The sequence below is a fragment of the Gymnoscopelus braueri genome, assembly GCF_963280865.1.
Source record: "Gymnoscopelus braueri genome assembly, chromosome: 8".
NCBI lineage: Eukaryota > Metazoa > Chordata > Actinopteri > Myctophiformes > Myctophidae > Gymnoscopelus > Gymnoscopelus braueri.
Genome location: NC_137609.1, coordinates 53,853,999 through 53,917,556, shown reverse-complemented (window position 1 = coordinate 53,917,556; position 63,558 = coordinate 53,853,999). Strand labels below are relative to the sequence as shown.

The 63,558-nt window shown below is 42.9% G+C and overlaps 3 protein-coding genes and 1 pseudogene across 4 annotated transcripts in view; 1 reads left to right on the top strand and 3 right to left on the bottom strand.

The window, feature by feature from the left end:
* Nucleotides 1-7,772: 7,772 nt before the first annotated feature.
* Nucleotides 7,773-9,575, bottom strand: LOC308090938 (tRNA (guanine(26)-N(2))-dimethyltransferase-like; the record flags this gene model as incomplete). The annotated part of the gene is made up of 1 exon (XM_080436211.1): nucleotides 7,773-9,575. One exon carries the CDS (start codon nucleotides 9,573-9,575, stop codon nucleotides 7,773-7,775), a length of 1,803 nt encoding a protein of 600 aa, XP_080292337.1.
* Nucleotides 9,576-10,224: 649 nt separating this feature from the next.
* On the top strand, nucleotides 10,225-12,582 carry LOC308090464 (adenylyltransferase and sulfurtransferase MOCS3-like; annotated as a pseudogene). The gene is made up of 2 exons: nucleotides 10,225-10,822; nucleotides 11,684-12,582. The product of its transcript is annotated as an adenylyltransferase and sulfurtransferase MOCS3-like (transcript).
* Nucleotides 12,583-23,313: 10,731 nt separating this feature from the next.
* LOC308090937 (EH domain-containing protein 1-like) lies at nucleotides 23,314-24,963 on the bottom strand (the record flags this gene model as incomplete). Its single annotated transcript, XM_080436210.1, has 1 exon — nucleotides 23,314-24,963. One exon carries the CDS (start codon nucleotides 24,961-24,963, stop codon nucleotides 23,314-23,316), a length of 1,650 nt encoding a protein of 549 aa, XP_080292336.1.
* A 26,201-nt stretch (nucleotides 24,964-51,164) lies between these two features.
* LOC308090936 (scavenger receptor cysteine-rich type 1 protein M130-like) overlaps nucleotides 51,165-63,558 on the bottom strand; it is a gene marked incomplete at both ends in the record, with an annotated part of 19,345 nt that continues 6,951 nt past the window's right edge. The window contains 14 exons of the mRNA XM_080436209.1: nucleotides 51,165-51,191; nucleotides 51,802-52,086; nucleotides 52,202-52,293; nucleotides 52,466-53,080; nucleotides 53,604-53,903; nucleotides 53,994-54,299; nucleotides 54,960-55,259; nucleotides 55,341-55,646; nucleotides 56,140-56,457; nucleotides 56,553-56,858; nucleotides 61,871-62,170; nucleotides 62,271-62,303; nucleotides 63,005-63,098; nucleotides 63,205-63,353. Of these exons, the coding sequence (XP_080292335.1) occupies nucleotides 51,165-51,191; nucleotides 51,802-52,086; nucleotides 52,202-52,293; nucleotides 52,466-53,080; nucleotides 53,604-53,903; nucleotides 53,994-54,299; nucleotides 54,960-55,259; nucleotides 55,341-55,646; nucleotides 56,140-56,457; nucleotides 56,553-56,858; nucleotides 61,871-62,170; nucleotides 62,271-62,303; nucleotides 63,005-63,098; nucleotides 63,205-63,353 (3,431 nt within the window). The remainder of the gene's footprint in view (nucleotides 51,192-51,801; nucleotides 52,087-52,201; nucleotides 52,294-52,465; nucleotides 53,081-53,603; nucleotides 53,904-53,993; nucleotides 54,300-54,959; nucleotides 55,260-55,340; nucleotides 55,647-56,139; nucleotides 56,458-56,552; nucleotides 56,859-61,870; nucleotides 62,171-62,270; nucleotides 62,304-63,004; nucleotides 63,099-63,204; nucleotides 63,354-63,558) is intronic.

The window sequence follows — 63,558 nt, the reverse complement described above, 5'->3', positions numbered from 1 at the left end:
TAGAGAGGGCCCCCGATATCCCCTCCCATCCACTTGCATTGAGTTGCTCACACAGCGCATGGGGCCGAAATCACCCCTTCTTCCGGGTTGAGAAATGTGATGGGCGGGGCCTATTTGGGGCTTCTGCGCGTCACTTCTGTGACGCGTTTCGCATCACAGAAGCGCGCAGCCCCGTGCGCAAGCTCGTAAGCACGCTCGTGAGTCGAGCCCATTGGTCAAAGCCGTTTTCGCTCGTTCGTGACAGACGCCCCCAGGGCGTTTTAAGCTGCAGTACCATGAATGGCCAGCATGTCCATTCGCCTTCAATGAAACCCCTGGGTTCTGGGGGCTTGGACAAATACCACACCGGAGAGCCCAGGGACAATACCATCGAATGGAGCCCAGACCGGAGTCGGTCGCCCAAAGAGCTTTGTATCAACGTCAGAAAGTCTCAGAGAAAAGCAGGTCCAGTGTGTCCACCTCAAGTCAAAGCAGTGAAGAAATCCATCATGGCAAAAGAGGAGGTTCTTTCCAAACTGGAGACTCTGGAGAACTCTCCAAACCGGAGGAACGACGGAGGAGATGGCGGCCAACTATGCAGACGAGGAGGATGAGGAGGATGAGGAGAAAACCAACCAAGAGGCCGAAGAGGAGGACGAGGAAGAGGACTTCGAGGAAGACTTCGAGGAAGACTTCGCGGATGATTTGGTGGAGGAGACAGATAAGAGACATCTAAAACTGATAATCGGCTGACTCGTTAACCAGATCCAAAGGCCATTTATGCTAAGTAGAGAAACTTATATGTGACGCTTTAGGCTGTGGGAATCAACTATTGCTGGATTATCTTCGATGCTTCTCTCTCTGTAAGTACTTGATGTCTCTCTGGGTCGCTGCTGGAACTCTACTCTCCCAAGACATATCGAGCCTTTATACACTGTTGGCTGCGGCCCTAATGTCACTACGATGATGTCAGGTAGCGTCAGGCATCTCCACATATATGGAGCAGGCTATCTCCGCTATGCCCAAATCTGGGACTGTGATGTCAGTTCCAGACGTTTGGGTGATCGCCATATAGGGAGTTCAAGGAGCCACCCTCAACTTACCACTGAAAAAGCTGAACTGACAGCTTTAAAATGCCTTTTGTGTGAATACGAACAAAGCACAACTTTGAAAGACTATTTGCATCACATTGGACAGCCATCTGCAATATTTTGAAATGTATTTGCCGGACCCAGGGGGTCTGGCTTACATGAGGCTTTGTACCTGTTTTCTCCATACATGGGCATGGTCACTTTGTCCTTAGGCCCCAGCCATAAAAGTCTGTCCCCCTTTCGTCCATACATGGGCATGTTTTGTACCTGTTTTCTCCATACATGGGCAAAAAACAGGTTTTGGTCACTTTGTCCTTAGGCCCCAGCCATAAAAGTCTGTCCCCCTTTCGTCCATACATGGGCATGTTTTGTACCTGTTTTCTCCATACATGGGCAAAAAACAGGTTTTGGTCACTTTGTCCTTAGGCCCCAGCCATAAAAGTCTGTCCCCCTTTCGTCCATACATGGGCATAGACACAGGCTGACATGTCATGTGAAGTCTGGGTCTGGTAGAACCAGGTCTCCTGGTCTTGTTTTCAAGGGTGCCCATTTAAGACAAATATTTATGGAGCGTAATATGTTCCACTATAAATATCCGTAAAAAAATTAACGGACAAACACTTAAAAGTAAACTTGGTCAAACTTGAGGACACCACATCAACCGGGTTAATTTTCAATGTGTCTATAACAAAAACCAGCAAAAATAACTATTTCAACTTCCTACAACAAACCGGACCCGAAGACAAATGCTATTTTAATGTTTTTTTTTCTTTTCTTATTTCTATTTTTCTCTTGCTGATGTTTGCTGTTTTTAACATGTCTGTAAAGCACTTTGTAACTATGTTTGAAAAAGCGTCATATACAATTCAATTTATTAATTATTTTGTTCGTTTGTTCATTCATTTGTCGAGGGACAGCGAGTGCATTTTCCGGCAGAGCTGCCGCGGAGCTGCCGGCGGCGCCAGCTTTGGGAGTGTGCTGCGTTTGTGTAACGCAGTCCCCACCAATATTATTTACGATTCTGTGCCTATCGGTACATAACTCGGACGGCGCTTAGTCGACTAGTAGACCATCGGCCGGTCGTCACGGGCACTCGTGCCTGGAGGCGCTCGGGCGCGACTCCTTGGCCTCAAGGTCTACTGAGTCGGCGCGCCTCCGTCATGGTCCAAAACTATACTTTATCGGCGGAAAAAATAAGTTGACTGCCGCTCCTCCACCGGCAGTTCCGCGGCAGTTCCGCTGCTGCCGCTCCTCCACCGGCAGTTCCGCGGCAGTTCCGCTGCTCCGCCGGCAGCTGCCACTCCACCGCCGGCAGTCACTGCCGGCAGTTGCCGCTCCTCCACCGGCAGTTCCGCGGCAGTTCCGCGGCAGCAGCCGCTGCCGGAAAATGCACTCGCTCCTTCTGCATTTGTCAGGGCTAAATTAATACAAAACAACTCTCGTTATGTAGTGCTAAAAAACTGGTGAGACCAACCGGTAATTAAACACACCAAAAACATGTGACTACATCTCACTTAATACATAGGGACAATCAATAAATCATTGAAACCTGCACATGAGTGACTGAGGACCCAGTAAGCAGGCATTCTACTTTAAACCAAAAAGTCCTACATAAAACACAACCCATTACACCCATTGTCCACAATAGTAGGGGGTACTAAGCACAAAAAATGGCCAAATCGTTACGCGGCGGATAAAAGCATGAAATTTGATACAGATGTCCCTTGGGTCATCCTAAAACATCCTAGAAGGGGTGCCCAAAAAAATCTTAAACAGGAAGTGAGTTATGGACAAAATTCAAAATGGACACCTAAACTGTTGACCGTTGACTCAAAAGACACCAAAAGAATCTCCAAAAAGCATAAAATTTGGCACATATGTCCCTTGGGTCATCCTAAGACATCCTAGAAGGGGTGCCCAAAGGAATCTGAAACAGGAAGTGAGTTATGGACTAAATTGAAAATGGCCGCCTAGTGTTGTCGATTGACTCAAAAGACAACTAAAGAATCTCATAAAAGCATACAATTTGGCACACATGTCCTTTTGGTCATCCTAAGACATCCTAGAAGGGGTGCCCAAAAAAATCTTAAGCAGGAACTGAGTTATTGACAAAATTGAAAATGGCCGCCTACAGTGTTATCCATTGACTCAAAAGACAACTAAAGAATCTCATAAAAGCATACAATTTGGCATACATGTCCCTTGGGTCATCCTAAGACATCCTAGAAGGGGTGCCTGAAATTATCTGAAACAGGAAGTGAGTTATTGACTAAATTGAAAATGGCCGTGCCCGTGTACAGTGTTGACAGATGATGCAAAAGACACTCGTAAAAAATAATCTCATATAAAAGCATGAAATTTGGTACACATGTCCCTTGGGTGATCTGAATGCATCCTAAGGGGTGCCAAAAAAAGTTTTAATAGTCTCTCAATGGAAAACACTCCTCCCACACGGGCTGCACTGCTACAATATTCAAATCGAGCAGCCAATCTGGCATTTGGTCCAGAAGCCTGAAAGCTATGTAATCTCTACCATCTCCTGACAAATATGGATGGATTAAAGTCGCTGATTCGTGGACACCTTTATGGACACTCTTGCCAGAGGCTGCTTAAGTTTGTAGAGAACTCAAGTGTGGCTGCAAAGCTGAGCCCTTCTGTTCGAGAAAGTGTAGATGCCGGGACGCTGGGTTACCTTGCAGAGCATTATGCCAATGTGCTGGTAATTGCGAAATGGCACACATGAATACATGTAGTTACTAAACACTAATCACAAAAAAACAGTAATGATCACGAAGAAAATACATGAGAAGATAGAGTGTAAAACAAGCAAGAAGATGTAGAGTGCAAAATAAATAAGATGCAGAGAGTAAAATAAGAATATGCAGAGTAAGATAAGATGCAGAGTAAAATAAATAAGAATATGAGAGTTCAGAGAGTTAGATAAATAAAGAAGATTCAAAGAGTACAATAAAAAAAATATAATGCAGAAAGTAAAATGAATAAGTGATGTAGAAATGAAAACAGAAGGTAGACTACAAAATACGGCAGGTTATGCACTGCATAACCTGTCGTATTGAGTCTGCATAATATGCAGACTGCCATGGTCAACTGTTTAAACAGCCATTTAGAATTTATTCAACATGGTCCCTTCCTAAAAAGTTTAATAAACAAGCAAATAAATAACCTCTTCTAGGATATATTAAGAAGCACTCAATGTACGTACCAAATTATACACTTTTATGACGTCCCTTTATGTTTTCTTTTGTGTCAACTGCTTTAGGCGGTCACTTCCTGTTTAAAACCTTTTTGGGCACCCCTTGTAGGATGCGTTCAGATCACCCAAGGGACATTTGTACCACATTTCATGCTTTTATGAGATTCTTTAGGTATCTTGCATCATCTTTCAACACTGTAGGCGGCCATTTTCAATTTAGTTAATAACTCACTTCCTGTTTCAGATTATTTTGGGCACCCCTTCTAGGATGTGTTAGGATGACCCAAGGGACATATGTGCCAAATTGTATGCTTTTTGGAGATTCTATAGGCTTTTTGAGTCAATCGCCAGCACTGTAGGCGGCCATTTTCAATTTAGTCAATAACTCACTTCCTGTTGAAGACTTTTTTGGGCACCCCTTCTAGGATGTCTTAGGATGACCCAAGGGACATGTGTGACACATTTTATACTTTTTGGAGATTCTTTAGTTGTCTTTTGAGTCAATCGACAACACTAGGCGGCCATTTTCAATTTGGTCAATAACTCACTTCCTGTTTCAGATTTTTTTGGGCACCCCTTCTAGGATGTCTTAGGATGACCCAAGGGACATGTGTGCCACATTTTATGCTTTTTGGAGATTCTTTTGTTGTCTTTTGAGTCAACGGTCAACAGTTTAGGTGGCCATTTTGGATTTTGTCCATAACTCACTTCCTGTTTAAGATTTTTTTGGGCACCCCTTCTAGGATGTTTTAGGATGACCCAAGGGACATCTGTATTAAATTTCATGCTTTTATCCGCCGCGTAACGATTTTTCACTTAGTACCCCCTACTACAAGCAACTTGGAAGCTATAAATACTGTTCACAGTGTAATGGCAAAAATACTCTCACTTCGAAACGAAGGAATTCCAAAGGAAATCTTAAACACATGGTTTCATCAACATGATATCTATCTTTACAATTGGATTGTTACCTCTCGCCGCTGACGCCACACCCACTCCATTCATTTGGATCTCTCGCCACTGACGCCATTCCCACTCCATTGATTTGGACTAAACACAACAACTACATATCCAGCCTGATCTCCAGAGAACTAGTATACATTGCACGGATCCAGTGCACTTCATTCCGTGGATAGTCGCATAGAAACCCTGAAATTGCGTGCATATGTACATCTCTCCCTTTGTGACAAAACCATTTTGTAAATAGCCTATGTATAAAATAGGGCTAAAGTGGTTAATGTATGTTTCATAATATCATAATTTTTTTCTAAAAAGTAACTAGAAACTAAAGTTTTCAAATCATTGTAGTGGAGTAAAAGTACAATATGTGCCTCTGAGATGTAGTGGAGTAGAAGTAGAAGTATTGGAAATTAGAAATACTCAAGTAAAGTACAAATACCTCAAAATTGTACTTAAGTACAGTACTTAAGTAAATGTACTTAGTTACTTTCCACCACTGCATGCAGTAGGGGGGAGGGGGGGGGCGATGTGCGGCCCGTTGTGGTCCCGTCAAACCCAGAGGAGTGGGCTGCTCCCCAGGTGGTAGGAGGGAGGGGGGTCCGCCGCTCCGTCCTCAGTGTCGGACACCATGATGAGTGTTGATGACGGAGGCGGCGGTCACTAGGGCTGTGCCCAGCGGTGGTGAAACGGCAAGCACAGTAACTTTGCCAGTGAACGACGGTGCAACAAGTTGCAGTGCAGCAGGTACAGTGGCTTCTCAGGCTAACAGTGATGCCAGCCTGATCTCCAGAGATTACCGTAACATTGCACGGAACGAGTGCACTTCATTCCGTGGATAGCCGCCTCGGAACTCCCGAATTGCGTGCATATGTACGGCGAGTCCCACGCTGGGCGTAACCAGTCGCAACCCGGAAAAACCCGGAAGCAGAGCAGTCCCCACAAAAAAAATTACGATTCTGTGCCTATCGGTACATAACTCAAACGGCGCTGAGTAGGCACAGGCGAACGTCCCACCGTTCAGGACGGCAACTCGGTCGCCTTAGCTCCCTCGGTGGTCCTTCACGGGGTGACAGTTCGCCTGTGACTGCGCGCCTCCGAAATGGTTTTGTCACAAAGGGAGCGCCGTACCATATGCACGCAATTCGGGAGTTCCGAGGCGGCTATCCACGGAATGAAGTGCACTCGTTCCGTGCAATGTTACGGTAATCTCTGGAGATCGGGTTGGTGATGCAGATAGCAAGGTTTTACAGGTTGACAGTGTTGCAGGTTAACAACAGTGCAGCAACTAACAGTGAGGCCTCCCCTGCTGAAAAAAACCCAGCTTAGACCAGCACAAGCTGGACCAGCTGGTTTTAGCTGGTGACCACCACAGGGTGTGTTTTTGCCACTTTTTAGCTGGTCTTGGTGGTTGACCAGCTTATGCTGGTAGGTTTTGCTGGTTTAAGCTGGCAGCTGGTTTAAGTTGGTAGCTGGTATTTACGATGATTTTGCTGGTCTAGGCTGGTTGAAGCTGGTAGCTGGTTTTCATGATGGTTTAGCTGGTTTAAGCTGGTAGCTGGTTTAAGATGGTTTAAGCTGCTATATGGTATTTATGTGTATTCAGGAGTATTCTGGTATGCAGTGAACAACTTTACTGGAGAGGATGCATGATCATGGTGAATTTCAGCCGGGTGCCCACAGCACATGGTATTAAAAAAAAAAAACAGTAGCCTACACTACAGTAGCTTATATAAAAGTGAGCAAAATCCACAAAGGAATAAATAAAAATGTGTCGATTTCATACATAACAATAATTCATGAAGTACTTATAAAAAAACCTAAAAAAACGACATTCAAATAACAAATACATATATAAACTAGAAAAAGTGCTCCTCGGAGCACAGGTCTCCGCCAGGTCAGGTAGGTTATTTTGGCCTCCTGGTGGCGCTATAATAGGCCAATGTGAAAAGGGTGCCATTTATTCCTAGGCCGTGCATGGCAATCGGACACTGCATGCATGATTTGAAGCATTTTGTTCTAAAAATGAGTTTTGCTAAATTTGACCTGCTGGTGGCGCTATAACAGGCCAATGTTAAAAGGTTGGCATTTGTTCCTCAACGTAGTGCAAATGTGCATTAAAAGTTTCACCGCAATCGGACGCTGCGTTCATGATTTGAACTCTATGAGAAATCTCTAAATAATAAAATTTAAAATAAAAATAAATACATTTGAAACCGAAAAAATATTATTTGAATCTGTAAAAATAAGATCTGAATCTGAAAACATAAAATCTGAAACTGAAAAAAAAAACATTTGAACAAAAAAATCTAAATGTATATGAAGGTGAAAAATAAAAATAAGCAATTCAAAAGATGTCAGGAAGAGAATCAAAGTTACATTTCAACTTAAAAAAACGAGAATATATTTGTTTCAAAGTTCAATTTAAAAATGTTAAACTTTCAGTTTCAATTCTTATTGTTTCACTTCAACCGTTTTTGGTGAATGATCAAAACTTTTGGCCCTAACATGGCTCCATATCATTCCCGCTCTTATGACGTGTTTATCGCGATTTCACCCGAAATATCAAATAGCCGCTTCCGCTTGTCCTGGAGGTCAGTGGAGAAGTTACCACCGGCCTTGGAGCGAGCCTTGGGCCCCCAGTAGGCCTGTGGGTTCTCCTGGAAGCGGGTCAGGCGGCGTTTCCGGGACTGGGGGTTGGCATCCTCCCTCACTGTGAAACATGCCTGGAGGCTGGGCTCAGTTGAGAGGATCTTGAAGGCAGGACTAGTTTCTAACAGCTTCTCTCTCTTTACAGGATTGGACTTCTCCCAGCAGCGCATCACGTCCCAGATGACAGCAGGGGGGGCATCTGTCTTGATGGCATTTTTGCAGGCGTGAGAGAGAGAGACCCTGTAACCTGCGTGAAGGAGAGCTGACCTGAACTGGAGCAGAGGCGGGGGGTTGCAGTGTATGGTGCTGCTCAGATTATCCACAGTGTAATACAAGGGTACATCCTCCAGTTCCTCGGTGACCATGCTGAGCATCCCCTCCATGCGCCTGGCGGTTCCAAAGCGGGAGGGGTTCCCGGACACCGCCGACAGAACCTTCTGGACGAAGGCCGTGTCGTGGAGGGGCTCTGCCCAGACAGGACCACCCAGCCGATGTGTGAGTCCACAGTGTTGGCACTTGGGTCCAACTGGAGGACCAGCCGCGACTGAGTATTTCATAGTCTTTCCTTGGGCCGTTTTCTTGCCCATCCTTTGTAAGTAGAAAGCCCCGCAGCCAACACAGTCATATACCAGAGCCTGTTTGCTGGCTGAGTTCTTGACCATGGCCTGTCCTGTGTGGACACGCACAAAGACGCGGATGTAAAAGTCAACACTGACGGAAAGGAGAGGCTGGATGTAGCGTCGGTACACTCCGGCCCTCTGGTCCAAACTGTGGAGGATGATACGCAGAGCCATCTCATGACAGTATTTGGCCTTGATGGATATAGAGCCGTATTTGCTGTAGCAGGTCTCTCCACTGTTACCGGCCATCACTGCCATGTCCGTACAGGTCACACACAACAATCCTCCTTCACCGACAGCCTGAACGGCAGCATCCAGGAAGGAGGCGGGGCTGCCGTACGGGTCCAGGTCAATGACATCATAGCGCTCCTTCTTTCCTCGCTTTTCGTTCATCAGCATACTGGCATCCTTGCAGCTGGCTTGGAGCAGGTGCGTGACCCCGTTGCGCTGGGCGTTCCTGGAGATGAGGGCCGCCGCCTTGGCTGAGAAGTCGTTGGCGGTGATGGAGCGCAGGCCAGGGACCTCCAGGGCAAAACGCACGGAGCGCAGGCCTGATGCTGCCAGACCCTCCAATACATACAAGCCATTCTCACATTTCTCCCCCACATTTGCGGTCACGACTGGCTGTCTTCCATTTTTCTCTTTGGTTTGCTCGTCCGTCTCCCTGTCTTCCTCGGTTTGCGTGTCCGTTTCCTTGTTTTTCTTTGACAGAGTAACCACCACCCTCTCTTTCTCTCCTGGCAGCACTACTTTCACTCCTCTCCGAGCCATCTGCTCCCTCGCAAACTCTGTGACCACGGCACACGTCAAATCTCTGTTAAACTCCTGGACCGGGTTATAAAAGACTTCGTTGGCACTGGGAAACAAGATTGCAGCTTTGCCCTCTCTGACCACCTTCTCTCCGGGTAACAGTCCAGTTTGGGGTCCTTCCCCGTCATTGTCTGTCAGGCTCTGCCCTTCCCCATGTGGTGGTAATAATATGGTTGGGGACAGAGGCTTTGTATCCTCCCCAGCCACGGTGTTTGGATCCTGAGGATCCTGAATGGCTTGTAAGGGCTCCATGGAACTCAGTCCCCTGAAAATGATTGTCAGTGCTGTGTTCACCAAGGTGGCGTTGTGCAATCCTGCTGTTTTACTCTCAAATGACTGTGTGACAACTTTGATCACATGTACAGAGTGGATGTGTAGCGCTGAACAGCCTCTGGCACTATCTGATGTCCGTCCATGTCTTTTGATTTAAGCAAATATCTAAAACCGAGTCCAGGTATCCCACAATGCTATCCCTGTTGAATGACAAAAAAACACTGTGGAGTGGTGCCCACCTGTAGTCATTTTCAACCTCCACCAGGCCGAGCGGAACTCCATTTTTGGACAAGACTGATGTCATCGACCTGATGTCACTACTTGGGGGCGGAACTCCATATTTGGACAACACTGATGTCATCAACACAACGTCACTAATTGGAGACCCATATCTCCACCAGGCCGGGTGGAACATATTTATTTTTACTCCAGCTTTTGACAGCTGCAGCACCTACTCTCTGGGGCATAGTGGGGGCATCTGTGCCAACGGTGTTATTAACCTCAAAACGTGCATAAAAGTCATTTAGTCTGTCAGGGGGAGGCAGTATAGTGACCAGGATTACTACATGTTTTTGTGAGTTAATGAGTTAAATGAGTTAAAAAGGCACATTTTGTCAGAGGGATGGACTTCAACAACAACACACTGCTGCTGCAATTAAAACATCTTTAGAGTTTGATCCCTTTTATAATTATCATTACATTTCTGTGCGTGCTTTTCTTTGTGTTTAATAGCAGTGATGATGACAGAAGAAGAGAGGTGTTGCTTAAAGGCTCAACTCGTGGAGAAAGAGAGAGAGATTGATGCCCTGAAAAGGAAACTGGCTCAGTTAGACAAGAGTGACATGGAGCTTCACGACAGAGTGACGACCCTGAGTCCTCTGGAAGCCAAAGCTGTCCTTTCCAACGAGGACATCGTGCGTTACAGCAGACAGCTGCTGCTGCCAGAGCTGGGCGTACAAGGTCAGCTGAACCTGTCCAAGACCTCAGTGCTGGTGGTGGGCTGTGGAGGACTGGGTTGTCCCCTGGTACAATACCTAGCTGCAGCTGGCATTGGTCGTCTGGGGCTGCTGGACCATGACGAGGTGGAACTCGGCAATCTGCACAGACAGGTCCTGCATGGAGAGCAGACCCTGGGTCAGTCCAAGGCCCTGTCTGCCGCCAACGCTGCCAGGAGGTTGAACTCTACAGTAGAGTGCATTCCATACCACCTCCAGCTGAGGTCAGAGAACGTGTTAAGACTGAGTTGTGTTCAGAACCCAAATGCAACCACTCAGGAGACAGGAAAGGGTTAATGCCTTGCGAGGCGTTTTAATGTCCAAAATAATACACAAAACTGAACATAGTAGAGTATAGATATATCTATATAAATCTACATGGATATACATATATAACTAGTGGCACAAATATATATGTATATATGTAGATATTATATAATATAAAACTATACTTAGGGAGAGTCCATGAGAGTAGTCAGAGTCCAAGCATGTGGTCGGTAGCCAAACAAACGATCCAGAGGAATGGTGGTGGCAAGCGGGGAGTGGCACTGCAGATCTGGAGTGAGACAAAAAACAAGCGATCAGAATGATTGCAGCAAAACCACAGAAAATAGCTCTACAGGGTACGGACAGCAACAATGTAGGCTTCAGCTATACTTGCCAGGTAATTCTATGGGAAAATCTGGCAAGGGGCGGAGTCAAGGCAGAGTTCTTGAAGACTCAGGTGATGATGGGAAAATGGAAACAGGTGTGCAGTGCCACACCCAGTCAGCTTGCCACAGGGAGGAGAATGATGAGGTGAGCCTGACAGTACGTTTTAACAGCGGGCGACTCTCGGGCGATCACCGGCGACATCGTCCAAAAGATAAAGAAAATCCATCTTTTCATCGCCCATCGCCCTATCGCCAGTAGTCGCCGGCTCTCATAGACTTTCTTTATCTTTTGGACGATGTCGCCGGTGATCGCCCGAGAGTCGCCCGCTGTTAAAACGTACCGTGAGTGTCTAGGTGGAAGAGTGAGAACGGCGCACTGGATTGTGCACAGGAACTCCAGACGTGGAAGGTGGAGGTGAAGGGTTCGAAACCGTAACAGAACGCCCTGCAAGTCATTCAACAATATGACATCGTGGCTGACTGCTCGGACAACGTCCCCCACTCGTTACCTGGTGAACGACGCCTGTGTCCTCGCTGGCAAGCCTCTGGTGTCAGCCGGCGCTCTGAGAATGGAGGGACAGCTGAGTGTCTATAACTACGGTGGCGGGCCGTGCTACAGGTGTCTGTTTCCGGTGCCTCCTCCCGCAGAAACGGTGACTAACTGTTCTGGATGGAGGCGTTTTAGGAGTGGTTCCTGGGATAGTGGGCTGCCTCCAAGCGTTGGAGGTGCTCAAGATTGCGTCTGGACGTGGCTCTTCCCGTGGCCAACAGTTGCTCACGTTCGATGCCCACGACGCCCCGGATGAGATCCATAAGGCTTCGGGCCCAAGCAGGCCCGGCTGTGCCGTGTGCGGAGAGACCCCCACCGTCACACAGCTGGGGGACTACGAAGCCCTGTGTGGAGCTGCAGCCGCCGATAAGTGCCGACGCCCGAACCTCCTCTCCGCAGATCAGAGGGTCGCGGTGCAGGAGTATAAATCCATAATGGACACAGCTGCCACCCATCTGCTGCTGGATGTGCGCCCCCGTGTGGAGGTGGATATATGCCACCTACCCTCCTCCCTGAACATTCCTCTTTCAAGTCCAGAAGCGAGGAAAAGTGAACATGTCCAGTTACTAAAGGAGAGGATCGTCCAGTTGAAGCAGCAGATGTCAGGTGACCACCAGCTTCCAGTCTTTGTGATCTGCAAACTGGGGAATGACTCCCAGAAGACAGCGGAGGTTCTGGAGAAGATGAGCGGATCGGAGTTGGAGGAGATCGCTGCCAAAGACATCAGTGGGGGTCTAACGGCCTGGGCGCTGAAGATAGACCCCTCGTTTCCACAGTATTAACTTGCTCAAGCTACTTGGAATAAAGCTACTTTATATATATATAAAAAAAACAAAATACTATTGTAAAAAAAAACAAAAGCTGTGTTGTTGATGGGTGACTGCCAGGGTATGTTGTAAAAGCTGTGTAAAAGTTGTTAATAGGCCACCATCGTATTGTGACCTTAGTGAGGGGGATGTGTAACCCTATGATAGAAAACAGGGGTATGTTCCTTTAAGCAGGTGGCGGGCTGAGCACACGGGCGAAAGGTATGATGGGATGGTTCTATTGTTGTGGACTTCTGTTCTAGTGGAGAGGGAAGCGGTCGCATTAAAAGCAAGGAAGTGATGTTTTGTATTTGAATACGGATGATACCATTTAGAACCCTGGCTGTTCACGTGGATTTATATATATATATTTTGTTATTAAATCACCAGTTCTCCAGCACGGACTCCTTCTTTCTTTTAGCATAGAAGAAAGGATAAGGATTACTCTGAAAAGCAAGAGGAAGGTGGTTATACTACCCTAGGAGACATGGGGAGAACATACAAACTCCACACAGAGTAGGCCCCTTCGCCAACCCCACCTAGGGTATGGGCATTTGAATAGAATCTCTAAAATGTGTTTTACATAAGTCTGCCTCCTGGTGGCGCTATAAAAAGCAAATGTGAAAAATGCAGGGCAAAGGTTTTTCCTTGGCCTCTAGAGAGTGTGCATACAAAGTTTTACACCGATTGGTGCAGTTATAGGTAAAAACACAAATCGGCCTGTTACAGCGCCACCATGAGGCTGATTTGAACATTTTCAAATGGCATTTCTTCCTCGGCCTAATGGGAATGTGTGTGCAAAATTTCACAGAAATTGCATGCTGTGTTCATGATTTGAGGCATTTTGTTTGAAACGGAGTACTCCTGCAAACTTTGAAAGACAATTTTTGCCAATCAGGATGGAATATGAAGAATCTGAAATGAGCCGTTTATTTTAATGACTATAGAGATACTGTGTACCGATTTGCAGGAGTTTTGGCCAAAATCTGTAGGAGTACTGTCCAAAAATGTGTTTAGCACAAATCGGCCTCCTGGTGGCGCTATAATAGGCCCAGGTGAAAAATTTGGGGCAGAGGTTCTGCTCTGGCATCCAGGGAGTGTGTGTGCACAGTTTCGCTGCGATCAAGCCAACGGTGCCGGAGATTAGCTGTACACAAAATGACAGAATGACGGACACACACGCGGACACACACACGGACGGACGGACACACACACGGACGGACGGACAGGGGGCAAAACATACTCTCTCGCCATGCCTTTCGGCCTGGCGGAGACAATAAACAAATAAATACGTAAACTTCAACCTGAGGAACACACACACACACACACACACACACACACACACACAGTGTTCAAATGACTGGACAAGAGTGAGAGAATATGAAAAATCGGACAGATCCGTCTTGATCACATGACTATGGAGATACTGTATACCGATTTGTGTGATGTTTAGAAAACATCTGTAAGAGTTGTAGCCAATTTTTTTTTTGCAAAAATCGGACTAAAAATGTTAAAAATGTTGTTCAAAATGACCAAACCTGCCTACCGATGATGTCAAAGGTAGGCAGGTTTCTAAACTGTCCACGACCCATCAATGAAACACGGAGTGAGTAGACATAAATGGTGCCATCTTAAAATGTGTATTAGTGAGGACCAATTATATGAAGATGAGTTGAAAATGGGGTGAAGTGTTTTTTAACCCCCTGTTTCAGTTATAAAATGCATTTCAATGGAAAAGGTGGGTGGGCAGTGGGCAGGCAATAAGCCAGATGGCTACAATGGACAACAACAATTGGGGGAAAAAATCTTCCCCTGCCACACATACATGTAGGGTTGCCACTACCAATTATTCTAACATGATTATTCTATTGATTAATTTTTTTATCTACAAGCTCACAACGCGTCCAACGAGTTACAAGCTTGTAGATCGGCAATTTTTTTCAGCCCTAAAATCGATTATTTTATTACAATAGAGTATTTTCTTTTATGATTGATTAATAAGCTTAATAAGGCTTGCATAATAAACGAATAAGACTTGCATAATAAACTAATAATAGGCTTCTGTGCATGTAGTTCTCTTTTCCAGAAGGTGACATTCCCATTTCCCGTTCAGTTTTTCATAGCTTCAGTTGATTGGCTCGTTAGCAGATATACATTGGAAACACCCAACGTCTCCATATGTGTTTCTGGTTGAAATAGATGCCGCTGAGACAACCAAATGAAGGTATGAACAGTAACGCTAACAGACGGCACCTTCCCGTCTTTCGCGGGAAGGTGTGTGTCACGGAACCCATAGTGTTCCGTGGTGGAATAAATGTTATCTAGTCGGAATGAAAACATAGGTGCACCACCGGAAGTGGAGGGCTGAGGGCATGGTCCAAACCCCGGTTTCCAGTAGAGCCCGACTGATGTCAGATTTTTGGGGCCGATACCGATTTTGAGAGTCCTGGACCACCGATTGACGATGTTTTTGACCGATATTTTGTAATGAAATAAAATAATAAAAAATACATTTCAAAGGCGTATAAACTTCAAAACTTAGTTTTTTTCATTAAAGTTAAGAATACAAGATTGATAACATTTAAATAAAATCCAATCACATTAATCACCAATCACACAAATAAACATAAATACAATTATATGAACCAACATTAACCCTTCAGGCTATTTGCAGTGGTGGAAAGTAACTAAGTACATTTACTTAAGTACTGTACTTAGTACAATTTTGAGGTATTTGTACTTCACTTTAGTATTTCCAATTTCCAATACTTTTACTTCTACTCAACTACATCTCAGAGGAAAATATTACACTTTTACTCCACTACAATTATTTGAAAACTTTAGTTACTAGTTACTTTGAATATTTTGATTATTATTACAAAACAAACATTAACCACTTCAGCCCATTTGAAAATAGCCGATCTACAAGCTCACAATTGTGAGCTTGTAGATCTGCAATTTTCAAAAGATTTGTATACATTTGAGAACTTGAAATTGGACATTCTTCATGATGAGTACTTTTACTTTTGGTACTTTAAGTACATTTTGATGCCAATACTTTCGTACTTTACTCAAGTACATTTTGACTTCCAGACTAAGCCCGTCCATCGATTGGTTGTGAAATCGCCCTGGCAACCAACAACAATCAATAAAACCCACAACTGTCCCTTCGGACAATGGGATCTATTCTAAACTACGGGCTCCAGGAGATGGGGTGCTAAAACTTGAGTGTCGAGTAACTCAGGCCTTGAGCACAACAAAACTGTGTCCTTGTATTTTAGTTATGAAAAAAGTCTTGCTGAGAGCTAAATGAACGGTAAGGGTAATGCTTTACAATGTTGTAAGAGGAATCCCTTCATGATCTGACTGCCCATCTTGTCCGCGTTTGATAGCTTAGTGAAACTAAATTAAACTCGCCCCAAAACACGCTCACCCCCATTATTTTTGGTGGACCAACGGTTCTTGTATTTGTTTGATGATAAGGTGAGAACTAAGTTTAGTATTAGGCATAGTTTTACTGAGGTTACGTTTAGAAATAAGGTTAGGTAGGTTTAGGCATAGTTTACTGAGGTTACGTTTAGGAATACTAGTCAGGTGAATACCGCCGGATTTGCCCCGGGGCGACTGTGTTTTGGGGCGAGCGTTTTGGTATTCACCGTTGGACTGCGTAGCACCACCTCCTCCGCTCAGAAACGGCGTTGGGATGTTAATTTATACCTAACCATTGCATGATCCATAAATTAACAACGAGCCTCGCGTCGAGTCATTCATATCATTTATTAATGAATTGAGCTCATAGGTCTCTCTGGAAGGCATTGTAGTGGTAGATAACCTTAATCTCACTCAGTATTATTGAGAGATTGTTGAGAAAAACTAGCAATCTTTGTGGATTTCACGTAAACAAATATAAACACCTTTTACCGCAGCTGCGCAGCAATAGCACAATCAGTGAAAATATGAATGTAATAAACATCGTAACATCGGTGGAAATAATGACCGATGTCCGATATTGACATCAGCGATGTCAATATCGCAGATAATATATGCAGATATGGTGACTCAGAAGAGGTTCAGTTGGTTCAGACTCTTTACTCAGGATACACGTGCACTGTACAATAAACAACATACAACAGATCAATCAACACATGAGTAACAAATGAACCATTCAATAATCAAAATATCCTTACACAAAGCACTTAAAAATAATCTAGGTACAGCCCATACAAGCTGACTCTAATATCTATTTTAATTAAGAGACAACCAATCAGAGAGAGAGAGAGAGAGAGAGAGAGAGAGAGAGAGAGAGAGAGAGAGAGAGAGAGAGAGAGAGAGAGAGAGAGAGAGAGAGAGAGAGAGAGACCCATTAGCTGTACTCAGAGCTTCATCATGCAGCTCTTCTTCAGAGAGAAGACAATCCATCCCCTCCCCCACAACCATCACATGTACCAGGGAGACGGCAGCATATTGTGCATGCAGTGGTGGACAGTAACTTATAGCGCATTTGCTTTAGTACTGTACTTACAGTAAGTACAACTTTCATATCGTTGTTGTCGGGCAGAAACCTTCCATCTCCCTACTTTCATACTGCAGCATCTCACAAAAGCATCCAAAACGCTGCACTTTTGTAGATCTGCTGCTTTTGAAATTGAATCCTGAAAAGTAACATTTTGGACATCCACCCGTGACCCGACAGATACTATTATACTTACTGTACTTGTTGATACTTATTAATTCCCATCAGGGTACAAATTAAAATACAAAAGAGACAATGGGCAGTAATGTTATGTATTGAGAACATGTTGGCACAACTGTTGGCTGCATGCGTTAAACAGGAAATGTCATTGACTTTTTAATTTTTATTGATTTTTTTTAATAATGAAAAGTATAAGTTATGGCACCATAGTTCTCTACATACATTGTAATGAAATGAGAGCAGTTCTTCCAGCACTGCCATTGTGTTCCTCAGTGTTCCACTGTGCATGTCCATTACACTGCTTTATTGCACACAGCAGCAATATTATAGAGAGGCAATTCAATTGTCTGTGGTCATTTCATCCTCCTTTCTCTCCTCTCTCTGTCTCTCTCTCATCTCTATTAACACACACACATGCACACGCACGCACACGCGCGCGCGCACGCACACACACACACACACACACACACACACACACACACACACACACACACACACACACACACACACACACACACACACACACACACACACACAAACACACACACACACACACACACACACACACACACACACACACACACACACACACACAATCTCGTTTCTTATCTAAATTATATGCCTTGTCCTCTTGCTGACCCTCCCTATCTCTATAATCGTATATCTATCTTATAAGTCCATATTATACAAAACATGAGGCAGAGAGATCCAACATCATGAGAGAAAAATAAAACGGGAAATCAAATCTCTCTCTCTCTCTCTCTCTCTCTCTCTCTCTCTCTCTCTCTCTCTCTCTCTCTCTCAAATGTTCAATTCAAAAGATATATCGATCTAAAGTGTCTATATGTTTATTTATCATTCTCCTGATTTGCTGGGAGAGTTTTTATTAATTAATTAATTCACCCAAAATAAATGTTTTTAGTGTTTGTGCCATCAGTAGGCTATATCCACACAGAATTCAAGTAATGCATAGTGCTGTGATTGTTATTCCAAACTAGGTTGATTATTTTTTTTCACCACAAATAAAAGCATCAACTTGTATGACATGAACTGTTTGAATAGTTTGGTGCAAAGTATTGGCCAACACATTTTCAGATTGTTTGTCTTGCTCCCGGTGTGTAAATTTAGGCCTGAACATACTTTTGAAAGTAGATTTTTTTGGGGGACTTTGGTTGACACATCTGCATGTAAAATGGTGTTTGCTGCATATAAACCTGCAGAAATCAATCATTTCGCGTCGGCAAGGTCGAGGACTGAACATTCTAACGTTGATTTCACAATGGCAGGGATCATATGGACGTGCCCAATCGGGGCCATGATTTAACATAAATTAATTCAGTGTGCATAGAGACATTATCAAGTGATTGCAGTGGGCTGACATAAAAGTATACACACGCTAAAATGACTGCATAATGTGATGAATGGAGAACCGCTCAGCGCCGCAGTTATGTGAACAAAATGTCGAGTTCCGTCCGTTCATCTTCTGCTCTCCACACATAATCCATGGAGATGCATAGATTACGGCTGTGGGAATAATTTGTAATGTAAAACAGGGCCATAGAAAGGCAAACGGCTTCCCAGAGGCTGTCTCATTGCCAGTCAATTACCCAGCAGTCTGTGTCACTGGAGGAGAATGGAATATTTCCATTCTCTGTTCGACGTTATGTCAAATAGCGTCGCTGTCCATTGGCAACCTTGTATGTCCGGATGTGTTACTTTTCAGGAAATGGGGAAAAGGAACCTGTGTTCTAGTGGATCCAATGTAGTTATTATTTAGCCACAAGCTCTCATTAGGTACTGTGTACGTATGAGTTTTTGTTGCAAAAAAAGCTCAAAACAATCTACACCAAAACTTTATTGTAGAGTGGCTATTTTTTCTATTGTAGACCTGTCTGTCTGTCTGTCTGTTTGTCTGTCTGTCTATCTGGCGCTACAAGGTTTCAGACAGACAGCAACAATATGTAAAGACCCAAGAACACATTGGTCTTTGTGTGCGTGGGGACTCATTGTAGATATAACACACAACCACACAATGCAAACACAGCATTTTATTTTATTTCATGTCACATAGTGGGAGTGTAGATTGGCAAATGGACCTGGAGGCAGGCTTGCCGAAAAAATTAAAGAAAATAAAAACATATTTGGATCCAGGCCAGGACAACAAAAAGTGCAAAAATGTACAACAAATGTAGAAAATGGAAAATGGGAATCATTACAAGCATATATTTTAATATGCATGCATGCTGAACACAGAGAAAATGTGTCTGGTAGAGGCTGCTCTGTCACATTTCATTAGCCTGTACAAACATGTGTTTTGAAGACGAGTAAATATCTCTCAGGATTTATGCTTTGTCGTACAAGGGTGTTGCGTAGCAACACGTTGTGAGTGTGTAAATAAAGCTATTTTCGGTGCGATACTGCCGTATGACAGAGCATAAATTAAGCGTAACACGCCCACGCACACAAAAGCTAAAGGCTGGAGAGCGATGGCAGTGGTGGAGAAAGTACTTAAAGGGATACTTCACTTTAGGGCCGGGGAAACATTTAAAAAATATATTAAAAATAAATGAAAAAAGTTATGGAAAATTCATGGCCCCCTCACGCATTAGAGTGTCCTACTAATGTGTGAGGGGGCCTTTATTTTGCCATAACTTCTTTCATTTTTTTTTTATATATATTTTTAATGTTTATTTTATGTGAAAGTGAAGTATCCCTTTAATGTTTGACTTAAGTGAAAGTATCAATACTGCAATATAGAAGTACTCTGTTACAAGTAAAAGTCTGGAATTCAAAAATGTCCTTGAGTACAAGTACAAAAGTATTGGTATCAAAATGTACTTAAAGTACCAAAAGTAAAAGTACTAAAATGTTTGAAAATAGCAGATCTACAAGCTCACAACGCATCGCGATGCGACGCGTTGTGAGCTTGTAGATCGGCTATTTTCAAATAGCCTATGTATAAAATAGGGCTAAAGTGGTTAATGTATGTTTTATAATGTAATAATTCATATCTGCAAAGTAACTACTAACTAGTAACTAAAGTTTTCAAATAATTGTAGTCGAGTAAAAGTACAATATTTTCCTCTGAGATGCAGTGGAGTAGAGGTAAAAGTAGACAATTGGAAATACTCCAGTAAAGTAAAAAAATGTACTTGAGGACAGTACTTGAGTACATGTACTTTACACCAGCTGTGCTTGGTGTAGGAAGCAGGCAGAGGATAATGGAGAGACAAAGTGGAAATGGCACAGATAAGTGGAGAGCAAAGCATATTAGAGAAACACCATTAGCTCAGCCATTCCAATAATGACATGTCATTTGTTGAGGGGGAGGAGAACAGTATTATAGAGAGTGAAGAGAAAGGATAGAGGTAGACACAAAACGGCAGTAGGCCCGTTAGTCTCGCTGATTCACCTCCTGCTGCAGAAGCAATTAGGCTCTATTCAAGCGGATGGGTTTTTGGCCAAACATTACTCTTGATTTTATTACCTTAAAAAACATTGTCATAAATACTATTACGCTTCCAGTCGCTATAGTTTAGAGTCTTCTGTCAATCACCATGATATGTATTTTGGTAAATTATGGTCCCATTTATTTAAAAAATATATGTTAAAGTAGGGTATGTTTTCTACGGTTTCTACTGGTTCTACCAAGTGAAGATGCGATGCGACGTGTTTTGAGCTTGTAGATCGGCTATTTTTGCTACTTATGTGTGACACACCAGAATGACTAAGTAGGGCATGATTTAGGAAAAAGGTGAAAATATGGAGATAGGTTCCTGCACGACAGCATGCAACACTATGCAATGTGGCCCCCTAGAATGAGTTTGGAAATACAGTATAGCGGCCCTCTCCATCATAAAAGTTGCCCACCCCTGATCTATGGGAATATGTAGAGAGAGAAAAAAATATCACCCTCCCTGCCCGGCTTCCCTCCACCGAACATGGGCCAATTGTGGATGCACCACGGTGGATTGGAACCCCTGCACCCCTATCCACGCGTGGTCTGGTCCCAGGCTACTGCACCCCTCCACGATGGTGGACAGAAACTTTACCCCTGCGCTACCGGAGAGCACCCTATAGACCAGTGATTCTCAAACTTTTTCATGTCAAGGACCCCCAAATTGACACTTATTAGCCTGCGCACCCCCATTTGAAAAGATATGCCAAGGACCCCCTAAGAGAATATTTTTCTAGCAGTGATTTGTAACCATTTTAATTTCAAGGACCCCCAGCTTGACATGATACGGGCCCCCGTTTAATGGCATTTTCTATCTCTGGGACCCCAATTTATGCTGTAAAATCAGTGTTAACTCAACTCTATGAGTGTACAAATGGAACCAAATGGACCCCTGCGGGTCCCCGGACCCCAATTTGAGAACCAATGCCCTAGACACCACATAACTAATACATTGTGAAAATGAGAATTTCACTGCTAGGATTGGGATCCTCTAGGATTTTAATTAATGAAATTAAAGTAGAGTAAGTGATATCTTTTTTTGTTTAAACTAAAAAGCTTTTCTGTTATAAAGTTCATGCTCTATATTGTGATAGCAATCATTGCTATAGTGTTTGTTCAGTAACAGTGCTAAATAGCTCTATGTTGTGATATTAATCATTGCTATAGTGTTTGTTCAGTAACTCAGTCTTTCCAGCTCTTTAATAAACAGAAAATACATGTGCATGTGGGTTGTCAATTTTTGCCAATCAGGAGAGAGAAGCCATTTTATCAGCTTCACTTTTATAGTGTTCCCGTTCCAGTTTTGTCTGCTTGTTTCTTTGTGTCATCACTTCCCAATTAACTTTTTTGTTCTGTATCGTGTATGAGTTCCGTCTCCTGATTAGATGAAATTGCTATCCCGTTCTGTTTACTAAAGAGCTGGAGAGAGAACCCTGTTACTGAACTAACACACACTATATCTAATGAGTACTATCACGATATAGAGCTAACACTTGTTTTAACAAAAAAATATCACCTACCCTACTAATCTCCCAGTTTGCGTTCCTTGTTACAACAAAACAAAAACAAATGCATTAGCTAAAAAGGTTATTGCTTAGCCACTCAAATCCTAAATACTTAGTTGGCCAGACCAGGGTCTATATGAGGCTCTCTCCTTTTTCCCCCTATACTAAATAGCTCCGCCCAGAATACCCGATCTACAAGTTCACAATGCGGTTCAACTTGCTATTTTGCCAACTGGTCCCCCCGGAATAGGGTTACTAGGGTTCAAGTGGTTCATTAAACACTCATATTAGGTTTGACCCATTGGCTCCACCTTGGCTGCATCAAATGTGTCCTTGAGCAAGACTTTAAACCATGCAGGTGAAGCATTAAGACTCGCAGCGGCCCCCGTCAGAGTTGAACATTTTGAGCTGAACATTTTTCTAGGGCTTGTCAGGGCTTCTCAAAGTGGGTGCCGTGACGCAAGTCCAGCAGTGTGCCACAGAATACTATTTTGAATTCATCAATATCACTTCAATTCAACCGCTTAGACCCTCTTGCACCGAGATTGGTTCATCCTTTTTAGATCTACACCAAATCTTTTCGGCAAAAATGCTGTGGTTCAAGTGGTTAAATGTCACATATAAAGCAATGAATTTTCAATCTGCCCTGATGGAAATTGATAGTTTTCCTCGTGACATGCTGTATCTTAGGGGTAAAGATTTACTTCATAATATGATATAATATGATATATTTAAGGTGCTATAAAGTAACAATGTCATTCGGGGGTGCAGTGGATGAAACCGTTATTTACAGGGGTGTCCAGGGGTGAGACAAAAGAGTTTGGAAACCACTGTTCTAGGCCTTTGGTTCTCAAAGTGAGGTCCGGGGACCCCCAGGGGTCCGTAACAGGGGTTTCCCTGCAAAACTGGTTAATATGGCGTCACAATCATTTTAACCACTTTAACCATATTTCATACTTTGGCTATTCAAAAATAGCAGAGTGCCGTGCTATGAGCTTTTTGTGGTCCTTGACATGAAAAGGTTTGAGGACCACTGCCCCAAGCGACACGTAGCCCCTTTAGGCCGTGACACGGTTGCTCTCCAGGCTGCTCGTCTTGGCTCCAGACAACTGGGCCCCCGGCGGCGGCGAGCGCTTGGACGGCGGCAGCAAGTGTTCCGGCAGCATGGCGGGAAGCTCGTGACCCTCCAGCTTCACCTTGATCAGATGGTTGGCCAGGGCAAACTCCTCGTCGTCCAGGAAGCCGTCGTTGTCCATGTCGGCCAGCTTCCAGATCTTCCCCAGGACCGTGTTGGGAAGCCTGGACTTCAGCATCTCCCGCTTGGCCGCCGCGCCCGACACCTTGCCGTTGACGGGGGAGAGAGCGTAGAAGACCTCGTCGTAGGCGGCCTTGTCGCGGCTCACCACCCACTCCTTGTCGTCCATGCCCTCGCTGGCCCCCACGCCGTACCCCAGGCCGAAAGGCCCCCTCTCGGGCCCCGCGAAGGCTCCGCCCTTGACCGACGGGCAGGGCATGGAGGCCTCCTCGTGGCGCACCATGGTCATGAGGCGGGCGATGTCGTTGGCCAGCATGTCCTCCACCCGCTGCAGCAGCTTGGGCTTCAGCGACGGGAACTTGGAGAAGTCCTGGCCGTCCAGCAGCTCCCTCATCTTGTGGATGTTGGGGAAGTCGCCGCGCGAGATCTTGTGCTCCTTCTCGATCTTCTGGTAGATCAGGCCGAGGTTGGCGAGGAGCTCTTTCTTCTTGGACTCCTTCCTGAACACGCTGGGCATCTCGCTCTTCAGGGAGCTGATGATGTGGGCGTGCACGGTGGCGAGGCGCGCCCGCTTGATCAGGTCGTTGAGCTTGCGCACGGCCGCGTTGCGCGGCAGGGTCTGGATGTCCAAGAACAGGTCCTGCTCCTCCGCTTCAAACAGCTGCCTGTTGTCGGGGACCATTTGCGCCTGGGCCCAGAACGAGCCGATATACACGCGCACCACCTCGGGCGTGTTGATGATTTTGCCCAGGGCCCACATGAGGGCGCCATAGACCCTCATCAGCTGCTGGGTGTTGATCTGGTCGGCCTTGTTGAGCACCACGCGCATCTTGTCTTCGTGGTTCTTCAGGGCTCGGATGACCTCGGAGAACTCGTCGGAGATGTCCAGCTTGTGAGCGTCAAACAGGAGGATGATGCGGTCCACTCGCTCGGCGAACCACTCGAGCACGGCCGCAAAGTCATAGCCTCTGCAGTGCCTCTGTTTCTCCCCCGAAAGGATCCCGGGAGTGTCGATGATACTGATGCTCTCCAAGACCGGATTGGGCATCTGCGCACACATGAACCTGTTCAGGAACTGGTTTCCGAAACAGTTCAGCTTGCGGAAGGGCTTTTTGGGGTCGACCACCAGAGCGTTGCCGGGTATCATCCCTTCCTGTTCGCCGTGCATCACGGCGATGAAAGAATCCGTCGTAGGCTCGGGGCCGATTCGCATGCCGGGGAAGTCCTGGTCCAACAGGTGTCGAATGAAGGTGGTCTTCCCGGTAGAATACTGGCCCACCAGGAGCACCATGGGCTTGTTGTCGAAATGGGCGTCTTCCAGTGCCGGGGAGTGGAATTCATGGAATCGATACGTGTTCTCCAGTGGGAAGAGTTTGGTCCGGTACAGTCGCCGCAGCCCCTCTGACACATTGTTGAACACCTCAGGATTTCTCTTTATGTTCTTCCTGAACATGGTGGCCTTGGCTTTGAATAGTTACTTTTAGGCTAAAATAATTAACCCTTTCTGTTGGGTTTTGCCCAGTGACTTGCCCAGTGACCTATTTATAAATATGCTGTGGTTCTTTCTATCAGCTTGCCTGCTGGAATAGAATTACTTTTAGGCAAAATATCTATAATTTTCTGTCTGTTCTGCCCAGTAGTGTCAGATAAACCTAAGTTTAACTATGGTGTGGTTTTATTCAGCTTTCCTGTTGGAATAGAGATTTTAGAGAATAGAGTACCTTTAGGGAAAATATTGAAACTTTCTATTCCTGTCTTTTTTGGATGGAGCTGACATCAGAATGGCATCTTTAAAACCTTTATAGGCGGTCCATAGCTCTGGTCTGACGTCATCACAACACGACACAACAAAGGCGATTTGCGCAGTCACCATTAACTCATTCAGTGCCAATGACGTGTAACACGTAATTGTTTTCCTGAAAATGTACAAAATGGAACCAAATGGACCCTTACATGGAAATGTAGTGCTTTTGCTGAAGTGACAGTCCTCCCTCACCAGATTTAACTCACAGAATTGACGTTGAGTCAACATATTTCTCATCGTGTCCAAATACACTTTCGATGTGACAATTGTACAAAGAACTGTACCAGGCATCATGCAAGTAATGGGAATACTTCGTGCCCCCAAAAGCTTAGTTAAATAAACACTGATGATTTTTACAGTGTAGATTGGGGTCCCAAAGTTACACAATTTCATCAAATGGGGATCCATGGCCTAAGGCATGGGGGTCCTTGAAATTAAAAAAAGGTTGAGAATCATATAGGCGCCTATGATACCCGGCTACTTAATTTCAATTAGTGGGTTTGTCTGTTTGTCTGTGGGCCCAGATTATGCCCAAATATGGACAGATACCCATATATGGAGATGTGACCAACATCTACGCAGATCGTTGTGCCCAAATATGGACATGCCCGGGGTCAGCGCAAATCGGCATTGGTAGGCAACGGTTTATTGTTCTGTCTGATGCCCATATATGGAGACCCATGACGTCAGCGCACATCATTGTTGCTAGGGGAGGGCTCAAGCCCCCATGACCAAGTGGCCAACTCCGGTACTGCAAGATTAACCTAAGTTTGGCCTCACCGGTTCGTGGGCTCAACCGGGGTCATAGGGTATCAACCAATGGGCTTAACACATGGGTTCACTCATGGGAAAAAGTTTGTTACGTGGTCACATAAAGCAGTGGTTTGATCTTGTCAGGCCGTGACCCCCCCCCCAAATAATTATATTTGAACTGGGGACCCCCCACCTTGACAAGCACTTCTAACTGTTGGAGCTGAGGCATTCGATTTAGTTTGACTCAGTTCCACCGATAAATATTGTGAAAATAGCCGATTGGCTAGGTCTAAAGAGCTGAATAGAGAACACATATCCACGCAGGAGCACACGCCCGCACGCATTCACGCACGCACACACGCACGCACACACGCACACACGCACGCACGCACTCACACGGGTGGCTTGATTATGTGTTTTTCCATGAAAATATTCAATTTCCGGTTCCAGAACGAACAGCATCCAACTCACCTGATGGTTATAATCAGGGGTGCACATAACTGGTGCGCAGGTGCGCATGCGCACCCAAAATAAATAATGCGTGGCACATCAGACGACGCGAGGCGCTTTTGCGTACCAACAGCTGGGACAGGAATTTCCAAGCTTTTATTTTTTAGCAAAACTAAAAAATAAAAGCCTGGAGATCGAGGCTAGGAATTTACTTCCTGAAGCCACACTCACACAATCACGCTAAAGCACGCGTCGGCCCCATGTACAGCCATTGCAGGAGGAGAGTACGCATGCTGCACGTGATTGTGTGAGTGTCTCGCATCGCCTCGCATTGCCTCGCTGCGTGCACACAGCCAGCAGCGGCTGTTAGAGGCACTCGTCACCGATGATAAACGCACCGTAATGGTGCAAAATGTGCCGTGAACGTCCCAATCTGGCGGATAAAAGCAGCGCAGCACAGGGCACCAACCTTGGGGGCTTCACCAAACGGCGTGAGAAAAAAAAACGGCGAAAATCGGCGGAATTTGGAAGCAGAGCGTCCTTTTTTCTCGCGCAGCACGCACCCCCCCCCCCCCCCCCTCCCCCACCCCGTTGACAAAACTGTCCGGTGGGCACCGTGCTGAATATCCCCCCCCCCCCGTTGACAAAACGGCACGGGACCATTTATTTGGTGCGCACCAACTCACATCTCCAGGTGCTCTTCTCAGTACTAGACCTAAAAAGTTATGTGAACCCCTGGTTATAATGTGCTGTTCCACTGAGTGTATAATGCATTATAAATGTGGTTGTAACACATTATAGAACCAACCTTAAAGGGATATTTCACTTTCAAATAGAATAAACATTAAAAAAAGTAATGGAAAAAGCATGGCCCGCTCACACATTAGAGGGGCATTCTAATGCGTGTGTAATTCTGATGTTTCTATTTTTCTCCAATTTTAAACTTAGGTTTTCTAGCATTGGACAAACAAAATGTGTGGACTGTGTTTTCTCTTATCCCAGTAAGAGTGCTCTCGACCATTCTTAAATAATCGCAGCTCTTAGACAACAATAAGAGCAAATCTGTCCTTATATCACTTCCTGCATGAGGCCCCTGTTGATGTTGATGTTAATACTACAGGTCATTGATGAGTAGACTCGTACATCCATTTGAACTGTGCAATCTGCTGATGTTAATCAAATAATTGCCAAGAATTCCTTAGAGCTTTACACATGGGAGAGTCTTTCTTTAGGACTGTAAGAATACCCATGAGATGAGAAATATGTTTGCGTTTGCACTGCATTTTGCATGCGTTTATTTATTGATCAAACAGTTAGAAATAAACAAGAAGCAATAAATCAACCATTGACTAAGAGACTAGTGGAAACAGATTTTGGCACCTAAAGAAAGGCATGATTGAAATATTCTATTCAGATGTAAGTGCAGGGAACAACTAGCACAGTGGTACTAAAGGGACCCAGGGAGTTCTAAATGTACCCTAACAGGTCTGTAACTCTTGAGAGTGAACAAATGGACCCTTACGGGTTCATTTGGTTCCATTTGCACACAATCAGATCTATGGGAGTCCTTGCAAAGACGTTTGAGGACCACTAAACTAGCAGAAGCTCCATGACAGTCATCAAAGTTTCACTTTGCTCTGCAGTATCGGAAACTCCAGCGACGATCCCTGTAATTAAGAAGAAAATAAATAAATCATTCCTCAGCATAATATTAAATATATCTTACAACTGCAGTCCGTATAGTCTCATGAATTTCTAAGAAAAACAAAAACAAAGAGACAAATAGTTTAGATTTCAAATGAAAAAAGTCTTACCCGACACGATGCAGTAGTAATGTGTTAAGAATTTTAAACAATTAAACTAAGTTGTGTGTGTGTGTGTGTGTGTGTGTGTGTGTGTGTGTGTGTGTGTGAGTGTGTGTGTGTGTGTATTTGTCAAGTGTATGTGTATATATGTTACAGGACGATTGAATAACCAGGACGATTGAAGAAGGAGCGCTTGTTTTCAGGCAATTCTGTAAAACCAACGCTAGAGGGCAATGCAAGCCAGACTAGAGGGATGGTGTGTGTGTGTGCGTGCGTGCGCGTTTGTGCGCACGCGCACACACACACACATGCGCACGCATGCACACACATGCACACACGCGCCCGCGCACACACACATTGTTTTAGTTTCTCCCTGAGACACACACACACACACACACACACACACACACACACACACACACACACACACACACACACACACAGTGTTGCATGAAAACAACTATTCTGTCCCTATCGGTTTACAACTCGGACGGCGCTGTGTCGACTATCAGAGCATCGGCCGGTCAGCGCGGGCACTCACGCCTGGAGGCGCGAGGGCGCGCCTCCTCGGCCTCAAGCTCTGCTGAGTCGGCGCGCCTCCGTCATGGACAATAACTATTATCACGTGCGTGTGAACGCGTGTTCAGCGTTCCCCGAGCGTAGCTTCCTGGTTGCTACGTGGGGGGGAACAACAACAGACAGGTCCGCGTCGCATCAAAGCCCCGCCTCGCCCCGAAGCCCCGTGCCTAAAAACGAGCGCTCTGTCTTCAATCGTCCTGGTTATTCAATCGTCCTGTGACATATATATATATATATATATTTTTAACTGCGGTCCAAATATATATCTTTTTAAATGTCAGTTTAGTTTTAATTTGTAAGCAGGTTTTCTAGGTTATTTTAGTCTAATCAAAACAGAATATTTCCGGGTTGGCGGGCTTTGGCGGTGACGTGTTGCCGATCTGTCTCATAAGTGTGGATGTTTTGTATTTGGTCCACAACCTATAATATGCCAAACACCAAAACAGCGGGGGCTGGGTGTGAGTATGCTTGTCACAATTATTAACGTTGTGAGCTTGTATATATAGAGTATAAAAGTATTAAATGTGGCCTATTTTGGCATAGTAGGCTACATTATTAATTTTGATTATTGAAATTGGTCATTGTCAGTCATTGCATTTTCATTTGTCATATCTGCCCCATGTAATTATTTTGTTTACAAAGCACAAATTAAGCCAAACAGAAATGTTATTTGCAGTGGTGTAAAGTAACTAAGTACATTTACTGTACTTAAAGAGATATTTCACTTTCCAAAAAACTTTTGGTCATTTTATCGTCTACTCAGGCCTTTATGAGCCCCCCAGACAGTTTTTAAGTTGCTCGATTCAGTATTTAGATCTTTGATATTAATTTTATCAGACACGCCCCCTTCCTATACAAACCCATTGTAACTTCAAACTCCATTTTAACCATGTTGGATTCATCAAAAACACCCGTCCTTGGTTCTGGTGACTCATACCGGCCCCCTAATACGCGAGGGGGCCGTGTTTTTTCAATTACTTTTTTCATTTATTTTAAATATTTTTTGGGGAAAATGAAAAAAATTAAATACAATAAAAAAATAAAATAAAATAAATGAAAAAATGTATCGGAAAAACACGGCCCCCTCACGTATTAGGAGGGCAGGGTGAGTCACCAGAACCAAGGACGGGTGTTTTCGATTAATCTAACATGGTTAAAATGGAGTTTGAAGTTACAATGGGTTTTTACAGGAAGGGGGCGTGTCTGATAAAATTAATATCAAAGATATTGGATAGGAGTCTAGATCTTTGAAAAATCATATCTCCTTGGTCTTTGGGTCAAATAAAAAAAAAATACTATGTTTTTTTTTTTTTTTTAACGAGTTAACTTGTTTTTACTCGTTTTTGGCAATCAAGTGATGGATTCTAAAAACGAGTTAACGTGTTAAAAAAAAGAGTACTTTTTCCACCACGTATGTGTATGTTCCCATGTTCAATGGTAACTCTAGCTGTCATGATGGTGCTAGCCTCGATCTCCAGGATTTTATTGTTTAGTTTTGCTAAAAAATAAAAGCCTGGACCAGCACGTCGGTGTACCCGGTATAGGAAGTGTTTCATCTCCCCGACCAACCAGAGTGCAGTGGGCGTCGCTCGTAATGTTGTGTTGACGGGGCGGGGGTTGACGGACAGATCGGTGAACCAATGGGATCAGGCGCATTCTCTCCGCGCTGATTTTAAACCCGCCCCTCTATACACGAAAGCAGGAAGGCTAGTGCAGCCTATGATGGTGCTGCCAGCCCTATAGGAGTGGATGTACAGGACTTACTCGTGGTGATTGTCGTGCCTGCTGGCTGCACCCGTCACGTAGTCCCTGTCTCCAGGGACCTGCCAGTTGAAGTAGTCGTCCCAGTCGTTGATCTCAGGGGTTTTCACGTACGTGGTCAAGGTCAGTCCAGGTGCAGCACAGCAGAGATACTCTCAACTGAAATTATAGGGGGAATTATTTTTATTTTTTTTCCCTTTTATTTGTTTTTATATGTGGTTTTCCACACACCATATTGTTGCTGTCGAGCAGAAACGTTGTAGCTCCATATTTCAACTTTTTAGGTTTTTCTTGTTTTTCTCGCTGTGTGTGTGTTTTATACATATTTAACAGATGAAAAAGTATTAGAAGGATCCCTGGCTAATAAGACAAATATGCCTTAATACATTATAATTGCCCTACATAACTAAAATAAAAAAAACATTAAGACATCTTACAGTAAATATTTTATTTATTTTAGTTCATCTTTCACTCAAGAGGGGCAATGCCCGTCGCACGTTGATGATGTCACGTGTCCATGTGTGGTCTAGCCCTATGGAATTAATGGAATACATTGTGCAAAGAAAAAACATGTTTAAATATTGATTTGATTCTCATATGATGCTCAAGTATTAAGTTGATTTTTATGTTCTCATGCAAACCACAAATGACATCATCAACTTGCGACGGGCATTGCCCCTGTTGAGTGAAAGATGAACTGTTTATAAAATAAATAAAATATTTAAGGTATTTTTAATTTTACATTTTAGTTATAGAGGACATTTTATAATGTACAGTATTAAGGCATATTTGGCTTATTAGCCAGGGATCCTTTTAACAAGAGCTTTTATCTATACATAATACCTACAATGCACTGAACTGAAAAGTAAAGTCTTTGGACATGCATGGGTTTCTGCCCCCCAGGAACCATATTTGCGACATTCTGTACGATAAGAATAGTTCACCAGTTCTCCTAACATACTGTAGGTGTGTGCCTGCCAATTCAACTGAGATAATATACTATGAATTTGAACATTAAGGCTAATCATTTGAGGAAAACCATCAGCCTAAAGCAGTGGTTCTCACATTTGTTTATGTCCAAATTGATATGTATTTGGCCACGGACCCCCATCTGAAAAGGTTTCATGCCAGGGACCCCCAGAAGAGAAGATTTATGTTTTTTTTTTTTTTTAATCAAAATTATTCAAAATTTCCCTTCCCAAAGTATTTGAAAAATAGATGGATGTACAGCTTGTATATCTGCTATCTTTTAACAGCCAGCGTATAAATGGACAAACTGGTTAAAATGATTGTGATGCTTTATTAACACATTTTGCTGGGGAACCCCTGGAACCCCCGCCAGGACCCCTTTCATTCATTTGTGTATTTGGACAGGACAATGCATATTAACACATCGGGTGCCGAACACGGTCCAGACCGTGAAATATGTCTTTTTGTTTTTTTCGTTTTTCTCCACACGGGCGGGGCTAGAGCAGCTCTGGGAGTACCCATTGTGATCTTGAGAAGGATCGGCCAGATAGATCACCGGAAACAAAAACGTGGCTCCCATCCACTTCCTGTCTATTTCCTTCTTTAAAACACCTATATCTCCGAATCTGTTTCCGGTGGGGAAAACCGGTCATGCGCGATGCGCGATCCCCCCCCCCCATTGTAACTCGCAAGTGAAATGTTATCGTTCCAGGCTGTAGCCAGGGTCATCGCGCTACATGAATGGATGTTTTTTTTTACACGGATTTGCTCCTCGTGGAGTTTAGAGCTTTAAACATCAAAGCGCAGTCAATGGGGAGAATGCTGGCACCCAACGTAAGTTGTTATGAAAAAATGCTGGCACCCAATGTGTTAATGAACGTCAAGACGTAAATACACCGGAATTAGCAAAGATGCTAGTTTTCATCCGCAGTCCTCACAAAGAAACCCCCCGGTGTCCCCGGACACCACTGTGAGAACCAGTGGCCTAAAGTGCCGTTCTCACACCAAGCACTACCGATTGATTGAATAGTTTATTAGTCAGAAATGTAATCGACACATGGTACAGTAAGACATTTAAACAAGTAAAATTATTACTTATTAATTAATTACTTATTAATTATTATTAAAAATTTACTGTTTTTTTTTAATTAAAATGTTAACTTCCTGTTGATTTTGCTATTTTTATTAAGAAGAAAACCTGGACTGGATTTGCGGATCCGGATCCGGATCTTCAAATAGTAAAATCAGCAGGAAGTTAACATTTTTATTAAAACAGTACTGGGTTTGGTGATGTTCTATATTATCTGAATCAGCTTTGTTCGTGTTCGTTTACGTGCTTATAGAGTGACTTTGAGAGCTGTTTAACCGTACAATGTAAGTCAATGAGGAGCAAATTTAGAATTATCAATTTCTAATCAATGGATCAATTTTTTTTTATTTCTTGTCCACCTTTGGAGTTTTACATCATGGCAAGGTAACTACACAACCCAAACCTCTACTAAAGTGGTCTTGCCCTTTAATGGTCCATTGACGGCCCTTACCGTCTGTCTTCGTGGTGGTTGTCGTGGTGGCTGGACATCCCTGCCATCACATAATTGGAACGGCACTGGAAGTCGAAGGCCCGATCGTAGACGTTGACGTAGCCGGACCAGTAGCAGTCACTGAACTCCACTGCACTCTTACAACCCATCTTCCACCTGCGATCCTCGTGATGGTTGTGGTGTTCACTTTGAAAAAGATTACAACAAATACATGGAATGGATGATAGTAATATATTAAAAAAATCCCAAACACAAGCCTAAACCCTAACCTTAAACTAATATAGCCTTAACCTTAACCTTAACCTAAACCTAAACCTAAACCTAAACCTAAACCTAAACCTAAACCTAAACCTTAACCTTAACCTTAACCTCAACCTAAACCTTAACTTTAAGGAACACTTCACTCGTTTTCAACCTACAGTATCTTCATATAACTAGTCCTCACTAATGCTCATTATCAGATGGAATCCTTTCTGTCTACTCAGTCTGTGTCTCAGAGGAGGGCTGTGGACAATTCAAAAACCTGCCTACCAGTGACATCATTGTTACAGGCAGGTTTGGTAATAAAACAAACAAAAAATATTTTTCAATGAATGCAAGAACAATGGCTTCTATTTCAGTATGCTAACTTTCCAGGAAGCGAAAGACTGTAGTTTCTATGATCTTGGATTCCTCATCGATGATGTCCCTGGTAGGCAGGTTTCTGAACTGTCCACAGCCCACCAATGAGACACACAGTGAGTAAACAGAAATGGTGTCGTCTTATAACGAGCATTAGTGTCCCGTATGAAGATAGGTTGAAAATGGGTGAAGTGCTCCTTTAACCTAAACCCTAACGTCAACCTAAACTGTAACCCATTCTGATTGGTCAATGAAATCAAAAAGCAATGGAACCCCCTCAAGTAACCCCGAGGGTCCCTGGACTTTGAGAACCACTACAATAATATGTACTGTATAAAATATGGATTGAATTTGTGTTTATCAAAAATTCTAATGAAGACCAAAATTATTTTTAGGAAAGGGATTTCTGGTTTATTCACTGTGACAAAAGGGCTGGACAATTAACCAAAATATATCGAAAACAATTATGAATGACCAATCGAGAAGGGGTTTTTGAAAAAGAAGGAAAGATAGACAGACAGACAGATAAATGGTGCATTTACAGTAGTGTGTGTATGTACAGTAGTGTATGTACAGTAGTGTGTATATTTACAGTAGTGTGTGTATTGTAGCCTACAGTAGGCTACCTTGCAATCAGGGAGACAGCTGAGCCACTGGGACACAACATACAGAGGCTGGTCCCAGTCGTTGTCCCAGGCTGACCCTCTCTCTGCAACTGTACGTAAACATGTTTGAACACACGTCACAGTGTAGGACAATTAGGACATAGACAATGGGAGAAATAAAGCAGACGACATGGTGAGAGTAGAGCATAAAACAAACTGGTTAAATAAATAAATACATAAATAAATAAATTACATAATAATGTCTATCAATGCCACCGTGGCCTTTAAATACATAATGCCATCATGCTCCTAAACTCCTACCTGGCACTGGACACGTTATTGTACCCACGTGGAAAGTTACCCTACAAGCTGGACATTACGTAAGGTCAAGGACCATCTGAGAGCTCCAACATGTGTTACGTGATATAAGAGCTGGCAAGGTTATACTGTACTGGCTCTGAACAGAGCGGCTGTGAAGATATTTAATGTAATCAGCTGTTGATATCAAAATACAAGTAGCGGGTTTGTTTTTGGTCTGATGTTGTGTGAGTTTAAAGAGTGCCTTGGGATTTTCAGATAAAACAAATGATCACTTAAATATAGATGTTCTCTGTTCATGCACATGTTCTCTGTCTAAAGGTGTTCGTGTCAAGTCCAGCATTTATTCTCTCCATTGGTATATTTTGTTTTATTTTATTTTATTTATTTGAAATGCAATAAAACCACAGGGTTACAGCAGATCGAGGATAACACAATAAAGACTTATTTACTTATAAATGTATTTTTATTTACTTTCCGTCCAAGAACAAAGGATGTCTGACAATGTAAAAGGTGCATCTTGTTGTTTTTCACTGAATGTGAAATATGTACTTTTTGAATAGTCCAGACCAGATGTCAAACGATCTGCAGGCCAATCATTGACTTATGGAGAGAGAGAGATGGGGGGGGGGGAGTTCAGTTCATTGAACATAGTGAACATCCTAATATCCCTAAAAATAGCCGATCTACAAGCTCACAAGGCACAGCGTAATGGTATTCCAGTTCCCTGTCCCAACAGCGTCTTTGTAGACCTGTGTACCTGGTTATCTACAGTGGCACACACGCACGCACACACACGCACAGGAAGCCTGCTGTCCCAACAGCGTCTTTGTAGACCTGTGTACCTGGTTATCTACAGTGGCACACACGCACGCACACACACGCACAGGAAGCCTGCTTTTGGAGCTAGAAGTTATGACGTTACATTTCCTTATTTCATAAATCACTATAAAGTTGCAACTCTCCATGTAGTGAATAACAACGTTTAATGATTTTACAATTTTGAAAAATATAATCACTGTTGAATGTAAACCTTGTATGTACAAATACTATTTTCATTCATTCAATATTCATAAAACTCACTCTCACATCGCACAGTTAAGAGGACCACAATGGAAACTAAAAATCTGCGCTCCTAGGAGGTCTCTGCCAGGCCAGGTTGCCTACCCACGGCTGTGTTGCAAGTTATTATAGCGCCACCTTGAGGCCAATGGGGAGTTGAGTAATGAGCCAAGGAAACCATGAAAATAATTATATTGTACGACATTTTGGCCTAAGAGTTATAGGCCAAAATGTGAATTGGCCAGTTATAGCACCACCGATGGCCACCAATGGCAGTTCTTCCTTGGCCTAGTGGGACACTGTTCATGATTTGTGGCCTTTTGTACACTCCTGCAAACTTTGGAAGCCAATCGTATCTATTTGGAATGGAATATGGTTTCACCTACATGTACAAACCTTTGTACACACATGTATTATGTCCAGACTTAAGGGTTGTACTTTAACAATCTCCTCCTAGGACTCGGAGGATAGTCATATCCACCTAAAACTGGATCAGCATACATAAAAGACCATAATGTTGAAAAGTTATCAAAAGTGTACGTTTTCGGAAAACAGCATCACAGAAACAGGAAGTAAAACTAGCCGATCTACAAGGTCAAGTTTGTCATGTAACTTTTTAACTGATTGTCACACAGACTTGGGTGGGTGACCTCATTGGACTTGGTTTAGAATCATTGTCCTGCATTGGTTCTACATAGCTCCTCCCCCTTGTTTGATTGGTCAATATGTTGTAGTTCCTGTTTTTTGCCCTAACTTTTCATCTGCTTGTCATAGAAACTTGTGGGTAGCTTCATTGAACTCAGTTTAAGTCCTTGTCCATTGGTGTTACCTAGCTCTACCCCTGTCCTGATTGGTCGATATTTTATATCATACCTTTTGGCCTGCTTGTCTGGACTCGGTTGAAAATCCTTATCCTTCCTTAGAGTTACTGAGCTCCGCCCCTAACGCGGACAGAGGTGCGAGGGTCCGGTCATCGATGCTTGCAGCTTTAATTGTATGTTATTACTTTTCAGATGAACTGTAAAAAAGTTTAGAGAGAGCCAGACGAACACGCTGTAGTGGTGTGGGGCGGAGCTTAGCAAAGGGTCAATTGGACCTTTGCTGACAAATCAACAAGGTATAATTGGCTCGTTCTAGAACCTGACCAATACAACTTTTGCTACTACGCCTACACATTTAATCCAAAACTCATGCAAATTGGTACACATTATCTATGGAGTCATGTCATCAAGATGTACATGCATCAGTCAGATTGTTCACATTCCATTCCATTTGACTATGACTGACTTCCAAAATGTGTGGGTCTTGGGTAGGCAACCCCGCCTGGCGGAGAACTGCACTCCGAGGAGCGCACTTTTCTAGTATAGTGTTTGTACTCCCATTCCCTTCATTTGATTGTAGGCCTACTTGGAGGAATCAAGTGTTTCTGTTTAACTTTTGAAAGTGGTAGCAAAATTAATAACATGTAAATGGACTAGATTTAAAGCTGACAAAAATGTTCAGTGATCAAAACAGATCTCAGATGTTTTAAAACAGTGGTTCTCTAAGTGGGGTCCGGGGACCCCAAGGGGTCCTTGAAGGGGGCTCCAGGGGGTCCCCAGCTAAATTAGCTGATGTAGCTTCAAAAGCAGTTTAACCACTTTGACTCTACATACATTGGCTATTTGAAAATAGTTGATCTACAAGCTCACAGCGCGTTGCGATGTGACGCGTTGTGAGCTTGTTTATTATTGTATATGCTGCTATTTTCAAAAAGCCTTGAAAATGATATTAAAACATTTGAATATCTTTAAAACATTTTAAAAATACAAATCTTGTATGGGGTCCCTGCCGCAAAATCGAGTCAGATTAAATACATATTAATGTGGAGGTCCTTGTTATGAACAAAGTTTGGGAAGAACTATCTTAAAATGATATGTACAGTACTACCATTTAAACCCACATTCTAATGACTATAGAAAGGGCTCTTGGTCCCCAAGAGACGCCAAAGTAACTTCAGCACAAAACATAGCTGTCACTTTGGACCATGATCATTATGTTAAAATGTCTGTTTAAACCTACAGCTATGGTGAAGTCTCCAGGAGTCAGAGTGAAATACACTCAAATATAGACTGATAAAGATCAAATGTGTCCAAGGCTAGCTATCAGATGCCCTCAACACAGTATGTTTATCCAATATAATCCAGCAGAGTAGATTGAGACATTCATTGATCAGTGATCAGCTTTCATCACATGATTGTTGGAAATGTTCTGTCAGTCTCCTGCTGTTGTTATGGAACCATGGCAACCTGTTGGATTTGTTTGTGTTCATGGTAACCAATGACAACTTCCCGTACTACACACAAACACATTTAGGAGATGGAACACTTCATTTTCCTCAAACAATTTCATCTTTATTGAGTTATTTTCTGCATGAGGTAACAAAGTCTAAAGATCAAACATAACATTACTGTATGAATCTAAGTGTTGAACACTGCTGTCAGACAATTATTCAGTCAAATGCACATTCATTAAGAAGCATTCAGGTCAATGTGCTTTAGAAAACACACAATGGTCTTTGAATGGTAGGATGGATCCTATAGGCTCATCCATAATGGTCTGAATGTTTGGATGGATCCTATTGGCTCATCCATAATGGTCTGAATGTTTGGATGGATCCTATAGGCTCATCCATAATGGTCTGAATGTTTGGATGGATCCTATTGGCTCATCCATAATGGTCTGAATGGTTGGATGGATCCTATAGGCTCATAATGGTCTGAATGGTTGGATGTATCCTAGGCTCATCCATAATGGACCAATACCAACTTTCAGTTCAACATCAAACCAACAACAGTCAACATGAATGAAGTTACAGTACATAGTATTAATACACTGTTTCTCAACGTCGGGTCCGGGGACCCCCAGCGGTCCAAATCGACCCTTTTGGGGCCTGCAACTCGGAGAGTGCACACGTGGAACCGAATGGAAAAATCACTGACATAGTACATACAACAACATGGAAATAAGTATTATATACTAAGAGATCATAAATCATCCAAAACATAATAATACAAAATCTGTACTATAACTATATACAATACGTTTCACTGCTCATAACAAGCTTGTTTATAAAATAGGAACCAAGCAAAAAAAATTATAGTTATGACTGTATATTGACAATAAATTGATAATGTTACCTTAATGGTATTAACAGATCCAGTGCAGTGCTCAAACTGCCTATAAATCCATAAACATTGAAAAATAAGAAGTGTATAGTGAAAATATCTATGTATCATATATTAACAAAAGACATATTATATAAACATATAAACAACTGTTACAACACAACCAGATCTATACCAGAGATCAACACTTCTCTATCTCAGACTCTGAGATAGAGAGATTGTCTGTGTGATAATCTATGACCTGAGTGACACATTAACAATGACACAAACACATGAGCTGCATAGGTATGTGTTGTGTACAGTAGGATCAATAGCTATATTTACTGATAACTATTTACTTAAAGTTATAATTACTTGATGAAACATAATGAGGGTGAGACACCGTAGGATCAATAGATCCATTTATTGCAGCGACTCCCAACCTGTGGGTCGGGGCCCACTGGTGGGCCGTAAGGATATTGGAAGTTGGCCTCCAAATAATTGGCAAAAATGTGTTTTAATTGTGATACAAATAAATAGGTACTTAAAGTTCTAACTAACTAAGTTAGTTCCATTGAACCAAGCCAAAACACAATCGATTGATGGATCATTAAAATAAACATGTTCAGAAGACGCTCAGAAGACGCATGCGGCCCGCCATTCGGCCGGCGTGTTAAGTGGTCAGATGGGTGGGCCGCGGACAAATTCAATATTTACAAGTGGGCCCTGATCCAGAAAAAGGTTGAGAACCATTGATATATTGATAACTGCATTACAGATAGTTCTAATGACTTAATGAGGGTGGACCCAGACAAGGTCCAATCTGATCTTCAAACACAGAGCAGTGATGACCTGCTGGTCTCTTGTTCTCTGTAGGTGTCATTGTCTTCTGACTTGTGTCCTCAGCAATGTTTTCACTGACAAACGTTCTTCAGCCTCTTCCAAACAACACTTGATCTTTCCAGTACATTGTACTGTGTGTTCAGTGTAAATGTCCAAACCTTGACTGAGGTGATGGACAGTCACATTATGTGATGGATGTGACATGGACTCATTAAGGCCAATTCATGCTTTGAGCGTCAAGTGTCGACCGACTCGTCGTGCTACGAAATCAATGTCAAAACTACAAAGAATGTGTCGCGGAGGAACTCCATCTACGGTGTTGGCCGTACCTCTGAAACAATTAACGGTTGCAGTTGCTTGATGAAATGCGTACTCTGATTGGTTGGGAAGATGCAAAAGACATTCACTTGTTTAAGTAATGTGGCAAATCTGTCATGTTGGCGAGTCGTAAGACTGTATGATTACATGACTGAATGTTTAGAGACACGTATAATAGTCAACCCAGTCTCCAGCCCAAAACGTTCGTATTGTACATTTTCGCAATCTCCCAAAACGTTAGATACAAACGTAATATCGTTAAATAACGTTAGTATGGAACGTTTCATTGGTCTGCTGTATGAGGATCATTATATTTTGCGTCTGAATTACGTTAGGATCGAACGTTTCGTTGGTCTGCTGTCTGAGGATCATTTAATCCTGTGCTCTTTATATATCCCGAATCAAATAATAATAATAATAATAATAACTGGCAATAATTAATTGTTAACACAGGGGTATTCTGTTCACGGCTAGGCAAGCACCCTTTTGAATGTTGTTGATGCTGTTAATATATCCCGAATCAAATAATGATAATAATAATAATAATGATCAATAAATAATTGTGCTATAGGTAATTTAAAATGTTTATAAATACAGGGGTTTTCTGTTGATGGCTAGGCCAGCACCTTCTTGAAATAGCCTATTTGCCATACATATTAAACGTATTTTTAATTAAAGAATTTATTATCTAACTCTTAACCGCTAATTCCCCTGTCGCACACTAGAACACGCCTACTACATCCGGATTGTGAGTTTCCGTATCCGAGACCGGATACCACTTTTGCACAGCTGTTGCTGTTCTCAGGGTAAGTCCGTTATGTATGCATTTATAAGATATAAATCGTTAAATATACACCACAAAATGATAGGCCATGGCGTCATTGTTCACATGTTAGTATAGCAAGTTGTTTGATCTGGACAAGTAAAAGACTATAAGTAAAGACTGCTTGGTTTGGTCGGACATTGCTAAGCTAAACCAGCTAAAGTTTAGCTGCTAAACTAACCAGCTAAGCCAAAACAACGCGCCGCACTACGATGCACCAGTAAATCCCGTACTTCTCCTGTACAAATGCAACATAATACGGTGCTTACCCGGTTGCCCCAAATGTTAACTAGCAGTCCGGAGTCTTAGTGCAATGTATTAGTCCATATTTGTCAATAAAGAAGTGTTTTAATCCCGTCTGTGGCCGAACGCCATTTTCCCCCTCGTTTATTCCCTTTTACATTGAGTGTAATTCCGACTTTGACCTGATGCGCTCCGTCACTACAGCCATTGGGAACTTCCAACAGAATCGTCCACAGACGGGATTAAAACACTTCTTTATTGATACTTACGGTCTAATACATTGCACAGAGACTCCGGACCGCTTATTAACATTTAGGGCGACCGGGTAAGCACCATATATATATGTGTGTGTTTTGTACATAGATGTACGGGCTTTACTGGTGAATGTCCAGCATTGAAAGTCAGCTATTTTCAACATGAATTAAAACGGAATACAATATTGTATGTAGGGCAGGGGTCTTCAACCTTTTCATGCCAAGGACCCCCTTAACTGAGAGAGAGATGAAGCAGGGACCCCCTAACTGAGAGAGCTATGAAGCAGGGACCCCCACTACATACAGTTGTGTTGCATTCATGTTAATGTGTATTTTCAGACATTTAACCACTTAAACCGCCAATACTTTAACTCTGTACTTGGTCTGCTCTTTTTCCCCCTCTTTGCCAAAAATAGCAGATCTACAAGCTCACAACGCCTCGCAGCGTGAGGCGTTGTGAGCTTGTAGATCTGCTATTTTTGGCTAAAGCTGTCCTTAGAATAGGGATGCTAGGGTTCAAGTGGTTAATGTAAAAAACAATGATCCTCTCACACAGAGATTTGGCGGACCCCCTGTAGCAACTCTGAGGACCCCCTAGGGGTCCCGGACCTTTTCATGCCAAGGACCCCCTTAACTGAGAGAGAGATGAAGCAGGGACCCCCTAACTGAGAGAGCTATGAAGCAGGGACCCCCACTACATACAGTTGTGTTGCATTCATGTTAATGTGTATTTTCAGACATTTAACCACTTAAACCGCCAATACTTTAACTCTGTACTTGGTCTGCTCTTTTTCCCCCTCTTTGCCAAAAATAGCAGATCTACAAGCTCACAACTCCTCGCAGCGTGAGGCGTTGTGAGCTTGTAGATCTGCTATTTTTGGCTAAAGTTGTCCTTAGAATAGGGATGCTAGGGTTCAAGTGGTTAATGTAAAAAACAATGATCCTCTCACACAGAGATTTGGCGGACCCCCTGTAGCAACTCTGAGGACCCCCTAGGGGTCCCGGACCTTTTCATGCCAAGGACCCCCTTAACTGAGAGAGAGATGAAGCAGGGACCCCCTAACTGAGAGAGCTATGAAGCAGGGACCCCCACTACATACAGTTGTGTTGCATTCATGTTAATGTGTATTTTCAGACATTTAACCACTTAAACCGCCAATACTTTAACTCTGTACTTGGTCTGCTCTTTTTCCCCCTCTTTGCCAAAAATAGCAGATCTACAAGCTCACAACTCCTCGCAGCGTGAGGCGTTGTGAGCTTGTAGATCTGCTATTTTTGGCTAAAGTTGTCCTTAGAATAGGGATGCTAGGGTTCAAGTGGTTAATGTAAAAAACAATGATCCTATCACACAGAGATTTGGCGGACCCCCTGTAGCAACTCTGAGGACCCCCTAGGGGTCCCGGACCCCCTGTTGAAGACCCCTGTTGTAGGGGGCTCATAAAGACCACTCATTGATCCTGCCTGGGTCCCATTACATTGAACCAAATGCAACACTTTTTGGCACATTAACCATTAGCTAAAGTGGACTGAAATAACATGCCAATTTCTCTTATAATTCAGGTTGAAGAGGGTAAAAACTAACATACGTTTACACTTGGCCATTGGGGGGGGGGCTGATATATGGCAGTGGTTCTCAACCTGTGGGTTGTGACCCCAGGGGGCTCCCCACATTATTTTGGGGGAGTCCCCAGATGACAGTGAAGTGACAATTAAGGACTTTTAAGACCTTTTTTAATACCAAAGAAAATGACAAAGAAAAAAGACCATTACTGCGTCAAAAGTAATCAACAGACTATTCTATTAAAACAGGTAAAACATTGGCCAAATTGGCAAATACTGTAAGAAAAAGCCAACAATTATGAAAATAGTCGTTGTGAGCTTGTAGATCTGCTATTTTCATAATATTAATCTGTGGAACCGAGTCAAAATGTATTTATGGTCTGTAAGTTCTCACTGATAAATATGTTATGTGTGTCCCATTAATCTTCCTTAACCTTAACTACTGTTTGTTTGTTATTCTATTTATAGTGGCTCATAGGAATAGACGGAGAGACGGGTGACAGCCGGAACGTAGACGGCATCCGGGAGCAGTATGGGTTGGCGCCCCAGCCTGTGTCTTCCGTGAGGAAGGAGCCCAACAAATCCACGGTGAGGCCGTTAAGGAGGGCCATTCAAGCAAGCTGCAGTACCACCACGGGCCAAGAAACCATCACACCAGAATGAAATGTTTGGAGTGGGGGAGTCTGGTGCTACGCCAACACACAGGTCATGTTCGCAAAGTGCCAGCAGCGGACCTACCTCCTACGGAGGCTGAGACGCATGGATATTGCCCCTCCCATCCTTTTACATCTGCCATATAGAAAGCCACCTTACCTTCTCTTTCCTGGCTTGGTACGGGGGGCTCTCACAGACCAACAAGGCTAAGCTGCGGAGGGTAACCACGTTGGGGTCTAAGCTTTGTGGGGTGCAGTGATCTGCCCGTCAGCATATCTCTGTGACCAGAGGACAGTGACGAAAGCAGGGAAGATCGCGAGACCCAACTCATAACCTCAGCACCTCCTTTCAGGTCCTGCCCGCGAGTAGGAGATATGGTGCCTCTATTCAGGATGGCAAAGGGCAGTGCCAGTTTCATCCTCTCTGCCATTGGGCTCCTTAATAAACACAAACCCCCTAACACCTGATCCACCTCACCTGGTCGAACTGGACTTGCTTGCTAGCCCCATTACATTATAAATTATAAATAAGTATAAGCACTCCTAATGTAATCAGAACACAGTAGTCATATGGTCAAGTATCATGATACTTTATAATTACTGGTCACTCACTGACTTTTTTTCCTTTGACCAGGATCATAGGCTTACTATAGTTCATTGTGTATTCTTAGATACAGATGCTGAGTGATAATACTATGGAGACTTCTTCTGCATGCACATCAGCTATTTTTGCAATGTTTTAGTTAAAAGAGATATTAAAAAGAAAATCTATGTTCATCACAATATTTGGTCCAATGTGTTATGTATGCATGTATGTTTATCTATCTAAACTGTTTGTTCACAAATGACACGTATGTTATTTAGATTGCATCCGGTTTGGCACGTTTACCTGTATCTTGCACTAAATTGTTTTCTTTGAACGATTAACTTTGTCCTGCAATTTGGTGAAATAAAAATTCTGCTTTTTGAATTTGAATGGAGTGATTGAATAACAATGCAACATTACATTACAGTCATTTAGCAGACACTTTTATCCAAAGCGACTTACTGCAAAACCATACTGCATTTAAGTCTTAGACCTATATGTGAAGTTCTAAGATTTTCTGTAGAGATAAACCTTATTACAAATAGGGTTAATTCAACATAGTATATTATTATTAAATATATAGTATTTAGACTACAGCTCAGGGCTTGTTTCCATTAATATCTTGTGCATTCAATTCATAGATACATACATATAAAGACAAACAATGATATTGCATACAGTAATATGCTAAACATATCATATATACGAGTAGTGATAAGACAGAAAGATATGTACTGTAAACAGTTTGGAGTTCGTTTCCGGTGATGAGCTTAGACTTTTTACAGGGGCCAGTTACAATTTGCAGTCTTTTGGAAGAGGGTAAGTCCTCCACTTTGCTAATCCCATCGGTAGGTAGGTACATAAAGGGCATGACCTTTACACCATATAATCTTCCTATAATTTGAGTAACCTCTGTCTGTCTGTCTTGGGTCGTGGTCTGTGTCGCGCCTGTGTTGCGCATGCGTCGCATCCACAGAGGGTGGAACTGCGCATGCACAGTACAGTACAGTACAGTACAGACCGTACAGGTACAGTACAGTACAGTACGTACAGTACAGTACAGACCGTACAGACCGTATAGTACAGTACAGTACAGTACAGTACAGTACAGTACAGTACAGTACAGGTACAGTACAGTACGTACAGTACAGTAAAGTACAGACCGTACAGTACAGTACAGTACAGACCGTACAGTACAGTACAGTACAGTACAAGTACAGTACAGTACGTACAGTACCGTACAGTACAGAACGGAACTGCGCATGCGTCGCATGTGCCCGTGTGTGTGCGCACACGCTGGCTCTGTGTGTGTGTGTTTGCGACGGGACCCGGGGGGTTCCGCGACGGGGGGGTGTGTGGGGGGTTGCCCGTGGGGGGGGGGGGGGGTTGCCCGTGGGGAGGGGTGACCGCGGGGGGTGCCGCGGGGGGGAGCAGATCCATAATTTGTTGTCCGATGGTGTTTTCGCCCCCTAGTGGCCGAGATAATAGTGAAAAACTGTTCAAAAAGAGTAAAAACAAAATCGGACACCAGATTACGCATCAGCGCGCCGCCCAGAACGTGCTCGTATAACTCTCCTCACACACGGACATGCGGTTCTCTTAATTGATAGCTAATTGGTTAGCCTATCTCGCTTAATATCTCGAATACAATAAGGACTTAGAGTCCAATGTTTGGATATGTTGTTCAGCTCACCGAGACGCACGTGTGGATATCTTGTTTGTCTCTCTACGACAATTTTTTTATTTCTGACTTTGTCTCTCAGTATGGGTCAAGGTTTTACGCCTCTATGTACCTTGCAACAGTGTCAGAAGCAAACGTTAGAAGTGTCGTAGCGGGACAAACAAGACATCCACGCGTGCGTCTCGGCGAGCTGTACAACATATCCGAACGGCAGATTCTAAAAACGTATCGTTATGGAGATATATTGTGTTATTGCGCGAAATAAATTGAGATTAGACCCCAGCCAATTAAGGAGAACGGTAAGGCCGTGTGCAAGGAGAGTTATACGAGCGCGTTCGGGGCGGCACGCTGATGCGTAATCTGGTGTCCGATTTTGTTTTTACTCTTTTTGAACAGTTTTTCACTATTATCTCGGCCACTAGGGGGCGAAAACACAATCGGACAACGGATTATGGATCTGCTCCTCAGCCCGAACGCGCCTATATAACTTTCCTCACACACGAACATGTGGTTCTGAAAACTAGGGTTACGGGCCTTCTTAAATAACTTGGCCACTAGGGGGCGCCAACACGATCGGATAATGGATTCTTGATCAGCTCCTCAGCCCGAACGTGCCAATATAACTTTCCTCATACACGAACATGTGGTTCTGAAAACTAGGGTTACGGGCCTTCTTGAATAACTTGGCCACTAGGGGGCGCCAACACAATCGGATAATGGATTCTTGATCAGCTCCGCAGCCCGAACGCGCCTATATAACTCTCCTTACACACGGACATACGGTTCTCTTAATTGTCTTTATTATTATTACTATTATTATTACTAGACCATACCCGGTGAAGGTTATTGCACGTCCTGTAGCGCGGTCCCCCCGCGGGTCCCCCCGCGGCACCCCCCGCGGTCACCCCTCCCCACGGGCAACCCCCCCCCCCCCACGGGCAACCCCCCACACACCCCCCCGTCGCGGAACCACCCGGGTCCCGTCGCAAACTGTACTGTACTGTACTCTACGGTCTGTACTGTACTGTACTGTACTTTACTCTACTGTACTGTACGTACTGTACCTGTACTTGTACTGTACGTACTGTACTGTACTGTACTGTACTGTACTGTACTGTACTGTACGTACTGTACTGTACTGTACTGTACTGTACTGTACTGTACCTGTACTGTACTGTACTGTACTGTACTGTACTGTACCTGTACTGTACTGTACTGTACTGTACGGTCTCTACTGTACTGTACTGTACGTACTGTACTGTACTGTACGTACTGTACTGTACTGTACGGTCTGTACTGTACTGTACTGTACTGTGCATGCGCAGTTCCACCCTCTGTGGATGCGACGCATGCGCAACACAGGCGCGACACAGACCACGACCCAAGACAGACAGACAGAGGTTACTCAAATTATAGGAAGATTATATGGTGTAAAGGTCATGCCCTTTATGTACCTACCTACCGATAGAATTAGCAAAGTGGAGGACTTACCCTCTTCCAAAAGACTGCAAATTGTAACTGGCCCCTGTAAAAAGTCTAAGCTCATCACCGGAAACGAACTCCAAACTGTTTACAGTACATATCTTTCTGTCTTATCACTACTCGTATATATGATATGTTTAGCATATTACTGTAGGCAATATCATTGTTTGTCTTTATATGTATGTATCTATGAATTGAATGCACAAGATCTTAATGGAAACAAGCCCTGAGCTGTAGTCTAAATACTATATATTTAATAATAATATACTATGTTGAATTAACCCTATTTGTAATAAGGTTTATCTCTACAGAAAATCTTAGAACTTCACATATAGGTCTAAGACTTAAATGCAGTATGGTTTTGCAGTAAGTCGCTTTGGATAAAAGTGTCTGCTAAATGACTGTAATGTAATGTTGCATTGTTATTCAATCACTCCATTCAAATTCAAAAAGCAGAATTTTTATTTCACCAAATTGCAGGACAAAGTTAATCGTTCAAAGAAAACAATTTAGTGCAAGATACAGGTAAACGTGCCAAACCGGATGCAATCTAAATAACATACGTGTCATTTGTGAACAAACAGTTTAGATAGATAAACATACATGCATACATAACACATTGGACCAAATATTGTGATGAACATAGATTTTCTTTTTAATATCTCTTTTAACTAAAACATTGCAAAAATAGCTGATGTGCATGCAGAAGAAGTCTCCATAGTATTATCACTCAGCATCTGTATCTAAGAATACACAATGAACTATAGTAAGCCTATGATCCTGGTCAAAGGAAAAAAAGTCAGTGAGTGACCAGTAATTATAAAGTATCATGATACTTGACCATATGACTACTGTGTTCTGATTACATTAGGAGTGCTTATACTTATTTATAATTTATAATGTAATGGGGCTAGCAAGCAAGTCCAGTTCGACCAGGTGAGGTGGATCAGGTGTTAGGGGGTTTGTGTTTATTAAGGAGCCCAATGGCAGAGAGGATGAAACTGGCACTGCCCTTTGCCATCCTGAATAGAGGCACCATATCTCCTACTCGCGGGCAGGACCTGAAAGGAGGTGCTGAGGTTATGAGTTGGGTCTCGCGATCTTCCCTGCTTTCGTCACTGTCCTCTGGTCACAGAGATATGCTGACGGGCAGATCACTGCACCCCACAAAGCTTAGACCCCAACGTGGTTACCCTCCGCAGCTTAGCCTTGTTGGTCTGTGAGAGCCCCCCGTACCAAGCCAGGAAAGAGAAGGTAAGGTGGCTTTCTATATGGCAGATGTAAAAGGATGGGAGGGGCAATATCCATGCGTCTCAGCCTCCGTAGGAGGTAGGTCCGCTGCTGGCACTTTGCGAACATGACCTGTGTGTTGGCGTAGCACCAGACTCCCCCACTCCAAACATTTCATTCTGGTGTGATGGTTTCTTGGCCCGTGGTGGTACTGCAGCTTGCTTGAATGGCCCTCCTTAACGGCCTCACCGTGGATTTGTTGGGCTCCTTCCTCACGGAAGACACAGGCTGGGGCGCCAACCCATACTGCTCCCGGATGCCGTCTACGTTCCGGCTGTCACCCGTCTCTCCGTCTATTCCTATGAGCCACTATAAATAGAATAACAAACAAACAGTAGTTAAGGTTAAGGAAGATTAATGGGACACACATAACATATTTATCAGTGAGAACTTACAGACCATAAATACATTTTGACTCGGTTCCACAGATTAATATTATGAAAATAGCAGATCTACAAGCTCACAACGACTATTTTCATAATTGTTGGCTTTTTCTTACAGTATTTGCCAATTTGGCCAATGTTTTACCTGTTTTAATAGAATAGTCTGTTGATTACTTTTGACGCAGTAATGGTCTTTTTTCTTTGTCATTTTCTTTGGTATTAAAAAAGGTCTTAAAAGTCCTTAATTGTCACTTCACTGTCATCTGGGGACTCCCCCAAAATAATGTGGGGAGCCCCCTGGGGTCACAACCCACAGGTTGAGAACCACTGCCATATATCAGCCCCCCCCCCAATGGCCAAGTGTAAACGTATGTTAGTTTTTACCCTCTTCAACCTGAATTATAAGAGAAATTGGCATGTTATTTCAGTCCACTTTAGCTAATGGTTAATGTGCCAAAAAGTGTTGCATTTGGTTCAATGTAATGGGACCCAGGCAGGATCAATGAGTGGTCTTTATGAGCCCCCTACAACAGGGGTCTTCAACAGGGGGTCCGGGACCCCTAGGGGGTCCTCAGAGTTGCTACAGGGGGTCCGCCAAATCTCTGTGTGATAGGATCATTGTTTTTTACATTAACCACTTGAACCCTAGCATCCCTATTCTAAGGACAACTTTAGCCAAAAATAGCAGATCTACAAGCTCACAACGCCTCACGCTGCGAGGAGTTGTGAGCTTGTAGATCTGCTATTTTTGGCAAAGAGGGGGAAAAAGAGCAGACCAAGTACAGAGTTAAAGTATTGGCGGTTTAAGTGGTTAAATGTCTGAAAATACACATTAACATGAATGCAACACAACTGTATGTAGTGGGGGTCCCTGCTTCATAGCTCTCTCAGTTAGGGGGTCCCTGCTTCATCTCTCTCTCAGTTAAGGGGGTCCTTGGCATGAAAAGGTCCGGGACCCCTAGGGGGTCCTCAGAGTTGCTACAGGGGGTCCGCCAAATCTCTGTGTGAGAGGATCATTGTTTTTTACATTAACCACTTGAACCCTAGCATCCCTATTCTAAGGACAACTTTAGCCAAAAATAGCAGATCTACAAGCTCACAACGCCTCACGCTGCGAGGAGTTGTGAGCTTGTAGATCTGCTATTTTTGGCAAAGAGGGGGAAAAAGAGCAGACCAAGTACAGAGTTAAAGTATTGGCGGTTTAAGTGGTTAAATGTCTGAAAATACACATTAACATGAATGCAACACAACTGTATGTAGTGGGGGTCCCTGCTTCATAGCTCTCTCAGTTAGGGGGTCCCTGCTTCATCTCTCTCTCAGTTAAGGGGGTCCTTGGCATGAAAAGGTTGAAGACCCCTGCCCTACATACAATATTGTATTCCGTTTTAATTCATGTTGAAAATAGCTGACTTTCAATGCTGGACATTCACCAGTAAAGCCCGTACATCTATGTACAAAACACACACATATATATATGGTGCTTACCCGGTCGCCCTAAATGTTAATAAGCGGTCCGGAGTCTCTGTGCAATGTATTAGACCGTAAGTATCAATAAAGAAGTGTTTTAATCCCGTCTGTGGACGATTCTGTTGGAAGTTCCCAATGGCTGTAGTGACGGAGCGCATCAGGTCAAAGTCGGAATTACACTCAATGTAAAAGGGAATAAACGAGGGGGAAAATGGCGTTCGGCCACAGACGGGATTAAAACACTTCTTTATTGACAAATATGGACTAATACATTGCACTAAGACTCCGGACTGCTAGTTAACATTTGGGGCAACCGGGTAAGCACCGTATTATGTTGCATTTGTACAGGAGAAGTACGGGATTTACTGGTGCATCGTAGTGCGGCGCGTTGTTTTGGCTTAGCTGGTTAGTTTAGCAGCTAAACTTTAGCTGGTTTAGCTTAGCAATGTCCGACCAAACCAAGCAGTCTTTACTTATAGTCTTTTACTTGTCCAGATCAAACAACTTGCTATACTAACATGTGAACAATGACGCCATGGCCTATCATTTTGTGGTGTATATTTAACGATTTATATCTTATAAATGCATACATAACGGACTTACCCTGAGAACAGCAACAGCTGTGCAAAAGTGGTATCCGGTCTCGGATACGGAAACTCACAATCCGGATGTAGTAGGCGTGTTCTAGTGTGCGACAGGGGAATTAGCGGTTAAGAGTTAGATAATAAATTCTTTAATTAAAAATACGTTTAATATGTATGGCAAATAGGCTATTTCAAGAAGGTGCTGGCCTAGCCATCAACAGAAAACCCCTGTATTTATAAACATTTTAAATTACCTATAGCACAATTATTTATTGATCATTATTATTATTATTATCATTATTTGATTCGGGATATATTAACAGCATCAACAACATTCAAAAGGGTGCTTGCCTAGCCGTGAACAGAATACCCCTGTGTTAACAATTAATTATTGCCAGTTATTATTATTATTATTATTATTTGATTCGGGATATATAAAGAGCACAGGATTAAATGATCCTCAGACAGCAGACCAACGAAACGTTCGATCCTAACGTAATTCAGACGCAAAATATAATGATCCTCATACAGCAGACCAATGAAACGTTCCATACTAACGTTATTTAACGATATTACGTTTGTATCTAACGTTTTGGGAGATTGCGAAAATGTACAATACGAACGTTTTGGGCTGGAGACTGGGTTGTAATAGTGTGACGCGTTGTTCGACACTTGTCACTCCGAGCATAAATTGGCCTTTAGAGATCTACCTCATACACAGGTGGTCTCCTGCCTCTTCCAGCCACTTCAGCACCTCTTTGGAGGTCTATATCTTCATACTGGTGGTATTCTGTCTCTTCACTGGGTCCAGCCGCTTCAGCACCTCCTTGTACACCCACCTCCTCATACTGGTGGTAGTCTGTCTCTTCACTGGGTCCAGCAGCTTCAGCATCAGAACCAGCAACGTTATGATAAACTATCTCAACGTTCTCCCGTCCTACATTATAATAAACCACCTCAGTGATCTGCGCTCCTGCACGACGCCCTCTGATGGTCTGGAGAAACACAGCAGAACCCAACTTGAATTTACTAAATCAGATGTGTCTCTCTTAAATACAAACAGTGTAACTACTTTATACAGTCCTGCATTAATTAAAAATGTATAATTACCCTCCAGAGATGATAGAGGCCACTGATTATTATGATCAATATCAGCAGCACTATGACTGTACATTTCATAATGTTAGATGTCAGATGAGAAGCTGTGAGAGAAATATGAACATCAAACATCATTTAAAGAACAGCTAATTTAAACAGCTAAAATATTTTTTAAAGTGCATTTGTATTTTATAGAATGTGTTAAACATTACTGAATTCATGTCATATTTAATTGTGCTTGATTGAGTTTCATATTGTGACTTGAAAAGCTCATACCTGTGAAAGTGAGAGAGAGGACCTGGCTCTTAGAGGAGAAGTTATGATTATAAACATAGATGTGATAAGTACAGCTGTAGTTTCCATTGTGGGTGTGGTTTGCTGCAGGAAACAGGAAGTTGGCAAACATGAAGTTGTCAGAGTGATTGACAGCTGTCTGGGTGTAGTTTTGTGTTGTGTTGGATTCAGTAAAGTTGTCTGTTGTGTTGGATTCAGTGAGGTTGTCTGTTGTGTTGGGTTCAGTGGGGTTGTGTGTTGTGTTGGATTCAGTGTGGTTGTGTGTTGTGTTGGATTCAGTGTGGTTATGTGTTGTGTTGGGTTCAGTGGGGTTGTGTGTTGTGTTGGATTCAGTGGGGTTGTGTGTTGTGTTGGATTCAGTGAGGTTTGCTGCAAGAAGCAGGACGTTGTCAGAGTGATTGACAGCTGGCTGGGTGTAGGTGTGTGTTGTGTTGGATCCAGTGAAGGTGAGGTGGAAGGAGCCTCCAGGGTACTGTGGTTGGACGGAGCATCTGATGGTGAAGCTGGAACCCTCTATCACGTGCAGCCTCTGATGCTGGCCCTCAGAAACCCCGTTTATGGAGTTTACGAAGGTGACTATTGGCTTAAACAGCAGCTCTGTAACAAGACAGATAATTGGCTGAAACAACTGATTTATAAACACACTCAGAGAAAAATAGTAAATATATATATAAATGTAAAGTTAGAGATATGAAATTATTTGAAACACGTAAATCACAGACATCCCTCTAACCAAAACAAATGTTATTTATATAGCATGTTGAATTTGTGCTACTCATATGCTAAGTTGGCAATGCCCGGGATAGAATCCAGAACGTTTCGGTCCAAAGGCAATAGCTACCGACTGAGCTACGTGAACACAAATATTTATTTAGCCTCTCATTTGTCCTAAAACTGGAATGAATTTGCAAACAACACAGACATTTACTTGGTAATTCCTAAGACCTTCAAACAGTGTATGTAGAGTAAGCTATGTTTTCAATATTTTCAATGTTTCTTGCTATCTCAAGAAATGTACAGTGCCAACAATTTCTCTAGCGACCAGGCTGCAAATAGACGGACGGACGGACGGACGGACGGACGGACGGACGGACGGATGGTGGATAGATAAGAGCTGTACCTGAACATATCACTTCCAGTCTGGCAGTGGAATTACCAGACTCCTTTGTTCCACACTCCCTTAGTGAAGATTCAGACCCAACACAGGAAGATGAAATCCACCAAACAAGTTCATGTGTAGAACCAGAAGTCCTTTCTCTTGAAACAGCAGATCCACAGTCCAGCTGTCTGCACACTACAGATGATGACTTCACGTTCCAGTCAGACCAACCATCCACTGGTCTCCACTCTCCCTGGTGTTTCATCTCCAGTATACCAATACAGTTACTGGTTCCTCCCACCAACCTGACATCACCATACTCTGTACAGAGACAAGACAATAAACAGTAACAATTAATATTGTTTTCATAATTAAATAATAATCCAACCCAAAAGTGTATCTGTATTTTACCTGAGCAGGTGAGTCCAACAGTTTTGTCAGGTGAGCTGGTGTTTCTAGTTGAGTTCGAGGTTCCACAGTCCAGGAGAACAGACTCATTACCTTCACACTGGAACTCTTTGGTCCACATTGGCGCGTTCACTTCTCCATAGAGCCCCTCTTGGAAGACTGAAGCAATCCCACAGCCAAGCTGCCTACAGACCACCTTTGCATCCTGCTGGTCAAAATCACCTACATACACCGAGACCCACGACTGATTAGACTTCACCTCCATTCTGCCTGAACACAAACTAGTCCCATTCACCAACTTCACAGACTCTGGAGAGAGAGAGAGAGAGAGAGAGAGAGAGAGAGAGAGAGAGAGAGAGAGAGAGAGAGAGAGAGAGAGATAATGTCACATCATACACTGGCTGATGATAAAAACATAACCAATAATATTAAATGGGGACAAATACAAGACCAGAGACATCATCTATTGTGTGCACGTTACATTGTATTATTACACATTAAACATACCAATAGGGCATAGTGCCCTATCAGAACATAACACGTTGCTTAATAATAAACCAGACCTGTTATTTACACAAGAATCATTCAAGAATAAATAATCAAGGGTTTTATTTGTAACTAACTTACAACAGGACAAGCAGCTAAATGGTGTTGTGACTTGTTGCAAAAACCTGTGCAACATCTTAGACTTATCTTAGACTTAGACTTAGACTATATTAAGTAAGAGAATAAATAATAATACAATAATAACAACTACAGTATATACAGTGGTAAACACATCTTGTCCTAGGCAGGTACGTTAGCTTATCAATATGCAGCAGTTCAAGTCAAGGCAATTTCTTCTCTACAAAGCAGACGGGGGGGGGGGGGGGGGGACATTGCGCAGATGGCTCCATTGATCAGATGGCAGTGTTTCCCGCAGCTGTGTAAGACACTGTAAATATGACTGTAGTTGAAGAAGTTTGTTACCTGAACAGATGACCTCCAGTATGTAGAAGGAAGTAGCAGACATCTTTGTTCCACACTCCCTCAGTGAAGACTCTGACCCAACACAGGAAGATGTAATCCTCCAGGCCGGTTTATGTGTAGAACCAGAACTCCTTTCTGTTGAAACAGCAGAGCCACAGTCCAGCTGTCTACACACTACAGATGAGGAGTTCTGATTCCAGTCAGACCAACCATCCACTGGTCTCCATTCTCTCAGGTGTTTCATCTCCAATATACCAGTACAGTTACTGGTTCCTCTCACCAACCGGACATCACCAGACTCTGTAGAGAGACAAGATAATTAACAGTAACAGTACTTTAATTCTGAAATAATAATGCAAACCAGTGTAACTTGTCTTTTACCTGAGCAGGTGAGTCCAACAGTCTTGTCAGGTGATCTGGTGTTTCTAGTTGAGTTTGAGGTTTTACAGTTCAGGATAGCAGTCTCATTACCTGCACATTGGAACTCTTCGGTCCACATTGGAGCCTTGACTTCTCCATAGAGCGCCCCCTGAAAGACTGAAGGAGCCCCACAGCCAAGCTCCCTACAGACCACCTCTGCATCCTGCTGATCAAATTGACTTTCACACACTGATACCCACGACTGATTAGACTTCACCTCCACTCGGCCTGAACACAAACTAGTCCCATTCACCAACCTCACAGACTCTGAAGAGAGAGAGAAGAGAGAGAGAGAGAGAGAGAGAGAGAGAGAGAGAGAGAGACAGACAGACATACAGACAGACAGAGAGACAGACAGACAGAGAGACATCGAGACAGAGAGAGAAGTACATGAGTACATTGTGGATGCAAATGGAAATCTAAAAACATCAGATTCAAGTTGTTTTACAGAACTCCTAAACACACAGAGGGAAAGCAACAGAACCAACTGAAAACAAAGCTAATCATTATCATTGTCATCATCATCATCATAAGATCTCCCTCAAGAGCTTACAGCAGAGCAAAAGTCTCCGAGAGTCCCGACAAACACTGATAGAGTGACGGATGGACAGGAAGACACATACACAAAGAGATGGAGAAAGCAATATATGAGTCTATGGACGGACGGACGGACGGACGGACGGACGGACGGACGGAATAAAACAGACTAAACGAGACACTTAAAATATTGGTGTCGTTGTTCAAGTCATTGTTGAGTTACCTGAGCAGATCACTGTGGGTCTGCCTGTAATCAAACCTTTCCGTGTGATATGAGAAGTCTCCATTATGACACAGTCACTCAGTGAAGACTCAGAACCAGCACAGTAAGGTGTAATCCTCCAAACAGGTTCATGTGTAAACCAAGAACTCCTTTCTGTTGAAACAGCAGAGCCACAGTCCAGCTGTCTACACACTACAGATGATGACTTCAGGTTCCAGTGAAACCCACCATCCACTGGTCTCCACTCTCCCTGGTGTTTAATCTCCAGTGTACCAGTACAGTTACTGGTTCCTCCCATCAACCTGACATCATCAACCACTGTAAAGAGTCAAGAGAGTAAACATAAAGAGAGTAAAACTACTTTTATTATAATAAAATATGAATCCAAACCAAAAGTATAGTTTGTCTTTTACCCGAGCAGGTGAGTCCAACTGTCTTGTCAGGTGAGCTGGTGTTTCTAGTTGAGTTTGAGGTTTCACAGTCTAGGAGAACAGACTCGTTGCCTTCACACTGGAACTCTTCGGTCCACATTGGAGTGTCAACTTCTCCATAGAGCGCCCCATGGAGGACTGAATGCCCCCCACAGCCAAGCTCTCTACAGACCACCTCTGCATCCTGCTGGTCAAAGTCACCTTCATACACTGAGACCCACGACTGATTAGACTTGACCTCCACTCTGCCTGAACACAAACTAGTCCCATTCACCAACCTCACAGACTCTGAAGAGAGAGTAGGAGAGAGAGGGAGAGGGAGAGGGAGAGATTATTTAGAAGAACCTTTATTAAACAGTGTCCCATACTGTTAGTCCACAAGCAAGACACTTCACCCCTAACTACACCCTGCGCTCAAGTCTGACCACCTGAGCAGCAATAAGCTGGTTGAAGCTTCTCCTCCACCACTAGCATTGTTGTGCTGCAGGAGTTTTGCATCACTGCAAGCAAAGTGGGTTCATGTTGTATGTTCTTTTACTGATGTTTTAATTCCACTATGTACATGTTGCATCATAATGCGATCAAGGTTTCCGTTAGCTGGTATATACTGGCCAATGACCAATACAATGTTTAATTGACCGTTAATTATAAACATCACCGGCCAACGTGGCCGACTGGGAAAATGCTGTGATGAGGCTATTTAATAATTTAAGCCTATTATTAATATTATCATTTGTATAAAGTAACACAACATTGCAATACTTAGTTTACACCCATTACAAACTATCATAATAATTTTACAGTTTTTATCATGATCTGACAGACTTAAAGTTGTACAATGCAGAATCACAAATAACGATTTTTAGCAACCTCTGCTGGTCACTACCGTCACTGCATACAATTTCCGTAGTCCTCGATTACCCAGAATTCCATTCGTTTTCACCGGAAGCCGGAAGCGTTTCAAAAAGCGATCTTTTAATTGTTTTATACTATCTACGGATCGTTTCTCTTAGCCAGTGGAGCATTAGTTACCATGAGCTGTGCTTTCTTTTTCTGTTCTTTTTCGATCTTCCAATCCTACATTCTCTTAAAATCAGCGTGAGGTTCCTTTTTGTTATTAGCGCGGTAGTTCCTGGCCAAACAGGAAACCGTTGCGGTAATTCCTGGCCGACGTCATGACGTCGGCCAGGACGTCGGCCACGACGTCATGACGTTGGCCAGGAACGTCATTTTCCCGGGAAAGTCCCCCCCGTCCACGTTCAATAGAAAATATATAAATAAAAGGCTTCCGGGGGTGAAATTCATGGAGTGGGTGTTGTGAAACTTTTGCCACTCACAAAAGATATACAATTTAACTTTAGTTTTGTTGAAAATGTTACCTAGTATTACTTTAATGTCAGTCTGGTTTAATTCCCGACAACCTGCCCTGCTGTGCACTGCAGTTATCTGATAGTTCCGCCTATTTGTCCTACGATGGTGTCACACGTTGAAACAATCAAACCTACAAGTTCACAACGTGTCGCAACGTGTCGCGTTGTGAGCTTGTAGGTCTGCTATTTTCGATACGTAGCAACACTGTCATGCGGCGAAGCACAAATCAAGCTTTACACAGCTGTCTGCGTCTCTTCTAGACAGGGCAAATCCTATAACAATTTGATAAAAGGGTGTACCAAAACTGTATCAACTCAGTTGATCCTTAAGTGATTTTTCCTTTAGAATCCATTTCTGTAATGTACAGTACATTTTTGTATTGTTTATATTTAATTGGACTATTTGAATATTTGAATAAATCAGCATAAATAACGAGTAGAGGCCATACAACTTGCATTTTGGTGGTTCTGTGGTAAGTGAGTGAATATTGTCTCTGGTGTAAGGACATAACTGTGTAACAATTTGGCATTAGAATTATGGTTAATTAGCATACTTCATGAATATGTAATGACTCAAAGCAAACACATGGTTTGTTTCTCTTCAATATTATTCCAATTTCCAAGTATTTATTTTTACAAATATTTGTATTCCTGTATAACTGATCACTATAGAGACTATATTATTTGACCATGCAATAAGCTAATAAAGCCATAACAATGATTTCTGTATATCATTTATTATGACTGAAACACTATTTGTTATAAGCAATCAATACCAAACGTTAAGGTTATTCGTCTTGTATAATCAATTTCTATAAAATAATTATAAAATAAAAAATGTATTCATAATTTGTTTTAGGTTATAAAATGTGTGTATGAAATGATGATTTTAGATTATATGTATATATAATATTGCAGATACATTATGCAAATTGACTTTAAAGTGATTGCAAAGGCATGAGTTCTTCTCATCAACAAAGTAAATGTTTTTACTAAATCAACCTAAATATTGTAAGGTCCCTGGGTGTCCATTGGACAGGAATGAGGATGCTTGGCGATGAAAGGGGACAGAACATAATGCTGCACTTTTCATAAAACTAAGAAATATCATTCAACATAGATACACCATTGATCGTTACATTGGTACAATGACAGGTTGCTGCCATAAAAGACTGGTCAGCCCTCAGAACATCAGACAGCTGCACAGCTCCCTGGGCCTGACATCTTATTGGCTCTCTGCATAACTATAGTCCCAGGTTTACAGAAGACGTCATACCTGTTTCCTTGTTCTGGTTCATCTTGTTGGCTCTAAACTGGAAACATGATATGAAGGTGTAATATTGGTTTTCAGTTCAATCCTGCTGCCAAACCCATAAAACAAAACTATGGGAAACTGAACTGGAACAGGAAACACATATTATGCCACTCAACCACCATCTGGAACCCAGGACCGGTTATGTGGTTTGTGCGGGACTTAGAGTGATCACCAGCTCGTTAAATGAGCTGATACATAAGGAAAGGCATTCCTTTGGATTGAGGCATGGCACACCACCTTTCATCAGGTACGGGAGGAGCTAAAGGATCTGGAACCTTGGTCCTGGCCTAGCCTAACCTGAATATGCCGTTCATCATGGCAACAGAGGCCAGTGATGGGGGGCCTGGGCACAGTGCTGTCTCAGGACAAGAGTGGAGAAAGAGATGGTCACATAGCTGTTCCCTGAACCATGCCAAGAGGAAGTTGAGGAACTAACCGCATGACCAGACGAGAGCTGTTGGCGGTGGGGTGGGCTGTGAAGTATTTCCACCTGAACAACTTCCTGTTCAATCACACATCTCTGACCTGCTTCACAAACATTTTAAAAAGCCCAAAGGACAGCTGACCCAGTGGCTTGAAAAGCTGCAGGTTAGAGAGATTTTGAGGTGTTCCCTCAAGCAGGCCATCTCCATGGAAAAACAGTTACAGTGACTGATGGGAACTGTGACAACCCTGCCGCCCCCGAACCCCTTGACCCACACAACCAGGACAGCGATGTGGTCCTCAAACAGTTTCAGAATGGAAGTTGGACAGTGCCCTGAGTAGTCTACGGGGGCACCTTTGGATAAAGACAGGAAGGTGTAGTACATGCAGTAGCCCAGCATCACTGTAATCCAATGTTTCCCAAACTTTTCAGGCCACGACACCCAGAAATAATCATATTTTAACTGGGGACCCCCCCACCCCCCCCCCACCCTGACAAGCACTTGGAATTGTAGGCATATTAGATGTAGACTTGGTTCCACAGATACATATTGTGAAAATAGTCAAACTACAATCTCAAAACGCCTCGCACTCGGCTATTTTCACAATGTTTGCCTCTTTCCTGCATAATATTTGACAAGTTGGCCAATTTGGTATTAAGAAGGTCTTAAAAGTCCTTAAATTGTAACTTTAGAAATGTGCAGATACCCTGCCTACACTTATACTGTATGTTGGTTTGTTTACTGTGAATGAGAAAACAATGTTGCACATTAAGCTAATCATCTGGAGACCCCCCACATTATTTTGGGGACCTCCATTGGTCTCGACCCCCAGTTTGGGAACCACTGCTGTAATCACCAAGTTGCTGCATCGATGTTTCAATAGAAGGTCAAATACATTTTGGTTCTTCTTCCTGACAAACATAGCTCACAGGAACATTTGAAGAGATCTAACCTACACGCATATCTTTAAACAATGCTGTAAGAAATGTTATCCCACACCAGAGGACAATCTGGCTGCAGCAATTTATTCTATACACAGATTAAACATACAGTAGTAACACAAATGTCTTTGACATGTTTATGTTGATGTATCGATTTTGAATGGCATTTCTTAGTTTTATGGAAAGTACAGCATTATGTCCGCTTTCATCGCTAAGCATTCGCATTCCTGTCCGATATTACAATACCTAAAATCTATCCACCTGTTTCCGCGGGAATTTACTGGAGCAAAAATCCTGTGTGGGAAACATCCTGCGGGGGGACCGGAAGTAGGAAATAGCGGCTCAGTGTGTTTACATTTGCCAGCAGAACGTAGCTCGTTCGAAGCGTGCATCCGTTGTCTGTCAACAACACAGTAGTCTGTAGTGTGCCTTGACTTCAGTGCGCTGACTCTCTCCCCATGCACCGCCCCCCCGCCCCTTGCGCTTCAACTACATGCAAAAGGCCCGTTCGCCAGTACAGCTACGTTCTGCTGGCAAATGTAAACACACTGAGCCGCTATTTCCTACTTCCGGTCCCCCCGCAGGATGTTTCCCACACAGGATTTTTGCTCCAGTAAATTCCCGCGGAAACAGGTGGATAGGGTAATTTAGTAAAAACATTTGCTTTGCTATGATGAGAAGAACTCCTGCCTTGAAAATTACGTAATTTTTTTCTGAAATATCTAATCTAAAATCATCATTCCATACACATTGTATAACCTAAATTATCAATAAATGTATTTATTATATAATTATTTCATAGAAATTGATTCTACAAGAAGAATCACCTGAACAAAAAACTAAGCCAACACAAAAATGAGGTGATTTGAATTAGGTAGGGAATGCAAATCTGAAAAGGTGGGTTTTCAGTGTGGTGTTATGATAGCATGTTGTTTAGACAGATGCTAGGCTCATTGTTTACCTGGTATCCTATAGTTTCAAATGTATAGAATGCTATTTAGATATCATGTTGTTTAGCTAGATGCTAATGTGATTATTTGTCTTGTTGTTGACTACTACGGTTCATGCTTACTCTGCTTATTCCAATATCATACTTGTAAATCGCTCTGGATGAGAGCATTTAACGTTTAGGGTCTGCTAAATGCCTCATTAGTATATTGTAATTGTGGACTTCATGCACAAACATGGTACGTTTTAAAGGCATGTTGATGATCACAAAACATTTACATTGTTGAAGTCATTGTTTTACCTGAACAGTTAATCTTCAGTGTGAGAGAGGAATCATAAGACTTTACTGGTCCACACTCCATCAGTGAAGACTCAGAGCCAACACAGGAAGATGGAATCATCCATCCAGGTTGACGTGTAGAACTAGAAGTAAATTCTGTTGAAACAGCAGAGCCACAGTCCAGCTGTCTACACACTACAGATGATGACATCCTGTTCCAGTCAAACCAAGCCAACACTGGTCTCCACTCTTCCTGGTGTTTCATCTCCAGTCCACCATTACAGTTACAGGTTCCTCCCACCAACCGGATATCGTCAGAATCTGTTCAGAGAGTAATATGCAATAAAAAATGTGTTACTTTATTTACAAGAACTGGAAGAATATTATCTCTAATCAGTTTTAATCTTTCATCTTTGTTTACCTGTTGTTTGGTGTGTTGGTTTAACTTGGACAGCTGAGAAAGAAAATCATAATACATTAGTTTCACTTTAACAGATATCTGTCTGTCTGTCTGTCTGTCTGTCTGTCTGTCTGTCTGTAGCGTACCAACGTCTTAATGATGCTAGTGTGTGTGTGTGTGTGTGTGTGTGTGTGTGTGTGTGTGTGTGTGTGTGTGTGTGTGTGTGTGTGTGTGTGTGTGTTAAAATAAAATAAAGTCAAGACAGTAAATTGTGTTGATCCAATATGATTGTTCTTTACTTAAAGCACCCAATGGCCACTTATAGTGAGTTAATAACATAATATAATGCTTCATAAGACTGATAATTATGCATTTTCAGAATATTATAATGTATTTTGACCACGATAATTACAACACCATGATACTCGCTAAAACAAAAAGCTCTATTCAGCAATTAGTTTTGTAATACTTGACCTTAAAATGTATTGTAAAATGAGTTATGTCATGATTATTGCGATTAAGCATTCTGAGAACTTATTATTTCTTATAGCTGTTATTATACAGTATTATAAGTAGATTATAATTATTATTTTGATGCATTTATACTCATAACCATAATGTGTTTTTATTATTGTTATAAAGCATTACGAGTATGTATGAGTGTTTTTGGAATACATAGAAGTAATAATTGTGATCACTGTAAACACAGTAATAATAAATCATGAACATTGAGCTAATTTCCAGTCTCTACTCACAGCAGTCAGCAGGTTCATCTGACCGGTCCCCACAGTCATCTACTGTGTCACATTTCCACGAGAACGGAATGCACGTGTCATTCTGACAAACAAACTGAAGGGGGAGACAGAGGATTATGTTTAGAATCAGTAATGTATCAAAAGCAGACATGAGACATAAAGTCATACAGAGTAACACAAGTGAAGCTGAGGTGAATCACCTGGCTGGCAGTGCAGCTGGACATGCACTGCTTGTTGTCAGCTGTCAAGTAGTAGTCGGTGGGACAGGAACACTTGTAGCCCCCTCCAGGTGAGAGCAGACACAGGTTACTGCAGCCTCCATTGTTGGTCTGACATGGATGACCAGACACTGCAGGGTGGAGAAAACATGCACACACATGTAATGAATATGAGAACACACACCTTTATGTTACAACAGAGCTTTTTGTGCTCAAGACCTTCCTAAGGACAAGGCTAAATATTAACGCACACCTGTGTTCTTGTAAAAAAAAATAAAAAATGCTGGTCTAGAAGCTCACAACATTTTGCATCGCAATGCTTTTTGAGGTTGTACA